Here is a 60,948-nt window from a genome sequence, read left to right on the forward strand (position 1 = left end):
GGGGCAGCCCGGAGAACACAGCGTGATCCCCAGCTGGGGTCCACGGGGGCTGAAGACCTGGGCTGTGAAGGGGCCACTGGAAGACACGTGGGACAGGAGGGCGCATCCAGGACGGGGAGTCCTCCCTAGGGAATCTCCCCTGAGCACGGGGCCCACAGTGTCACTTCCCGTGGCCAAGGGGATGAAATTTGGGATTTGGGAGGGCGAATGGGATGAGGAGGGCAATGCGATGTCCTTCCAGCTCTCCTCCCTGCACATCCCCAAACGTTTCGGCCAATCGCCCCAGCCTTCCCCCCAGCCCCCCTCAAGTCCCTGGAGGAGAAGCTTCCGCAGGCAGAAGCCACCAAAGCCTAACTCCACCGCTCACTGGACTCCCCCCTCCTGGCTTCAGGTTCCCGATGAAGACGAAGAGGAGGAGGAGAGGGTGGGAGGGAGAATGGAGAGGCCTGGCTGTGGTGCCAGCCTGGCGGAATCCAGGGCGTGAACCAGACAGGTGCCCAGGTGGAGGCCATGGCGGGGAGGGGCCCCAGGTCCCATGGGAGATAGAGGACCCCACGCAGAGACAGCTCCCTGGGGATCCTGGTTCAGCCATCAGTCCCAGGAGAAGAGGGCCCGCAGGGTGCCAGGAAGCAGCCTCCCTCCACACCCTGAGGGTTTCCCAGCCCCAGCGGCAGGAAGTGAGTAACCACCTCTCAAGACCTGCTGGCGACAGCCCCAGGGCCAAGGACAGAGTTAGGAAGTGCGGCCAGGCCGATGGGCAGACAGAAGGCTCCTTCCCGCCAAACCCGGGGTGCTCGACAGACTGCCAGGCCCAAGGGGACCAGGCCCCACCACCCACCTCCCAGAACAGCATCCCAGGAGATGGACAGAAGGTTGGAGGAGGGACTGGCCTCTTCATGCTACCTCCGTCACCCCTTGCAATACCTCTCACAGCCCACCTTCTGAGGTCTGCATACCAGGGATAGCAAGGATCTCACTCACCCCCCACCACCCCCCGAATCAGGGGTGGGGGAGGGGGAGTGCTTTGGGAAAGCCCAGTTGGACAGAAACCGTGGGGAAAATTCCCATAGCCCAAAGTTAAACAAAAACAGATGCCTTTGTTTTCTGCAGTGTTTCCCACTGCCTAATACGAACCAGATACGTCTGCACACTCTAGCTATGGAACGTGAATTATGTCATTTTGATGATTTCACCTATGAGTTAAATGCCCTGATGTTTTTGCACTTAACACTGGCGTTGAGCAAATGAAGATACATGGCAGATGCGTGCTAATAAGTTAGATTTTTAATTTTTCTTTGCCTGGAATGGCCTTAAATAGCCAAGAGGGTTATCATCGGGCAGCGGGGCGGCCGTGGGGTCGGAGCACAAGGACGATGCCTCCAGCAGGGCTGCGTAGGAGCCTCTGGGCGCGGGGACCAGAGGCAGGACAGAGGTGCACGAGAGCTGGGGTGAACTCCGTAGGGTTCATAGGTGTGGCTGGGGGTGCCAACCATTTAAAACTACAGGCTCTGCATGTGTTTTGTTCTGCATCAAAGTCAGCTTACCTTTCGATTCTACCTGCCAGCTTTCCAGGACTGGTCTGTCTGGGGTGTGTTTGACAGATCAGCCTTTCGCCCAGTGGCCGGTGATCACAGAGGATGGGGGTTGGCTTTCTGGTCAGGACTGTGGCGTTCTGTACAAAGAGCCCACCCCTGGGGGCCTTCCTGGGTTGGGGGGTGGAAGAGGGGTGAGGATAACAACGCTAGCCCCATACACAGAAGTTGGAGAGAATGTTCTAGAACACTGGAGTGGAGGGGCTAGACATATATAAACAAATATACGAACATACATGTCTATGGCTTGCTTTTGTACTGTTCTATTTTGTGTGGTCTTTTCTTCACCCCAAAAAGGTTGGATCTGGGGGCTTTTGTCCATCGACTGGGTTGTGTCTTCATTCCATTAACATGTATTCATAGGGTGCCTACTCTGTGCTGGCTGATAGACAGGCAATAAGTAAAAACAGGAGTCCCTGCTCATGGAATTCACATCCAGGGGGCACAGAGGAAACCCCAAGGCTGTGGGAGGACACAGTCAGGCTGCTGAGTGCAGACAGGCCCCACACCCCAACCAGGCACAGCAGGAAGTTTTCCTGAGCAGCCCCCTAAGGGAAGGGCAAGGCTTGACAGGTGAGGGCAAAGGAAGAGAGCTCTGGGCGGAGATTACGGCATGTGCAAAAGTCCAGAAGTAACCATGATCTGTGCATTCAGGAACCTTAGGTGGTTCCATGAGGCTAAAGCTTAGGAGCTGGGCCTGAGGCTGGAAAGGCCAGGGGGCCTGGGCAAGTTCCCCCCATGCCTCGCAAAGGGGCCCTGCCTTCATGGGGAAGCCATGAGGGTTGTGTAGAAATAACTTGATCCCCCTCTGGTTCTCTCTGAATGCAGCTGTGCTAGCTGGAACCGGGAGTCCTGGCACGGCCGAACCCTCTCTGCAGGCCCCAGCCAAGCGGACTCAGTGGTGAGGAGTATAAGAAGTCAGTGGGTGCAGTGATTTTGCAGGAAGGGTTTAGTCAAGTTTCCTCATAGCAAAAATGAAGTACAGAAAATATGCTAATACAGATAAAAATTAAAGTGGGTGGTTACTGAGTCCACACAGAGCTCCTTTTGAAAGGACCTGGTGCCTCACCTAGGTTCTGACCCTAAGCAAGGGACTGGCCTCCATGGCAGGCAGGCAGATTTATTCATTTCTTTCTACCAATGCACAGCCTAGCTATGTGGATGTCTGATACGTGAGTTCATGGGTAGCTGGATACGTGGGTGGGTGAGTAGATGAATGGGTGGATGGATGGATGGATGGATGGATGGATGGATGGATTAGTGGATAGGTGGGTGGGTTGGTGGATGAATGGATGGATGGATGGATGGATGGATGGATGGATGGTTGGATGGATGGATGGGTTAGTGGATAGGTGGGTGGGTTGGTGGATGGACAGATGGATGGATGGATGGATGGATGGATGGATGGTTGGATGGATGGATGGGTTAGTGGATAGGTGGGTGGGTTGGTGGATGGACAGATGGATGGATGGATGGATGGATGGATGGATGGATATTTGGATGAATGGGTAGATACACTTGTAGGTGAATGGAAGAGTGGATAATTGTTTGATAAGATTTAAATATTCTTTTGATGGCAAGACACAACACAATGATAATTGGATAGATGAAAGATAGAACTTTGTGTTACTTTAGTTCCAAATATGAGAAGGCTTCCAGGCAGATCCACACAAGGGGCTGTACCCAGGGACAGGGTAGCAGCACACCAGAGCTGTAGGGAGCGGCTTACCTATGGCAAGAAGGGTGGGGTTAGCGAGGATTCCTAGGCTCCCTGGGAATGGCTAATATGAACAGTTTTTTGAGTTCCAGGGTATTGGGGGTGTCCACAGTTATGTGGTACCTGGCCACAGGATGATTAGGTACATAGTAGCCCAGAGTGTGAGAGCCTGGCAAGGAAGGTGTCAGAATGTGAACTTAGCCGCTAAGAAAAACTGACCAGCCTCCACCTGGATCAAGACGGTAGTTTTCAAAAACTGTATTATGGCAGCATATGGAAAAGTGTGTGGGTGGATGGATGCCTTTTGGAGCTCTCTCAATAGCATCTACCAAAGCCTCAACACTGGATTCGGATATCTGAGGATTTTCATCTCATAGACCTGGAACCCGAGAATGTACCAGTTGGGGACTTCACAAGGTCTCTGTTCTGTTGGGTCTCAACATGCTTTGGTCTTCAGTAACTTGACGAAGGCAACCCTCTCAACTGGAAAAAGCACATACGTGCAATTCTGGACACCATTTTAGGGGGCTCAGGGACCCCTGGGGGAGCCTATTAAGGACTCCCGTGTGGTAGGAGGGGCCAGTACCCTGAGGAGTCAACTGAGGCACCCAGGCTGGGGAGGGACTTCACTCTACAGCCAAGCCAGGCCTGGATCCCAGTGAACTATTCTGTGACTCAGTTTTCCTCTCTCTATGGTGACTGTTTGTAGGCTTGATCACTGTTTGTAGGCTTGCTTCAGAGGAATGACAGGGGAAAAGGAGATAGGTGGGGATCTGACCTTCCTATCTATCCCCCCCCCCCGCACCCCACCTCCACCACGTCCACTTTATCTGGTCTCTTTTCGAGGAAAGGTTTCAAGGCTGTAAAAATATATACACTTGAAAGCCCCTGCAACTTTCCAGCTTATCAACTGCTGGAAACGTTAAGTGCTACAGATTGTCAGGAAGTCTCCAGAGAAAACCCAAGGAAGCCAATCAGTGTTGAAGAGGGAAGAAATCATTGCCAAACACCCCCCAGATCAGTGGAGGGGAGGAGGGGAGGGGGCAGCGCAAACCTTACGTGTGGCCACAGAACAAGCCAAGGAAAGGTCTTCTTTCTCTAAAGTTGTTTCCACGTTTCTGTTGCCCCCTTGGGAGGCATGACCGCTGCTTACACTGGAACTCAGTCATAAAAACAACCACGTGAGGAAAATAATGATACGAGTTAAATGTTGTATTAGACACACTCGGTCACTTATGGAGCCTGCCAGCTACCTGCCTCAACACCAGAAGGAAGAATACTATTTAGGATTTAGGGGTCACCTGAAAAGTGACACATCCACTTTTCACATCCATCACTGCACGTGACAGACAAAAGGGACAGCACAGTGGTTCCGACCACAGACTCTGGAGCCAGGCTGCCTGGGTTCCAGTGAGGATTAGCTGAGTTAATCCATTGATGTGCCTAGAAAAAGCGTCTGACACACAGCGAAAGCTGTTAATCCTGACCACATCCCCTGTGACCCCGGCCACGATCTCAGCTCTGCCTCACGACTCAGAGAGGTTAAGCTACTTTCCCCCAAGCCCTTAGCCAAGGAAGGGAGTACGGGGACCCTGATCCAGGATCGGCTGATTTTGAGCCCCCGACACATTGGCCACCCTGTGGCTCTAAAGAGCAGCCAGGCTACACAATAGAACATTCCTTGGGCAAACCTGGAAATCTTCCATGCGGCTTACCGAGCTCTCAAGGTTCACAGGGTAGCTGTAACCACCTCGGTGTGGCCTCTGCCTGCCTGGGTTCTAGAAAGTGTAGCCAGCCTGGCCCTGTCGCTGGGTAGGAGCACTGGGCTGGGCTGGAGGTGGAGGGAGGAAGTGCCCAGGAGGGTGATGACATCACCACCCAGCCCTTGAAAGATGAGCTGTTCCCTCCGCCACTCCGGCTCTGCTCTGGCGGCTCCTAGGAGGGGTGGGGACATCGGGCTGCCCTGCCGCACGGAGGGAGCCACCGAGGTGCTCCCGTGGCTCGCTCTGGACAAGGTGAGTCCTGGACAGGGGCTGGTCCAGTCGCCTCGCCGTTGCCAGGAGGACAGGAGATCCCAGCACCAAGAGAGAGTCTGCAGGTAAGTGTCACAAGGGCTAAAGTTCCCTCAGGTCCTGGGTGGGGGGGAAGTTCTTTCCCTTTCCTAGTCCTGGCAAGTCACAAGAACGGCTCCCAAACAGGAGGAATGATCTTGTTTGTTCTAGATTTGTCTTCTCCCTGAATCGAGACAGGCATGTGTGTGTTTGTGTAAACAATTTAGCTATCTGATTTCTGTAGATTCTGGGTAGCTGCCTCGGACATAAGCAGTAAGCAGCAAGCGTCGCACAGCAGGGATGGGTGTGGGGTGTAGACTCTGGAACCTGGCTTTTATCTCACAGCTGTGCTGATCATTGGCCCTGTGTGACCCCAGGCAAGTTTCTTAACCTCTCTGGGACTCAGCTTCTCTGTCTGCAAAGAACTCTACTTGCTGGCTTCCCAGGGTGGCTGGAGTTAAATCAGGTGGCAGATGGGAGAGGGTTTGTAACGCTCCCTCCTGTGCTGGTCCTGCCTGTCATGGATAAAACTGGGCACAGCTCAGAGCATGGGCTTTGCATGGTTTGGAGTCCCAGCTCTGCTCTCATCCCCTGGGTAACATTTTTGAGCCAACTATTTTCCCCCTCGTTTCCTGAGCATAAATATGACTTGGCAGGGTGGTTACAAAGGTAGAAATGGGCTCGTGCTTGCCTGCAAAGCCCCACGTGTGCAGTCGGTGCCCAGTCAGAGCTGCTGAGGGCAGGTGGTTCGTGAGCCTGGGTTGGGGTGGGCAATGGGCGTTGCTCTCCCAGGCAGGTTAGAATGTGCCTCCCTGAGTCACAGGCTACCTGTGGCTCCCGCCATCCCACAGGAAGTAGGAGCTGTGATCCAGATGTGAGATCACGGGGTCCTTTTTCTAAAGGAGAGAAGGGCTTGGCTGGGGGTGGGGTGGGCCACCCCAGAGGGTGCTGTTACATCCTCTGGAGGAAAACTATTCTATGGCCTTCTAGGCCCTGGCAGCAGTGGGGTGATGGGGGGCCCCACAGGCTCGAGGAAGGAGTTTGCTGCTTTCCCCTTTCATGCTGTAGAGAGGGCAGGTAGGTGTGGGGAACAGCCAGGAGGAGTTCGGAAAAACATGGAAAACAAGAATGACCCCGTGCCGTCCCCACAACAGGCGAAACCCTAAGGTCGTATCTCAGGTCTGTCCTAAATTCACAAAACCCCTGCAATTCTGTGCTCTAAGCCCCTCAGGGTAGGGGTGAAGAAACAGTCTCAGCACGGGGACATAAGCCCAGCCAAGCCCTTCGCTCGCCATCGGGGGAAATGTCTCGGCCTCTCTAGGACTCAGGCTCTGTCATGTATACGCAGGGGAAGGTTCAAATAACTGAGTCTAGGTTGGAGGAGTGGGGGGAACTAAGGGCTTTGGCTTAAACCAAATTCAGGAAGATACTGGCCAAGCAGGGACCAAGCAGGGGAAACAGCTGTGCCATGTGGTCTCTACTAACATAATGACTGTGTCTGGCCTGAAAGTTCAGAGGGGGTCAGAGGGTAATGCCAAGGACTGGTTTTCAGAATGAAAGCAGAATCTCCTCTGTGAGTTCACTGCTGCCTCCCCTGCACAGAGAACCACACTCAGCATAACGCAGGCACTTCTCGGTTTTTGCTGGATGACTGGATGAATGGATAGATGGATGGATGGATGAGTGGATGGATGGATGGATGGATGGATGGATGGATGAGTGGATGGATGGATGGATGGATGGATGGATGGATCAGTGGATGGATGGATGGATGGATGGATGGATGGATGGATGAAATGATGTGAGGATGGATGGATGGATGGATGGATGGATGGATGGATGAGTGGATGGATGGATGGATCAGTGGATGGATGGATGGATGGATGGATGAAATGATGTGAGGATGGATGGATGGATGGATGGATGGATGAGTGGATGGATGGATGGATGAGTGGATGGATGGATGGATGGATGGATGGATGAAATGATGTGAGGATGGATGGATGGATGGATGGATAGATGGATGAATGGATGGATGAATGGATGGATGGATGAATGGATGGATGGATGAGGGGATGGATGGATGGATGGAATGATGTGAGGATGGATAGATGGATGGATGGATGACTGAATGGATGGATGGATGGATGGATGGATAGATGGATAAAATTACTAAATCAAAGACACCCATCTGAAAAGGCTACATACTGTATGGTTTCAATTATATCACATTATGGAAAAGGCAAAGCTAGGGGATTGTAAAAAGAGAAGTAGTTGCCAGGGATTAGGGAGAGGCAGTGAAACTAATCTTACGATGCTGTAGTGGGAGATACACGTCATTATACATTTGTCCAAACCCGTAGAATATACAATGCCAAGGGAACCCTGTGGATGTTGGGTGATAATGATGTATCAGTATAGGTATTCATTGTAATAAATGCACCACTCTGGTGGGGGATGTTGATCACAGGGGAGGCTGTGCATGTGTGGGGGCAGGGAATATATGGGAAGTCTCTGTACTTTCTGCTCAATTTTTCTGTGAACCTAAAACTTCCCCCAAAATACAGTCTAGTTTTTTTTTTAAAGCACACAAAGTGTGTTGCTTTGAGGATTCAGACTATCTCAAGACCATGAGTCAAATGATCAGAACTTACTAAGATTTGACTCCCTGAGTACATCACTTCCAACGCCTACCCAGTCTAGGAATCCCCTGACCTGTGAGTATCTTTCTTAGTGCACACACTTCCAGGGATGGGGAGCTCCCTTCTTTACCAGGCAGCCCGCTCCATCTCAGGAGAGTTCTACTGTTAAAAAGACCTTTCTTAGACTGGAGCGAAACTCTTCTCCTACTGAGCGATGGGCCACTTTCTAGTTCTTGGGGCTGGACTGTCCAACTCCAGTCCTTATAGGTCCTTTCGGAGCTAAACCTCCACAGCCCCTTAACCAAGACACATTTTCTACTGCAAACCCAAACAGTCAGCTACTTCTTTGACTCTGTCATCAAAGTGGGGATCTGTGGGGTCCTGAGGGCTAGAAAAATAGAAGCCCTGGCAAAATCATCACAGCACAAAGCAGTGTGGAACACACATGAGCTCTGAGTTCAAATCCCGACTGCTTCCTCCTTAGGGACGCTCTCTGAGTTTGTTTTCTTGGGTGTGTAATGGGGATAATCATTTCTATGTCTGAAGGCCATGGTGAGTTTTAACTCAGAGGGTGTTGTGAGGTGTGAGCAGGTATCGGAATCACTGCAGGTGCCCACCTAGCAGAGGTGGATGGATGGATGGATGGATGGATGAATGGATGGATGGGTGGATGGATGGATGGATGGTTGGATGGATGGATGGATGAATGGTTGGATGGATGGATGGGTGGGTGGATGGATGGATGGGTGGATGGTTAGATGGGTGGATGGGTGGGTGGATGGATGGATGGGTGGATGGTTAGATGGGTGGATGGATGGGTGGATGGATGGATGGATGGATGGATGGATGGATGGATGGTTGCATGGATCAATGGTTGGATGGATGGATGGGTGGATGGATGGATGGATGGATGGATGGATGGGTGGATGGATGGATGGGTGGGTGGATGGATGGATGGATGGATGGTTGGATGGATGGATGGATCTGGGACTATCAGAGGTGTGGTCTTTGCCCTGCTGTGGGGCCACTACATCTTGGGAGTTCCCAGGGAAAAGAGCATCCCAGTACACACGTGCTCATGCTCCCAGACACCTCATCCTTGGGTGGTGACAGCAGGAGCCCCATCGTACTTCCCTTCGGGGCCTAACCTTTAGGTTTCCACCCTCCGTCACCCCCAGCACCTGCGGGCCTCCTGACCTCTGTGGAGCCCTGTCAGGTGGGGCACAGAGAGCTGGCTTCCAGACCACAGTCCAAACTCACGAGACAGCAGAGCGACCTCAGACAAGTCACTTGGTTTCTCTGGGCCTCATGTGTCCACACTTGAAAATCAGCGGTACCTGGACGGGACACCTCACAGGATGTCATAAACTGTAGAGTGCCTGTCACTTCTGTGGTTGTTATTGTGCTGATTTGTACCTGTGACACCTCTTCTCCTCCTCTTCCCTGCGGGTTCCCTGAGCCACTGCAGTCCAGTGTGGGCACTGCCCGATGGGGAAAGACTAAGCCACTTCCCAACGCCGCTGTGTGTCAGAGTCACGTGGAGCCAGGTCCCCTCCTCCCACCACCTGCAGACACCCAGGCTTTCCCCTGGGACTCCGACTCCTCCCAGCTGGTGGGCTTCTGCCCACACCTGGGAGACAAACTGCCTTTGCAAAGGGCTTTCTGAGGGGAACAAACTTGAGGAGAAATCAGGCCCTGTCCACGCCACCCTCCCCAGGCCCTTTCTCTCAGTCCTCGCAGCTAAGAGACGTGGGTCCCGCAAACCGTGAGCACCTGGGACCCATCATGGTCCCCACCCCCTCAACTCAGGAATGGGCAGAAACCCCGTCCTGAGAACTGGGAGAGTCCAGACAGCTCCCAGCCCGGCAGCTTGAGCCTCGACTGCTAGGACTCATCATGCTGGGCCTCCCTCCCCACCCTACTGGATCCCCTCCAGGGAAAAGATAGAGCCCAGCGCGGGTTTACCTACTGCACACTGGGACACACCTGCAGGGCAAGGTGACAGCCTGATCCTGAGGGGAGGCTCTCTGGGGTCCTTCCAGAGCCCCTGCGATTGGACCTGCCTAGCATGCCCCACCCCCCCGCCGGGAAGCCCAAGGGGAGCAAAGGGTGTTGCCTCCGGGTTGAACCTTGGGCAAGCCACCCCCTCTCTGGACCCCCGCTTTGCCAATTAGTAAAGCGAGGGCAGCAGAAGGGGCCTCTGGGCTCTCTTCTGACCGGAAGTGTCCGGCAATGAATGGCTAGGATGCAAGGACAGGTGGGAGAGGTACAAAGGTGGGACAGGTGGGAACAGGGGTACAGGTGCACTCAGCAGGGGCATGGCCGCGGTCAAGGTGGGTCTGCACACATCATTTGTGGCAGCCAAAGCAGTGGGAAGCAGGAGACACACGAATTGGGGCGCGTGGAGGCAATAGACTCCCAGGTCAGCGATGCCTCGCCCCTCCCTGCTCCTTCCTTCCCTGATTCCCCTCCTCCTCCTGGTCCTGAGGCCACCACGAGGACGGAATCCCGGCTGCACTCCTCCCCAGCCGTGTCACCTGGGACCACCACTTAGCCTCTTCTAGCCTTGGTTCATTCCTCTACAAATAATAATAGAACTGGAAGCCTCCTGAAAAGAGCTGGGAAGTGCCTGCTCTGTCTGGGGTCTCACCCAGGCATTAAAACAGCAGCGGGTGGCTGGCTTGTTAAATGCACGGGCGACCATGATGTGGTGCTTTGGGGATGCTCCCGTGTCCTCCTCAAACAATGAGAGGCGCCTGGGTGGCTCAGTGGGTTGAGCGTCCGACTTCAACTCAGGTCACGATCTCACCATCCATGAGTTCGAGCCCCGCATCAGGCTTTGTGCTGACAGCCCGGAGCCTGGAGCCTGCTTAGGATTCTGTGTCTCCCTTCTCTCTCTGCCCCTCTCCCACTCGCTCTCTCTCTCTCTCTCAAAAATAAATAAACATTAAAAAAAAAACCAAAAACCAAAAAGAGGATGCCTGGAAGGAGCCTCGAGAAACCCAGAAGAGCACTTCTGGGAGGGGGAGGGGTCAGAGCCAGGAGGCAGGTTTCCTGGTCGCTCCACACACTTTCGTAAAAGAATTTCATAGAATTTCATGGAAATTCTTATCATGAGCATGCATATCCCTTTGCAGAAATTTCAATATAGTAAACAAAATGAAAAAGAATGCAAATAAGGAGCCAAAGTCCTCCAGGTTGCCCGTTTCCCACACCCTGGGTCTGTCCTACAAATGAAGGGAGGGGACAATTCACACACTGGCACCTGCCTCCAGGAGCCTGTGCAGGGGAGAGGCAGTGAGGGGACAATTCACACGTTGGTACCTGCCTCCAGGAGCCAGTGCAGGGGAGAGGCAGCAAGGGAACAGGAGGGACCGCAGGGTGGCGGGGCAGGTGGCCCTCTGGTCCATTCTGTGACTATTGGGGGAAGTGCGTTCACTGAGCATCTACTATGTATGGGCTCTGTGCTGGGCACTAGGATGTTGCTAGGGACCCCGAAACTGCTTGCCATACTCAGATTCTGGGGAGGAGTTTTTCTAAAAAAAAAAAAAAATTTTTTTTACTTGTCTGTGCATTCCAGTCACATTAATCCCATCAAATAATCCCAGAAAGGAAAAGATGTTACAGACAAGATGACTGTGATTAATGAAATCAACTAAAGTCTAAGGTATGGCTAATAAATTGTTGTAATTTTGAAGCTTAATAACTGTTTAGAAAGGATTCTTTAGATTAAAGAAAAGGCAATGATCTGGCAGGACTAAGCTGGTCCCATCAGGGAGAAAGAACTTTCTTAGACTAGCACAGAGCAGGGCTGCAGGGGACGAGGTGACCCAGAACCAGACCTAACAGCACCCTCCTGGCTCGTGGGGCCCGCACCTGGGTAGGCTCAGCCAGGCATCCTGGGAGACCAGACTCTGCAGTGACAGTAAGAGGCATCTGGCCATCAGAAACCACAGTCATTAAGCCCTGGAATCCCCGGAGGATGGCCTCTGGCCTCCTCGAGAAAACGTGTTCCAAGGAGACCTCTTTGTCACTACAGACAGATTTGGGACTTTCGAGGCTTCTTCCCCTATGGGCCTCACCGTGCAAGCCAGCACCCACGTCCTAAAGGCTCTGGGGCACGGATGGGACTTCACTTCTCAGCTCAGCAGCCCCGAGCCGCAGGCCTTCCCCAAGGGAAGAGGGTCCTTTCCCAGGGGGGCCCATGGCAGCCATTCATAGACCTACAACTCTCTGCAAAGTCAGCTCCTTTGAAGGTCTATCTGGTCGCTGAGAGCAGGCTTCTCAGCAGGTGGCCTCCGGCCGCTACAGCCCCTGGGCAGGGGTGGGGTGAGGGGGACACTGGCCTGCTGGCCCGCAGCCCAGCATTCTGACCCAGGCTTGGCCGATTGTTTGCTGAGATACGTAGGGCAAGTCCCGGCCTTCTCTGAGCCTCTCCTCTCTCCCCTGCACCAGGGGAGCCTGTCCACACCCATCGTGCTGCCGATAGAGCAGGACGGTGCGTGCAGGTGCCCACACAATGCCAGGACTCCTCTTGTCCTGGCGTCCCCGAACCACTTACTGACAGTGCTCTGGGCTCCGCAGCTCAGACACCTGCCCAAGAGGCACGCAGAGCCTGGTGAGAGAGAGAGTCAAGGGCCCAAGAAACTCTGACACTGCACTTTGCCTCTGTGACCCCCGGTGGCATCCCCAGAGGATGCTGGACAGTCACACACAAGGCTTATTTCCAAGCGTCCCAAATCCAGTGCCAAATGGCGAGGTCTCCTCTCTTCCCGTCCTGGGCCTCTGTTGTCACCCACTGATACACACACACACACACACACACAGACCACACACATGCACACACGCACACTGCCTCTCTGCTGCCTCTTCGGCCCCCCATCCAACTTGTGACATGTCACTAGAGTCTGAGTCGCCTTTGTGGGCAGTTTTCGGTTCCTTTCCCATGAGGGTCCAAGACCCAAGCTAAGTGGAAGGTACGACTCACTGGGAAAAGAGGTGGCAGTGGGGTAGACTGGGCCATTACTCGTGCCACAAGTATATCTCGGCCCCACGCCTGGGCTCCCTTGCCGCCTAGAACTGCCTTAAGTATTCCTCCTGGTAAACCCACTAAGCAGGAATGGTATAACCACTGGAGGGTCAAGGAAATGTCTCCGGAGGCAAAACAGAGCTAGTCAGAGGCCAAGCTAGGCTGGGCTGGGCTGGTTCTTCCCGTGAGGACATCACGCCTCCCTGCCTAGGCAAGGGCATGAGGAGAGGGACCCCACTGTGGGTGCTTCCCACAGCGGGACGTAATACTGGCAGCCCCAGCTGGGCGCTAACAGCCCCGACGGGGACACCTTGCATGTCCCTGGCCCTGGACACCTGTTTACTGTAAGAATAAGTACCAGCCATGGAGATTTTCCTTGCAAGAGACCTGGGGAACTTCTCCCGAGAGTCCGTTCGGACTATGGGGGCTGTGGCTGAAGGGGCAGAGGTGGGGCCACCAAGGGTATTCACCGCACAGAACCGCCCTTGGATCTGGCGGGGACGTTGGAAGTGACTATTATTCCTGAAGCAGAAAATGGAGCCGAGGCTTAATGAGCGTGAGGAGTGATCCTCTGGGTTCTCACCACAACCCACACGCTGGCGATAAAGCGCCGTGTCCTACAAGTGGGGGGACCCAGACCCAGAGAGGGGGGCCCCTGAATTGATGTCCCACTATGAGTAAATGTCGGAGCTGGGATCTGAATGCCACCAGTGAGGCTCTGTCATCCAAGGTCTTTCATTACACAGCTCTGTTATCTCACAGGTCAGAGCTGACCTGCCCTAGGGTGACGAGCTGAAGCAGCTGAATAAACCAGGGGCGGGGGGGGGGGGGGGGTGGGAAGCGGAGGCAACACACAGAGGAAGGAAAAGCAGGCTGCTTTCAGGTCTTCTGCAAATACACCAGACCCCAACAGAGGAACATCTACACCCTTAGGAGGGAAACAGACTGTGGTTCTGAATGGTCCTCCCTGAGCAAAGGCAGCAGACCGACAGGCTCACGTCTAAAAGGGCTCACAAAACACGCTATCTCTGCCACCGTCGTGAAAAAAAAAATCACTCAAAGCCGTAACCCAGGCAACAGAGGCACGAGTCAAAATCAAGAACACAGATCAGGAAAGGATTTGCTTCTGCCTTTTCCTTTTGTTTCCTGGGGACCCCAAATTCAGGAAATCGGTCTGAGCCCTTGACATTGAGAGGCTTGTGCCCGGCAGGAAACCGCATCTTTCTAGGACGGCCCTCCCCGTCCCCAGTACTCATCTGGGTACTTTTCCTTGGGTTTTAGAAGCCTGCTGAATCCACCTGCTTGGAGCTGGTGGTTGGGTAAACAGGAAACCACTGAAGAAACAGTTCATAAATACTTTAAACATGTCATTTAAAATGAAAACATGATTGCGTATTTATTTACCAGTTTTTATGTAAGCAATTCTTTCGCTTTGAACGCAAGTTGGCTGATTATCTTCCTTACATATAAGCTAGCCCATGATTCATTCCCTATTTTTTTTAAATAGGAGAAAACACTCAGTTTATTCAAATATCTTGGTTACAAAAGTAATATATATTCTTCATAGAAAAATTGGAGGCTACTACAAAGAATAAAGAAAACACAAAAGCAACCCAGGATCCCAGGCTCAAAGGCAAACACCATTAGTTAATAATTTGGTATCTTGCCTTTCAGATTTTTTTCCTATTGTGTTGTCTATACAATTTATGCTCTGCTTTTTCTCCTGCTTGACATGATGTCAGAAATATTCTCTCTCTTTTTTTGGCAAAGGCTTTGGAGCATAATTTTTAACATATATAACCAATTTCCCAATCCTAAGTGTTTCAGTTTTTCTTTTTTTTTCCTCTTCTAAATGCTGATCAACATGTCTGTTTTCCTGTCCTTTGATCATTTTCAGAAATGCCAAGCAAAACAGGAAGGGAATTAGGTTCTTGATGTGTTTCAGCAAACGATCCAAAAATCGGATTTTCTGGAGACAGGTGTAGGAACCTGCCTGACCCTATTCAGAGAAGATACCCAGGCCACACCTGCCTGCCTTTCTCAGTCTGAGACCGGCCCATTGAACACTGCTTTCATGCCCATTGCTTTTATGTTGGATTGGCCCTGAGGGGTGCCTACAGAAATTGGAGCCAGGGAGCCAGAGACTGAAGACAAGGGATCTGGTATCTCATCAATGCAAACTCCTACTAATAGCAATCCCTGCTGAGAACATGTTAAAAACCAAACCCCTTTCCCCAATAAGGAAACTGAGTCTCAGAGAGGCTACGGGACTTGGCAGTAAGCAGGCACACAGAACCGTGGCCCCCATTTCCCCTGTGGCAGTCTTTAGCGTAGACTGTGTGGGAAGGTGAGCATTTTGGGTGCGGCCGTGCCTGGCACAGATTCAGAGTGGGCCAGGCAGGGCACCTCAGAGGCTTTTGTTTCTAGTTCCCAAACCGTGAAATACAAGGGGCCTAGGCAAGCTTGTGCATGTCAGAAATTCTCCTGGATCCTGGCTCGGGAAGTGGGAATTCTCCACCTGCTTTAGCACCAGAAATGATAAACCCTGGGGTCCTGTTGCCTCCCCCCTCACCCCGCCTCTCCCCTGGAAGGGTCTGCGAAGGTATTAGAGCCCTGGGCGAGTCGGCAAGACCCCTAGTCAGCTGAGCTGTAAACCTTCCTCGGCAGGGTTACATGAAGAGATAACAGCGGTCTTGTGTTCGACCCCCTTCTCCACCGCACCCGTGCCCCAAGAAGGAGGCAGCCTGGTGGGGCAGAGTAAGTGAGGACGTTGGTTTAAGGCCATACTCTGCACTTCACAGCTGGGTGGTCTTCCGGGGGTTGGTGACCTCTCTGAAGTTCATCTTGCACCCAGAAGTCGGATGCTGTCATACCCAGCATAACCGTCTCACGGTGCTGCTTGGAGAAGTTGGGGAGATCAGGTCTGTGAATCACCTGACACAGAGTTGACAGCTCTCATCCCTTCTCACGGATGGATTGAACCTAAGTGTCTCAAAAGAGAAAGGCCAAGGGCGAACAGGGCCGCGGCTTTGGATTGGGCCGCCATAAGCAGTCCTGGGGCCTCGACCTGTAGAGTTCAAGAAATTGTGGTCCAAATACACCAGAAACACTGCCCAGACTCTACTAGAACACCTCCAGTAACAGGAAAAGCATTGCAATTCGGCAAAGCCTCTGTCAGCTGCTACCCTGCCTGCCAGGATCGGGGATTCAGAGAAGCAAGGACCCTGTCCTATGTTCCAGGGACTGATAATATGGCAGTCGGGATGGGCGTAAAGGTGCAAAGAGAAAGAAAAGACTGTGTGTGTGTGTGTGTGTGTGTGTGTGTGTGTGTGTGTGTGTGTATGGTGGGGAGGGGGGTAATCTGAGCCTGTTTTGTTGTTTATCAAAATGAGGACAATCCTACGAGCCCCACCCTCCCTACAGGACTGAGGGAAACCCAGGTACACGGGGGCACTTTGGCACAGAGTCCCAGCCCTGGCTTGGCCACCAAACTCCTGAGGCTGTTTCCTCACCTGTAAAATGGGGCTATCCGCGCCCACTCAGAGTCTTTCTGAGGATCAAGTGAGTTAACGCTGCTTCTGCGCTCAGAACGCAGCGGGCGCACGGCACATGCTACACACGTTTGCTGCCAACGTCACCTTCCGCGTCACCTTCGTCACCTTCGTCGTCATTCGTCCTTCTGTCAAATATTTCCCAAGCGCCAGCCCCGGGGGCCAGGGCCGGTGGAGGGGAAGTCAGAGGCGTCTCACACGGTTCCAGCACACCCGGCCTGGCAGGGAGAGAGACGGTCGGGGCGGCTGTGGACACAGAGTGAGCTCAGACATAAGGGGAGCACAGGGGCTGGGAGCCTCACTGCAGGGAGAGCTCAGCCGGGGCCCCAGGAGGCCTCCTGGAGGAGGGGATATGAAGCTGAATGTGAAGGATAACAGGAGTTGGAAGGGCTCCTCGAGGAGCGGGAATGGGCAGAAGGCAGGGGGCACACCTGTGCCCAGGGCGTGCGCCGATGGTTACATGCTTAGGAACTTTGTGAGCTCGTTGAGCATCACATCGGGCTTGAAATCAACCATGGCAGGAATCAACTCACCACCACGACAATCTCCAAAGGCTACACATGAGGCCTTTCTCTCCCGGAGAGCCCGTTGTTAACTTTTGCTGGCACACCACCGCCTCTGGCTCCTCTCCGTTGGCTGGACAAGCCACCCTCGTCCGGACAGACGTCCCAAGGGCTAAGGGCGGGATGGCTCTTCCTCCTGCAGGAGGTCCTGGGCAAGTTCAAGTGAGCGGCGGGAGTGTTTACTGAGAAAGTGCTCACTGGGAGTCTACCCCACGCCAGGGCCTGGGGTTGGGGGGTGGGGGTGGGGGCGTGAATCGGTCCCTGGGGGGATTTTTCTCAGGCACCAACTTCCCACATCAGGACAGACAGACCCGGAGGGAGGCTGTAAATCGGTGACAGAAGGCAGACAGGGCAGGAAGCTGACAGAGCTTTGCACCAAGGGAAGCAGCGACATGGACAAAAGGCAGAAAACCTTAAGAGTTTCTTTTAGTCGCGTCCGGCTTCTGAGGAGGTGAAGGATCACCTAGATCCGCAGGTGGAGGGACCACACAGGACGCACCCTCCACGCTACGAGCCCCTTCAAGGCCACTGACCCATCCTGGTCACCACACCCCACCCCCTCTGGAGCCCACTCCGCCCTGCTTCTCCCCTCCCGCATCTCCCCCTCCCACCATCTCCCTCCTGCCCCACCTCCTCCGTCTCTGCTGCCTGGCTGCCTCAGCCCCCTGACTCTCTGCCTCCGGATTAAGGGAACCCCTCGAGCCGTCCAGATGACGGTGCCAGTCACACCCCAACAACACCATGCTCTGGCCGTCCGGGCATCCCAGCCGAAAAGCCAGGAAGATGAGATCGATGCATGAAAGCGGTATGGGGGAGATCACCTGGTGGGACTGCTCCGGGCCAAGGCCTCAGGTGATCGCCTCCTCCAGGAAGCCACCTGTGCCCCGCACCCTTGGGCGTACCCCAACCAGCTGGGAGCTACCGAGGGCACCTGCTGGCTCTAGTTTACCATTAGAGTGGCACCATAAAGAGAGACAGCGCAGCAAGGCACCGGGGTTCAAATCCTGGCTCCACTAGGTACCGGCCGTGTGACTCTGGCTTCTGCTTTCTCATCTGTGAAATGGGACCAGTAGTCAGACCTCCATCTAAGGTGGTTGCGGATTTCCTGGCCGACTCTTGATTTCAGCTCAGGTCATGATCCCAGGGTCATGGGATCCAGCCCCGTGTCAGGCTGCCTGCTAATCATTCTCTCTCCCTCTGCCCTTCTCCCCTGCTTGCACTCTCTCTCCCTCTCAAATAACACACACACACACACACACACACACACACACTGTTACGATTAATTTAGCCCGCTTCTTTTTCCTTTTTTTTTTTTTAAATGTGACTACTAGAAAATTTACATTACTTTATGTTTCAAATTAAATCTCTACTAGACAGCACTGCTCTAGGCTGTGGGAAACCCTAGACAGCCAGGTTTCACGAACAAGCGAACTGAAAGGAAGAAAACACAGAGTGAGGGATGCCAGGGGAACCTTTAAATTAAAAGAAACGTAAGAGACACATCAACCAACCCAACGTGACAAATAACTCGGGTCCTGATTCAAGAAAATAGCTGTGGGGAGCCTGGCTGGCTCAGCCGGAGGAGCATACGACTCCCGATCTCGGGGTTGTGAGTTTGGGCCCCACGCTGGGCATGGAGCCTACTTAAAAAAAAGAGGGAGAGAAAGAAAAAATAACTTGTAGAAACACCCTGAGGTAGTCACGGAACAGATAGGCACGTGAGATTTGCTTGAAAACTTACAGGAAGGGTTGGGTAGGTTTTGGTGTGGAAGACACAAGAGTGACCGTGAATTGGCAATTACTGAAGCCGGGTGATGGGCACAGAGATTCGTGATGGGAGCCTGTCGGCTTGTATAGATCTTCAAAACTTGCCCTAAGGGGTGCCGGGGTGGCTCAGTCGGTTAAGCGTCTGACTTCGGCTCAGGTCACAATCTCGAGGTCCGGGAGTTCAAGCCCCAAGTGGGGCTCTGTGCTGACAGCTCGGAGCCTGGAGCCTGCTTCGGATTCTGTGTCTCTTTCTCTCTTCTGCCTTTGCCCCGCTTGTGTGCACGTGCTTGCACTTGCTCTCTCTCTCTCTCTCTCTCAAAAGTAAATAAATATTAAAAAAATTTTTTTTAATTAAAAAAAAACTTGCCATAAGAATAAGCTAAAAAACGAAAACAAAAACACAAACCAGGGGCTCTGCCTAGGTTCAGATCCCGGCTGGCCATGCCTCAGTTTGCTCATCTGTGAAATAGGGACAGAACAATGGTCCCTACACTGCAGAGAGGTGCAAAGAAAATAGATTTGTTTTGCAGGTGCTTTATACCCTGTCACTGGCCTTCACACTACCTTTTTATGGGAAGCTATTCCCAGTTACCCAAGGGGCCAGGGCTCCTGCCACAGGTCATCAGCCAGACAAACCCAAGACATGCCCAGGTTTCCCTGCATCCCGAGTCCCAGCATGATATCCTTACCTGTGCTGGGGACCCGGGGCCAGCTTTTCCCATCCTCTCTGCTTCTCTGGCCTTGGGAGACTCAAGGCCAGTTCCTTTGCAGATCAACACTAAGAAACACGGTCCCCTTCCCCTCCTTTCTGGACAAGGTGTGACACGGGCAGAACTTGGAGCTCTGGAATTCTCAGCGCTGACTCCCTGGGTTCCAATGGGCTCCACCTTCCAAAGCAGAGTTGGGCCGAGGGCCATAGTCACGGGGCTGGGCAAGGCTCGGGCTTGCCTGTGGCTGTCGTGTCTTGGGCAGGCCTGGCCCAGGATCCTCAGAGGCTTCAGGGAGGCCGGGAGAAGGGGAACTTGCTAAGACTGGCTCATTCCGTCCATCTCCATACGAGCCTTTGGATGCCAGCAAGTGGGGAGATGAGCCCCCGAGACTGCAGGGTGCTAATCCACTGCCTCTGTTTCCCCGTGGTAGCTCATTTCCTTTAGGGACACGGTTGTACAGAGGTCTCCAGAATCATCTATGACAACCCCTCATCGTAATCGTGGAAACGAAGTCTCAGAGATGTCACAGCGTCTATCCCAGGGCATACCTGGTACTCAGTGACAGAGACAGGAGACGGTCCTCGAAGGATGGCACTAGGCTGTGGCTTGATGTCCAAGTTCATTTGATCCTGCCCGCCGTGTCTGTGCTCGTCGCCAACTATATCTCACACCGAACATGACAAACAAATGGGGAATAGGAGTTTGTTGAATGGGGGAGCCCGGGTGGGGAGTCCGGGGGGCTCAGTCGGTTAAGCATCGGGCTTCAGCTGAGTCGTGATTGCGCGGTTCATGAGTTCGAGCTCCGCATCGGGCTCTGTGCTGACAGCTCAGAGCCTGGAGCCTGCTTTGGATTCTGTGTCTCCCTCTCTTTGCCCCTCCCCTGCTCATGCAATGTCTCTCTCTCTCTCTCTCTCTCTCTCTCTCTCTCTCCCTCTGAAAGATAAGTAAACATTAAAACAATTTTTTTTAAAAGTTTGTTGAATGAAGCCCCCTCCCAGGAAGCGAATGGGCAATAGTAGAGGTCCCTTCAGAGACCAGATCTCAGAGGCTACAGCGTGGCAGGAGGGGACAAAACTCCGCATGCCCCAAACTGCGTGTTCTCCACTGTCCCTCTTGCACGCACCTTGGACAGGACCCGAACCACTTCGTGCCACGAAGTGTCGTTTTTTTTTTCTCTTCAGCTGGCTCCAAGTCTCCGTTTATTATGTCATCACCTCCTCGTTTTGTAAACTGGCTTCCTGGGAAGACGGTCCCGGTAGGGACACCCTTGCAGGTGGCAGGGGGGCCAGGCCAACAGCCAGTTTGGCAAAGGCCCCCGGCCACCGCCCTCTCCTGCCACCCCAGCGGGGCCACGGGCCCCCCCGGGGGCCACCAGGACCCTCAGGGAGCTTGAGTGTCTGTGGAAGAAATGAACGTTCTTCAGCATACCCAAGCCTGGGCCTGTCCCGAAGGATTGCTTTTCTGGAAAACACACTCCCTGTGGACGCACAGCCTTCCTGTTTTGCAAGGCTCTATTGCAAGGATTTCTATTTCCCCCCATTATAAATTCTTGACCTGCTTGTGACAGAAACCCTGGGACCTATAGGAAAGTGGAAAGGACATCTTTATAATCGCACAAAGGCACTGTTCTTAGGTTTGGTGTAAGCCATCCACACCTGTGTGGGCTAGGGGTATGAGGTGGGTTTTTTTTTTTACATTTTTAAAAAATGTTTATTTATTTATTTTGAGAGAGAGAGAGAGAGAGAGAGAGATCAGGAGAGGGGCAGAGAGAGAGGGAGAGAGAGAATCCCAAGCAGGTTCCACACTCAGTGCAGAGCCTGAAGCGGGGCTCAATCTCATGACCGTGAGATCAGGACCTGAGTCAAAATCAAGAGTCGGATGCTTCACTAACTGAACCACCCTGGCTCCCTGAGTCGGGGTTTTTAACCGCGTTCACAATCAGACAATGTTAGCACACAGCTCCTTCTTCTGCATAGGACAGGGGCAGCTGTGGAATTAAAAAAAAAAAAAAAAAAGAAAAAGAACAGGGGGCCTGGGTGCCAGGATTCCAGAATGCCAGGATTCCAGGACCTGGTTTCAAAGTTGAGCTCTGCCACCAGCCGGCTGTGCGTCCTGGGGGAACGCCCGCCATCCCCGGGCCTCTGTGTCCGCTTCTATAACATGAGGGAGTCTGATGAAATAGTGTTCAAAAGCCCTTCTCACCCTAGTATTCCAGGATCTAGTCAGGTTAACCTAGAAAGAGTTTCCGGGGGCAGAAGGAAGGAGGAAGGAGGAATATACCCGGTACAAGAATCCCGTGCTTCAATTACAGGTCCTCGGGCTCTGTCCCCAATGGCCCCAGTCTTGTAAATGCCTCCAGACCCCCACGTCGCCTTTGGCCTGTACCAAACCCCTAAATAACGGCCACTCCAGCAGGAGACAGGCAAGGACTTGGCTCTTGTCACAGGCTGGCACTTAATTTGCTGTGTGGCTTTAAACATCTCATCGCCTCTCTGGGCCTCAGTTTTCCCTTCTGTAAAAGGGAGGGTGGGAGCAGGTGGAGCATTTTCGTGAAAGCAAAATTCTTTCCTCCAATAAAATTGTTGGCAGCAACCTGAGACAGGGCACAGAGGAAGGGCACACTGACATTCACAGAGCACCGCCCACGGGTCACACGCTGTCGGGAGCACTTTGCTTTCATCATCCTCCTTATCTTCACAGCAAACCCACAAAATAGGCGCTATGAACATCCCCATTTGATGGATGAAAACACCGAGGTCTGGTGGGGTTCGGTGGCTTGTCCAAGGTTATAAACGGCTAGTCCGTGTTGGATCTGGGATTCTGACCTGGTTGGATCTCAGTTATGAAACCCCGGTCCCTTGTCTTTCCAGCCCTTTGGGGACATCTCCAGGGACTCAGCCCATGCTCCTCCACATTCACACACACACACACACACACACACACACACAGTGGCCATTCCTCTGTAGCCCGTCCATCATGCTCCCCACTGCACCCCCAAAGCGGGGGCCAGGGACTGCCGACTTCCCAGGCCCCATGCAGCCAGCTGAGCGGTCCGCACCATCCCCACAGGCCCCAGCCACCTGCACAGGGCACCCAGACGGGGGTGGGCAGCCCCAGCAAAGGCAAGGAGGTGGGAGCATAGGGAACGTCCTTGGAGATCAGGAGAGGGGTGACAGTGGCTGGGGCATGTTAACCTTAAAAATAAGACTGTCAGTTCTTTTACCAGAAAAAAATGGTTTATTTGAGAGTAACAGAATCACAGCCTGAAACACATAACTACAGGGAAGCCATGGACAAGCCTGGAGAACAGAGTAAGGCTCTTTTTCCAGAGGGAAGGGGGGGAAGTCAGGAGGGCTGTTATAAACAAAAAGCCCATTGGAGGAAACTGGGAGTTGGAAGTATAGTGGCTTCTCATTGGCTGAGCTGCGTCTATCTCTCATTGGCTGGGCTGTTGCTAAGGGAGGAGACAATCTTCCCTCTTTCCCCGTGGGGCTGTAAAGGGGAAGTCCAAGATTCCTTCTGCTGGGATTGCGTGTTTTCTGCTGGGGCTGTGGAGGGCTGCTGGGAGCAGCACTGAAGGTCTGCCTGCTGGCCTCCCGACCCCATTTTAAATGAGGTTTCTTTTCCTTCACTTGGCACAGGGAAAATCTAGCACATGAAAAGGGATTGGAATAAAGGAATGGTTTCATAACTGACACTAAGTAAATACAGTGACTTGATATGATATTCCATGTAAAATCATGGGAGAAGAAAGGATGCTTGCATGTGGATGTGCGTAGGGATAGAACTCTGGGGGTCTTGAACACAAATGCTCTGGAATCTGGTTATGTTATCTTGTAAAACAAATAGGGAGGGTTTTTTTTTAAGGGGAAGGATTGGTGTTAGAATGTCCAATGAAGTTTCCCATTAAAACCCCAAACCCCAGGAGTGCCTGGGTGGCTCAGTTGGTTAAGTAAGTATCTGGCACTTGATTTCAGCTCAGGTCATGATCTCATGGTCAATGGGATCGAGCCCTCAGTGCTCTTCCTTGACAGCTTGGAGCCTTCTTGGGACTCTCTCTCCCTCTCTCTGCCCCTCCCCTGCTTGTGCTCTCTCTCTATCAAAAATAAATAGTTTGGGGTGCCTAGGTGGCTCAATTGATTAAGCATCTGACTTCGGCTCAGGTCATGATCTCACAGTTCATGGGTTCGAGCCCCACGTCGGGCTCTGCTGACAGCTCAGAACCTGGAGCCTGCTTCGGATTCTGTGTCTCCCTCTCTCTCTCTCTTTCTGCCCCTCCCCCATTCATGCGCTCTCCCTCCCTCCCTCTCTCTCTCAAAATAAATAAACATTAAAAAAATTTTTTTTAATACATAAACTTAAAAAACAAAAAAACCCTCTAAAAACCAATGTGGGGAAAAGAGTCAAAACAAGTTGAACAGAAGAACCTTCCATAATAAGGAGGTAAAGCATAAAGACTGAGCCAGCCCTGGGGTATCTGAGGGCGGGCAGAGTTGGGTGAGTGCACCCTACCCTGTGAGGCAGAAAGCATGTGGGTGAGGGGCTCTGCTCCTCTTACATTCTCTATACATGTTTCCAAAACATTCCAGGCCCATAAAGTGTCCAAATGCCGGAAGGGCCCACATGATTGGGTTGGATCTTCTGATTCAGCTCTCTAGGAGTTCCTGGAATGGGGGAGGACTTCCCAGAGCCCCATCCTTCCCCGTAGTCGGGTATGGCCTTTTTTTAGGGACAAAGAGGAAAAAAGTCCTTTGGAAATTCTGTGGCCAGGCCACGCTTTTTCCCCGCTGCCGAGGCCCATACGGTGCATGAGCCCACCTCCTTCCCCAGCCCCCCAGTATTTACTGTGGCCTGAAGTTTCCCTGGGTGCTTATCTGTAAGCCGCATCCTTACCCGGCACGCATGTAGATCTTCTCCGATTCTAGAGGAAAGCATTTGTTCTGGAGATGTGTCTGGCAGAGGGCTCTAAGATGTGATTCAAGAGACCTCGGTTCTTTCCAGCTCTGGCCTGGACTCCAAAGGGCTGGGTGGTCTGAGACATTCCACTTCTTCCTGTAGCTAGTGGTGTTCAAGAGATGGGATGTGCAGATCAGTGCAGGCAGGGCGGAGGGGGCGGGGTGGAGGGGGAGGGCCCTTCCCACTCGGGGTGCTGAGTATAATGGGGTAGACGGCCACACACACACACACACACACACACACACACACGGCAAAGGAGAACACCTTTTGTTCAGATGGAAGTTAGAACTACAGTCTCAAGTGTTCCCCCCAGATCCGCGGGGCCGGCGATGTCCCAGCGACACCCTCATCATCTCCCCACCCAGCTTTGGAATCAGTGTCCGAAAACCGAGGCTGGGTCTGTGAGCGGGAGAGCAGGCCCCACGGAAGGGTCCCCTCCGAAATCCCATGCCTCCCGTGGTGTGGCCGAAGCAGACCAGCCCTCCCACAGGGGCGGGAAGGGCAGCTCACATTCTGGAACACGTTGACCGCATGCTCTGTGCCTGTTCAAGCACTGACTCATCCGCTGCTCACCGCGGCCCTGCGAGGTGGGGGCTATTTTTACACTAAGCCCCAAATGACAAGCCCAGCAGAGGGGGACCCAGTTCTGATTCCGGAAGCCTCTAGCTGCCGCGCTGGGCCCCCTGGCTGGCGACACAAGTTTCTAGGGTGCTTTGGGGTTGTTTCCCCCCAGTTTGGTCACTCCCCCTGTGGGTTCTGCCATACTATTGCCACTTGTCCAGCTACTTCTTTAATAGACTTACTTCTGAATGGTCACTTCACGTGGCCACCTTCTTACTAAACGGAAAACGAGTGTCATCTGTCATAACAACAATCTGTGACAAATAAATACAATGGCCTGACGTATAAAAGCCCCTCTACTAAAGTCAGACAAGATTCAGGCACGAGGCCCGCCCTCTTCGGTGAAAACAAATCCCACAGGGGTGTTGAAAATGTACCAACAGGGCTGGGACGGCCCCGGCGGGAAGAGTGACCACACAATACGGGGTTATTTGCCATTCAGCCCTCAACCCTCGCTTCGGGCAACAGCTCCCTGCTTTAGCACGCAGCCACAAAACGCTGCCACAAAACGCTGCCACGGCTGGGATCCCAGGTTGGGGGGCCCACACAAGGCGAGATTTGGCCCTTGAGAAAGTGGCACTGTGTGTTTTGTGGCGGCTGCAGCCTCAGAGCCCCCCAGACACCAACCAAAACCGGATCCCTCTGAGACTCCGGTGGAGTTTACTCCTGGCAGAACCGACGGCCAGTGTCGATGTGACTCAACGAAGGGAGATCTTTTTTAAAGCAAGTCCTTGGACAGGATTCCGAGGCAGATGAACAAGGGAATCAGAATGTTGGAAGCTTCCTTCTGAGCATCAGTGTGAGCAACGAGGGGGGAGCCCAGTCACAGGGTCACCCCCCCCCTCTTCTACCTCTACTCCAGCCAGGAGGGTCAGTCTGCGGGGGGACTGACCAGGACATCGAGGCCCAGGGGGGCAAGGGGGCTCGTTCAGGGCCACACGGAGAGTGCCGCACGCCTGGCCACCGGCCCCCACTCCCCCCTCCCCGTGCCAGCTTGAGCTGCGCCAAGCTCTCTCCCACATTCCTTCCGATCGCTCTCTGACATCAGATTTTATAATCCCAGGGCCTATTCGACAGGGTCCCGGGAGGAAAGAGAAGGCACATTCACACTGGGTAATATTGAGGTGTTTTTGACAGAGGGTCTATTTTCAGAGTGTGGACGGCGTGTGGGGGTGCCGGCGGGGCACCAGAGCCAGCACAGCCAAGGTCCTGGCACGGGTCACCCCCTCCCTCCCAGAGAACTGAACAGGACCAGGTGGCAGTCTCCAGAATCCTGGCCAGTGAGGTGGGAAGGGCCCCTGATAGGAGCTGTGAGCTCGGCCCCTGGAGGCCCTGAGGCAGAGAACTGGGAGCCCACGCCCCAGCTGATGCCCCATGTACTTCCTCCCTCCCTGCCCTGCTGGTGCTCCCACTGGCCAAGCCCAAAGGAAGCCAGCCCTGCTGAGGTTCCTGGGGTGGTGGGGGGGGGGGGGGCTGGCAGGGAGAGTGGCCTGGAGCTGCCTGCGGCTTCCACAGGCAGAATTCTCCTGGGGATGCCTCCGCCAGCAGAGGCAGAGAAGCAACTAGCGTCTACAATTTCTCCAGACTTGAAACCCCCTCTCCAGAGGGCTGCAGAGAAACTCCCGGCTTTGTTTTCAAAATGAGAGCAATGTTTACAGCCATTAGCCAGCAATTAGGATCAGCCAGCCAGATCCGGGAACACCCAACACCCAGGGGCCACGAGGAAACACTGGGCACTCCCCAGGGTGACTGAGCTGAAGCACCCCCGCCCCCGCCCTCAGTCACCTGTGCAGTTGTCACTGTCTGGGTGGAATTGGGGGGCCTGGGACAGACTGAAGTCCCTCAGCAGGAGAGGGGAGCCCCATGGGGCAGGGAAGCTCACCTTGCTTTCCCCCGCCCCCCCCCCCATCTCAATTAGGGTCCTGGAGGAATGAATGATTCAAACACATGGCCTCTGCCCTCCGCTTTCCAGGGAGCAGGGAGGCCCTCCCCAAAAGGCAATCTACTAGACCTTTCTTCCCTTCCCCCAGACCCCTTCCATCCCTGAAGCATCAGCAGGACTTGGCTGCTTGCTGGCCTCCTCTTGCAAGCTCCAAATCCTGACCTCCGCTCAGTTCAGGGGTTCAGGGAAACCTTTTCCAGATGTTCATTAAATATCTTCTGCCTCGTTTCCTACTTACTAACCCAGTCTCTTCTTTTTCTAATGCCTTAATGTTTCTTGGACTGTCGGCCGCCTTCCCTTCACCCCCTACAACCGGATTAGGAGAGCTGGCTTCTGGAAGCTCCGTGTGCCTGCTGAGGGGTGGCTGAAACCCAGGGCGGGGCAGATCCACGGCTCCATGCCCATGCACATGGGCACCCAGGTTTTCACACCCTTCCTGGACGGGAGCAAGAGGGCAGGTGAGATCCCGGCGGGAGCTCGAGATCTGGACCAGAAGTGGGGGGTTCAAGCCCCACCTCTGGGTCTTGTTAGCAATGGCACCTGGACGAGTGACCTCCCCCATCTCTGCACCCCCACCTCCTCGGCAAGGCCAGCCTGTGGCAGATGCCTACCTCCCGGGATGAGAGTACAGTTGGTCTTTGAACAAAGCTGGGGGGAGGGGTGCTGACAGCCCTCCCTGTCGGAAATCCGCATCTAACTTTTGACACCCCCAGACCTTAACTGCTGAGAGCCTACTGTTGACCAGAAGCCTTACCAATAACATAAACTGCCGATTAACACGTATTTTGTATGTCATATGTAATATGTAGTGTCTTACAATAGAGTGAGCTAGGGAGAAGCAAATGTTATTAAGGGAAACGTAAGGAAGCCCCTGGGTGGCTCAGTTCATTAAACCTCTGCGACTCTCGGTTTCAGCCCAGGTCCGTGATCTCACGGTTCGGGGCATCAAGTCCCCCGCTTTGCCCCCCACCCACCCACTGCCTCCATCAGGCTCTGTGCTGACTGTGCAGAGCCTGCTTGGGATTCTCTTTCTCTGTCTGTCTGTCTCTCTCTCTCTGCCCCTCCCCTGCTCATGCTCTCTCGCGCTCTCGCTCTCTCTCTCCCAAAATAAATATTAAAGAAAAAAAAAGAAAAAGAAAATCACAAAAAAGAGAAAATAAATTCACATTTATGGGAGTGTACCGTATTTACTGGAAAACATCCGCATACCTGGACCCTCGCAGTTCAAAGCTGTGCTGTCCGAGGGTCAGCTGTACAGTGAAACATGAAGAGGGACAGAGAAAGGCTCTGAGTCCCTCTCACCCGGGGCTCAGACCTTGAGAGCACACAGTCACCACCACAAGGGTTGGAACCGCTCCTCTGTACCCGCCTTTGCCTTTAGGCTCGAAGCCCCTGGAGATGCTCCAGCCCAGGCCCCCCACCCCCAGCTCCAGACCCACTCTGAGCCCCACGGCTACTTGCACCCCTACCTGTGAGTTTCAGAAGCACCTCAAACTTAACAAGTCCCAGTCTAAACACATGACCCCTTCTCCAAGTCAGCCCTTCGCCTCTTCCCTTCACAGGAGATGGCAGCACCTGTGGGGGGGGGGGGGGGTGTCTTTGACACGTCCCTTGCTCTCCTCCCCGGGCTCTCATGGCCAGCCTTACACCAGGGCTGAACCTGCTAACCGGTCTCCCTGCTTCCACTCTGTCCCTGCCACAATCCCGTACCCTCCGTCCCCCAGCAGCCACCAGGGCCTAACACACATCCACACCAAGCTTCTTCCTGCCTCGGGGCCTTTGCACCTGCTGCTCCTTCGTAGACATCCTCCTCTCCACCGCCATCTTTTTGCTCAGTTTCCTCCTGCTCACCCTCAGCTCTTAAAATAAATATCCATTTCCCCCCCACACACACCCCCACCCACGCCAGGCTGGTTTAGGACTCCATCTTATATGCTTTCGTGGGACCTTTATTTCATAGCACTTACATCAGTTTTCAATTATTTAGTGACTATTTCAGTAATGTCTGGCTTCGCCATTAGACTGTAAGCTCCTGGAGGACAGGACATTGTGCCATTATGTCCCTAGCACCCAGTATGCAGCAGCTGCTGAATAAATATTTGTTAGTGAAGGGCTCGATTTCCCTTCCCTCGTGGACAAACACATGTGTGTTTTATGGTCCCCAGCCCACGATCTAACTGTCTTTTCTCCTCCGATCAGCCCGGGCGCCTCACGCACGTCTCCCTCTGAGTCCGAATGTTCTCTTCCTGGAGGAGACATATGTTCCTGTCTTTTCATGAGGACCCCGTGCCCACCACAGCCACTTTCGGGTAAGTCAAAAGAATTCCTTGATTTACTGCTTATGGTGGGAGGGGCAGAAAGCCTGGAGAAGACTTGGGGAATGTGACCCCCATCTCCTGGGCAACAGTGAAAGCAACAGGCAATGTGGGATCCGCAGAAAAAAAAACCTCTCGAGGGCTGGTAGAGCCCGTGTTCGAGTCCCCCATGGACCTGGTGGGAGCAGGGCGGGTGGTGTTCTGTTGGGTTTGGTGGGGTACGGGGATGCGGGAGGAGGATACAGAAGTGATGGTCATGTGCGACCCATCCCAAATGAACTTGGAAATGAAGAGAGTGACACTCTGAAGTCAACACCCAAGGAGTCAGAGATGCACCAGGTCACCCTGGAGAAGGGATGTCTCCAACTCATGTCTGATGTCTGGTAGGAGGCCTAGTCACTCTATAGAGAGAACTGATTGCGAGTGGAAGCAGAAGAAAGGGAGGGTCGGTCTTGAGGGTTCAGGGCTGGCGAGACAAAGGGCAGAGGGGCCCCGCCTGGCTTCTCAGCCCTGTATGGGGTGCAGCATACCATGGAGATGACCAGGCAGCCACGGGGCACTTAACTCCCAGTTTTGCACTCCCCAGGCCACCTCGGACAATCTAGTGCCTTCTCAGAGCGAGCTAAGGGCCAGGGGCCATCCCGTTGGCAAAGGACCACATTGCTGGGAAATTAACAGGCAGCATCTGGTGCCATACTTCCGTCTTCCGAGACCCAGACCCTGAGAGAAAACTGTCCAAGCCTGGGTCACTGAGAAAATGGGTTTTATGTAGCTGCAAAAACAGGGCCAAAGGCTGGACCAAGGAGGTTGTCCAGGAGAAGCCTTACATCCAGAGGCTCTGGAAGGAGCCTGCCAGTTTGCACAGGTCAGGAACTTAGGGCCCAGTGGGGACGGCCCGTCTCTGTTCTGTGATATCTGGGGTCTCAGCCGGAATACTCCAAGGCTAGGGTGCCAGGGTCAACCAAAGGCTGAACTGGGGCCAGAGGATCTGCTTCCAAGGGGGCAAGTTGGTTCCTCCCACACCGCTGCTTGAGCGCCCTCACAACATGGCTGCCAGCTGCCCCCACAGCAAGCACCCTTGCAAGGCCAAGGAAGAAACTGCAATGTGTTTTATGACAGACCACGGACTCACACACTGTCACTGCCACCACGGGTGGGAAGCAAGTCAGCGGCTACATTCACTGCAAGAGGAACTAGACTCCACCCTTTGAAGGGAAGGGTAGCAAAAAATTGGGGGACATATCCAAATCACCACTCCACCAGAAGAATCTTCCCAGAGCCTTTCTCCTATCCCATCACTCCCTCCTTAAAGCTCTCAGGGACAAAGCTTCACTTTCTTAGCAGCCAGTGATGACTGTCCTTTTTCCTTTATTCATCCCATCCCTGGCCACTTCCCACCTTGCCTTCCAGAACATGCCGGAGGCTTCCGCATCTCTGCACCTCCGCTCAAGCTGCTCCTTCTGCCTGGTCTTCCTCTCTCCTTGTTGGTGTTGTTTGTTTGTCTTGTTTTTTCATTTTCTTATTTGAGAACAGTGGAGACACAATGCTACCTTGGTTTCCAGGGTACAACATAGCCATCCAACTTCTCTATATGTTACGCTGTGCTCACTGCAAATGTAGCCACCCTCTGTCACCATATAACACTGTTCCTTCTTGCTCTCTGTTGACATGTTCCTCATCTTTCGAGATCCAGCTCCAGAGTCACAGAGTCACCTCCGTCCTTCTCCACACGCACCCAATTCTGTGCCCCACACCCCCACGGCATCCATCACACTCTAGACCACAGTTGCCAGGAGCTTTGGCAGGGCGTGGGGGACACGTGGCACCCACCTCTGGGTCTCTACAGCCAGGGTGGAGCTCAGCACAGAGAAGATGCTCAAAGCACATTGAAAGGACCATTGCAGGGGTGCCGGGGTGGCTCAGCTGGTTGAGCGTCCGACTTTGGCTCAGGTCACGTTCTCATAGTTCGAGAGTTCGAGCCCTACGTCGGGCTCTGTGCTGACAGCTCAGAGCCTGGAGCCTGCTTGGGATGCTGTGTCTCCCTCTCTCTCTGCCCCTCCCCCACTGGTACTCTGTCTGTCTGTCTCTCTCTCTCTTTCAAAAATAAATAAAACATTAAAAAAAAGACAACTGTTTTAAAAAAGTAAATAAATGAATACATACGCATGTACATACATACATAAATACATAAATAACAATTGCACTGAGGAATGAGTTAGTCACAGGTGCCCAGTTTGGCCGCTCAAAGCCAGCCAGCTGGTCCCGGAAGCAGAGGGGCTTTTCCTAGGAAATCCCACCGGTGAACAGCAGATTCTTTCCCATAGCTGTGGCTCAGCCCGCCACCCCCCACCTCCCAGCCAATGAGCCTGCCCCGGAAGGACTCACCCACCCAGGAAGAGCTCCCCTCCCACCACCTTCCCTGACTCTCCCTGCCCTGGGCACTAGGGAAACATCTACTCAGTCTTGCCCTCTGGTGGCACTCTCCGCTTCCGATGTGTCTTCACGCCCACGCTTTGAGTTGGCCCTTGCAACAGCCGTACAAAGCCACTCAAGAAGAGAGCAGTGTTTTACTCCAAAGGAAACACAATGGAAGCTCGGGCAGGTCAAGCAATTTGCCTAAGACCACACAGCTAGGGAGCTGTCCAACCCCCGTGCCTCTTGGCAGAGGGTAGAGAGGAAGTAGCCTGAACAGTGACACTTCCAGAAAATGAACCGCCCCGTGGTCTGAGTCGCACCCAGGAGTGGAAGAGGAAGAAGTGAGTCGATGATACAGTCGCTAATACAGGAGCAAGAACCTGAAAACAGTGGTGCCGGTTGTTTTCATTAAGTTCACGAAAAGTCGATAATTATTCGTGCTTGTTGAGCCAAGAGCACAGCTTTTTGCCCACTGTCTTGGATTCCCACCGCAGCCCTGAGAAGTAGATTCTGTTATTCCCATTTTACGAGGCAGGTCACTGAGGTTCGGAGAGGCTAATTAACTCACCCAAGGTCACACGGCCAATGAACGCGCCGAGATATGAACTGTCTGGTTCCAAAGCCCCTGCCTTCCCTTGCCATCACGTGACCTCGGACTGTCGTCAACACTTGGCTGATGGAGGTTCTGGAAGCACAGCGCTGCCTTCTGCCAGAAGGAGACAGGGTGTGGGCAGATGGGCTGTGGTCTCGGAGGCAGGTTGGAATATCACTGTCTGGCATGATATCACCTTTCTCCTCTAATAAATTACTCACCATGACCAGGCCACGAGAGGCTGAAAGATGCCCAGCTCCCTTGGGAGGGGCCCGCGCGATAAGGAAGGAATGTGTTTTGCATCCTCCCATCATGGAAGCTTCGAGGAGGCCCAGGGCCCAAGACTGGTTGTTGGTGCCGCGGGGGGACACCGTCCAAGGAGACATCCCAACGGAGCTGCCAGGCAAAGAACACGAGCTCTCGGCTCAGCCCAAGGAGACGGGGTCCCTCTGAAAGACCCCGGGGAGTCCGGGGCGCCCCGGTCTCTGAGCACGCGGCAGAAAGGGCCTGAGCGCCCCTCCCGACCTCGCTTCCGGAAGCTGCTTGCTGAGTCCCCCTCCTTCTGCGTCAGTTGTCTCTCCTCCTTCTTGTGACCTCGAGGTGTAACAGCCTCTTTTGTGCTTTTCTTTTAGCGTCGAAATGCTCAACATCACCTCGCAGGTGCTCGAGCCCACTCTCAACGGGACGTCGTCCCAGGGCTGCGTCTACGACGAGTGGAGGAGCTGGCTCAACGCCATCCAGGCTCCCTTCCTCTGGGTCCTGTTCGTGCTGGCGGCCCTCGAGAACATCTTCGTCCTCGGCGTCTTCTGCCTGCACAAGAGCAGCTGCACGGTGGCCGAGATCTACCTGGGCAACCTGGCCGCGGCGGACCTGCTCCTGGCCTGCGGGCTGCCCTTCTGGGCCATCACCATCGCCCACAACTTCGACTGGCTTTTTGGGGAGGTCCTCTGCCGCGTGGTGAACACCATGCTCTACATGAATCTGTACAGCAGCATCTGCTTCCTGATGCTGGTGAGCATCGACCGCTACCTGGCCCTGGTGAAAACCATGTCCATGGGCCGGATGCGCGGGGTGCGCTGGGCCAAACTCTACAGCCTGGTGATCTGGGGGTGCACGCTGCTCCTGAGTTCGCCCATGCTGGCCTTCCGGACCATGAAGGAGTACACGGCCGAGGGCTACAACGTCACGGCCTGCCTCATCGTCTACCCGTCGCGCACCTGGGAGGTGTTCACCAACGTGCTCCTGAACTCTGTGGGCTTCCTGTTGCCCCTGGTCGTCATCACCTTCTGCACGGCACAGATCATGAAGGTGCTGCGCAACAACGAGATGCAGAAGTTCAAGGAGATCCAGACGGAGAGGAAGGCCACGGTGCTGGTCCTGGCCGTGCTGCTGCTGTTTGTCACCTGCTGGCTGCCTTTCCAGGTCAGCACCTTCCTGGACACGCTGCTGCGCCTCAACATCCTGTCCGGCTGCTGGGATGAGCACATCGTCGACGTCTTCACGCAGATCGCGTCCTACATGGCCTACAGCAACAGCTGCCTCAACCCGCTGGTGTACGTGATCGTGGGCAAGCGCTTCCGCAAGAAGTCACGGGAGGTGTTCCGGGGACTGTGCCAGAAGGGGGGCTGCGTGTCGGAGGCCACCAAGACGGAGAACTCCATGGGCACGCTACGGACCTCCGTCTCGGTGGAACGCCAGATTCACAGACTGCCCGAGTGGGTGGGGAACACCCAGTGAGGGCCGCCCCGAGGACTACGGTTCACGTGGGTGAGGGCGCGGTTACAGCTGCCCCTCAGGATGTGCCCGAGCAGGAATGGAAGGCATGCGACCTTGGGCAGTAAGTCGACGTCTCCGGCCAAACACAGGCGCTTCATTCCTGCCCTGCCCAAGATGCAGCGGGCGAGGCCGTGAGGATGGGGTGACCTCGTGCCCAGAGCCAAGGGCTCCATAAACATGACGGTATTATTGTTCCCATTTGCTGCCACCCGTGGGCCAGTCTGCTTCTTCCCAGGAGTGGAGGGGGCCTGGGGACAGGGACAGGAGGGACTGAGTGTCCCTCCCACGTGGCGTCCCAGCCCGCCCCAGCGTGCCAGATCACACCTCCGGGAGAACTGCCACCCCAGCTTTGAGGCCACGGCTGGGTCCCCAGGCGGGGGGCCTGGCTGGAGTTTTGCCTTCAGTCTCTTAAATCCTCTCAGCTGGGACTCCGGAGGATGATATCTCAGATCAGTGAAGGTTGAACTCTGAGGGATCCCTGGTAAGAACCCGGAGACCAGGATCCCATCACTCCCCCTGCCCGTGGGCAAGATGGTCTGTGCCAAACAAGAACTCGAGCACTTAGCAGTTCTCTAGCACTTGCTGTGTAGGCAAGTATTGAGCACCGCGGGCAAGAGGGAAGAAAAAAGCAAATATGATCTCTGTCTCCGAGGAACTCGCAAACTCGAGCAGGGATGACTCCTTCCAACGACCAGAAGGCTGTTCTGCGACGTGGTGGAGCGAGGCACCCTGGCTGGTGCAGAGGAGAGGACTGAGGAGGAGCCTGACGCCCCAGTTCTGCTGATAATTAGTGGCACGTCACTTAATCCCTGCCTGTTTCGTCCTCTGTGACATCAGCTTGTTGGGAGGGCTGAAAGGCATAACAGGCACGAAAGTGCTTGGGAAAAAGGAAAGGTGCTATATAAATGTGAGGCTTTATTAGGCACACAGTATGGAAATAAATTTATTATAAAGAAACAGACTCGGGTTTTACGATAGCTCTTTAGAGGAGAACCGGTATTGTAGCTAACGGTGCTGTAAATAAAGCACGTCTCAGGGTTGGCCTCATAGCAGGTGCGCAACAACGTTACCTGCCTTCCACCTTCCGGTAACGCTGCCCGCCCGCCCCCTACACATACACACACACGCGAGCGTTCTGCGGACACGCCACCCCTTCAATGTTTGATTTGTGATGCCCGCGAGAGATGTCTGAGTGAACTTGCCGGGGACTCATGCTCAGACCGGGGGTGGGCAGTACTCAGGCGGAGTCCAGCCCGTCCACCGTTGTCCGGGTCTCAGCAACCGAGGGCACCGACCAATTGCCACCCGAGGACAGCAGCCCAATGATTTGGCACGAGGGTCACGGACCCCATAGCGCTGATCCTGGGACCAAGCTCCCCTACAGGGCTGAACGCCTCATTTGGGCCAGCTGGGTCTGAGTCACAGCGTGGCTGCCTGGTCTTATGTGACCAAGAGGAAGCCCTGGGGCCCCACAGGATGAACCCAGAAGGGAGAACGCCCTCTCCCCCAGGGGCCTCCAGCTGGCGCTGCGGAGAGGCTGTGGCTCCGCCTTCGCTGGGCGGGGCCGGCAGTGGTTGGATGGGGCAGCGGTGGGCGGGGCGATGGGTGGGGCGGGGCGGGTCCCAGGAGTAAGGCCACAGGAAGCTGGACCAGCATCCTTGGCCAGAGGCTTAAGAGACAGTCCTATCGCCAAGCCCCCCGTGCTCCAGGGAGGATTCATTTCTTTTTTTCTACGGGGCTCCCAATCGGCCTGCTGTGGCCGGCAGGTACCGTGGGGAGTAAGGAGAACGCACCTCCCGGGCTCCAAGGCTCCAACGTCATGTGGCGGAGAACCAAGGCGGGGAGGGCCAGCTCAGTAGCAGTGGAGCTCAGGAGCTACCAGGATGGTAAGGCAAGCGACACCAGGACAGCATTCATTCACTCAAAGTAATTGGATACTTGTTAGCAAGTCCTCTCCGGAGAAGATGGAAACCCCAAAGACCAGGAAACCTTGGATGGCAAACAGCCCGTAAATCCTCATCAAACCAGCTCTAGATTTTAAAGCAAAAGGAGTCAGAAAAGATTCCCAGCCTTTGTGCCCCTGCCACGCACGCCCCTCTGCCCCAATAAACACACACGCTCGTAGCTGGAGAAAGAAAACGGTTGAAGAAGTAGGCAGGGTTTAACATTTTAATGGAGTTAAACCGCGCGCAGACTGTGAGTGGAATAAAAAGGAGGCTGTGCTTCGCACATGTGTAGCACTCATCCATCAGCGGGTGTGTGATGGGCACCTAATGGTCATTTAGCTCTGGACACCTAATGGTCACTTAGGGGTCCTCCCATGGCCTGAGGAGCCATCAGTCTGCAGGAGGGCAGCCGCCCAGTGGGTTGTTTTGACACTGTGATAAAGAACATTGTCCTGTGAAAGACACAGAGAGCTGTTACATTGTAAGGAGGGAGCAATTCACAAACAATGAGAAATGGATGAGGTGTGTAAACATGTGTCTTTTCCATACAGCTTAATAAACGGTCGAGGAGTTTTTTTGCAGTAGTTTTTGCAGGCGTTTTTCATGTCACGGTTCCCGAAAACCTTAGTTTTGTGAGGACACTGCAATCAAGAGGCAGCGAGAAGGCCATTATTTCCGCTCAACCCACTTTAGGCCTTCTGTCCTGCAGAACAGCGGTGTCCAAGCTCTTGTGATTGTGTATCCCTATAAGTAAAAGAATTTTGATTATGCATACCCAATGTGTAAACTCATTAATATGTATTAAACTGCAGGCTCTAAAATATACCGAAGTAGAAATGTAAGAAAATTGAATAGGGTTTGATAGTCTCCCCCGTCCTCCGTTCCTACAGTGGTAACTCATCAAGCTCCCACCAGGTGCCAGCGAGCCCCCATGAGGCCCTAGAATCAGAGGGGTGGCAACAAGTTCAAGCATTCATGCACGCAATATATATTTACTGAGGACCTTCCCTCTCACCTCCCCTTCCAAGCAGGAGTGCCTTCTACAATGTCTAGATTAAACAAACAGTTGTGTGGCCATTGCTTGCATAATCCCAGTGATGGGGAACTCATTACCCACTTCATTTAGGGGACCTCCTCATTACTCACGTATTCATTCATTCACTCGTTCATTAAAGAACACTTCTATTCTGTCTCTACAGAAGTGGCATTACTCGATCTATACACCTCCACGCACCCATACCAGAAACCTGGGGGTCATCGGTCAATACACCCTCTCCCCCATCCCTCCCACCTACCGGATCAGCACCTTTTTCAGATTCCACCCACGTGTTTCCGGGACCTATCTGCTTCTCTCTATGGCTGAGCATCCTCTCACCGCTGTTGCCGTCTCTGATACTGACCTCGACCATCTGCCAGCTCTTATCCTTCACTCTGTATCCAATGACGTGTCTTCACACAAATACAACCGTAGAGGGGCTATACCACGAAAGAGCAGCGTTTAGGAGCCGAGGCTTGGGATGAGGCAGACCTGGGTTGGATTCCAGTCCTGGTTCCGGCCGGGGCTCCTATTTGTTGTGTGGTCTGGAGCATCTCACCGATCCTTTCTGAGCCTACGTTTTCTCATCTGTAAAAGGGGGCAAATAAGGGCATCTGCCTTACAGAGCTGTTGACAGGATTCGCGCAGAAAAGCGTCTAGCCCGGTGCCTGGTACAGAGTTGGCACTCGACGCGTGTGAGCGGCCACGATGGTGAAGATGATGGCGATGACAGCTGTGATGAAGATGATGGTGAGAGCGAGGACCACGCTCTCTAACAGGAAATCCTGCAAACGTGTCCCGGCACCCCGGATAAAGTTCTACATCCATAACGTGGCTCGCAAGACCTGTCATGAGCCAGCCCCTGCCTTGTATCTTTCCCTCTCTCCACTTCCTGGCTCGTTCTCTGCCCTCTGGCCCTAGTGTCCACAACTGGATAGAGTCCGACAGATTTTCCGTGCTCCTTCCAGTGCTCGAGCCTCCCACTCGGCCTGCACCCTTCCCTCCCCAGCAGCTCTGAGCTTGGAGAAAGTTGCCCACCACTGCCCGAGGGAGCTCACTCCTCTAAGGGACTTTGGTCGCTGGGTAAGCGTGACTCTAGGATGTCTGCAGCCCAGAGGGAAGCCACCTGGCTGGAAGCGTGAACTGGGCTCTCGGCAGGTGGAAACGGGCTGGGAAAGCCGCCCTCCCACCTGCCCCCAGCCAGCCCAGCAACATGAGCAGCCCCTGCCTTCCCAGACCCTCCTCGGCGCCCCCCCTGAAAGCCCACCGGTGGGCCCCTGAGCCTGCCCTAGCCGAGTGGGTGAGGAGGTGGGGTCACGGTGCAAGCTGAATGCCAGCGACCTGGTGGGACTGAATGCTAGCGATGAGGGCCGTCGTCGATCTCTGAAGTCCCTGGTGCAGTCTTCATGATTTGGAAAGCAAAGCCTCGGTCCGCAGCCACTGGAAGTGTGGTCCCCTCTCTCCTTGCTCTTAGCCCCTGAGCCCATGGCAGAGCCACACCTTCTGACCTCTCGCCAAACCCCGGAGGATTGGGAGCAGTGGTGGGTGGGGGGGGTGGATGGGGCGAGGCGAGGAGGTCACGATTCAGCAGTGGGAATGGCTGAAAGCCTGATGGCTTGCTTGTTGTTTTTTGGCTGAGGTCAAATGGCCCCATGATAATGTGTCACACTCCGCTGACCTCTTTTCAGACCCTCGTGACCCCTCAGGGAGGGGGGCACCTGCGTTACCGCCAGTTCATGATGGGGAAACTGAGGCCCAGAGAGGGAAGTAACTTGCTAAGACCCCACTGCTCTTCAGGAGGGGTGCTTGTGACTGCACTGGGGGGGTGGGTACAAATCTGGCCTCAAGCTGCTTTCCTGCGGGGACAGCTTCTGAGCCCACGCTGGGACTGTTTCTGCCCTAACAGAGTCTGAATCTTGTAGGCCTCGTGAGTATTTACCTCCTACAGAATCCACCCCCCCCCACATACACACACACCAGGGGCTGGAGGCTGACACCTTACCCTGAGATGTTCTCCGTAGCAGCTTTATCGAGATATGACTCACAAGCCAGACAGCTCACCCATTCCAGTGGGTTTCGCTTGCCCCCAGAGCTGTGTGGTCACTGTTCTCTAGTTCCAGAACACGCTCATCACCCCAGCGTGAAATCCCCCAGCACCGCCTCCCCCCAGGTCCCGGAGCCACTAACCCTCCCGTCTCCAGACTTGCCTCTTCTGAACATTTCATTCGGATGGAATCATAACACCACGTGCCTTTTGTGTCTGGTTCCCTTCATGTGCCCGACGCTGAGAGGTAACATGTCATTGTAGGGGGAGAACTTTGGAGGCCAGGCCTTGAGGCCCCACCATGCCACCCACCCGCTGTGTGATCTTGGCCAACCCCTCACCCCCCCTCCAACGGCCTTTGGCCTCAGTTTCCTCATCTGGAAACTAGGCAGCTAACACCCTAAGTGTGACTGTCTTACCCAGAGCTAATGACTCTGGAAGGAGGGCTCCATAAACTGTAGAGGGCAGCACCAATGTGACAGCGACTGCCCTGGGCTTGGAGCCAGGTTCCTGGTTCACATGCCAGCTCTGTCAATCCTGCCTCTGGGAATTCGGGCAAAGCCAGTCAGGTTCTCTGAGTTTCTGTTCTCTCGCCTATACAATGAGAATCCAGGTGCTGTGAAGAGTAACAGAGATCAAAGCACTCTCGTGGGTTAAATAGTATTCCGTACCCCCCTCAAGTTCATGTCCACATGGGACCTCAGAACAGGATCGTATTTGGGAATAGGGTTTTCACAGAGGTCATTAAGGTAGGAGGAGGTCGTACCGGATTATGGTGGGCCCTATGTCCAAGGACCGGGGTCCTCATAGGAGGAGGAGAGACACACAGAGACACGGAGGCCACAAGGAGATGTAGTCAGAGATCAGAGTGACGGTCCCACAAGCCAAGGAACGTCAAAGATTCCCCAGAACCGCCAAGAAGCCAGGAAACAGTCATAGAAGACACTGTTCCTCAGAACTTGCCGACACCTCGATCTTGGACTTCTGGCCTCCTGACCTGGGAGAGATTAAATTTCCGTTGCTCGAAGCCAGACTGTCTGCGGCACTAGGCTCCGGCAGCCCCGGGAGGCGGCCAGAGGCGCTGTAATCGTTCTGAGGACGCGCTCACTCACCTTTGGGCCTGCCCACCGGGGTCCACACAGACCCCTTTCCCCCCAGCAATGCAGGAGTCAACCAGAAGCTTCCTTGAGGTCTCCTGAGGCCTGGCGATGCCAGCTGGTGACAGAAGTGTCCCTAAGAAAGAGCAGTCTAGAGCATCTTGCAGAACTCGAGGGAGTTTTTCCAAAGGAGGATCCCCAGGCCTTTCTCAAGGTCATGTAGGATGTTAGGGGCAAACCCAGGCCCCCCAGAGTGTACGAACCACAGACCTGCTGGAGCCGGGTTTATTAAATACCCCAGGCCCCAGGCTGCTGGCCCAGGACCGGGGCTGCCCTGTTGCCCTCTTCCTTCCCCAGGCCCCAAAGCCAGGCTGATTCAGGGCCTCCCAGACCAGGCTAAGAAGAGGCCACAGGGCCCGGCTCCTGGCTTCCGACTCGGTGGAAGGTTGTTTAGGGACAACCCCACAAGATGAACCAAGACGGGGTTCTGAAGCTTCCCCGGACACCCCGTCCACGCTGAGTCAACTTCCGAGGCCCACACAGAGGGCCAGCCCTGTCTGCCTGTTTCCTCTCTGGGGTCCCGGCCAAGACAGAGGACGGCTTACATAACCCTTCTTGTGCAAGAGCAAATCAATAACCCAGGACAGCTCCCGCTGGCTGCGTCACCACAGCGTCTCACCTGATCCCCAAACTCTGAGAAGGGGCCCGCTTCACAGACCAAGAAACCAAGGCTTCCGGAGGCGGTGCAGAAACCGGTCCGAGGTCAGCCAGCTCCTCAGTGATGGAGCTAGGATCCGAACCCTCCCTGGCAGGTGGCTCTGCGGCCCAGACCCGCCCGCCCCGAATTCCAGATCAGACCTGAGGACCGGGGCCTTGCTTGCAAGTCAGATTTTTCCCCCAAAGTACCTGTCCACTGGGAGGAAGACAAAGCAGTGGGACCTTGGCATCCCGACTGCTGGATGGCCTTTCGGGGCAGTCTGACCCCTGTCCTCATGCTCCATGGGGAAGAACAGACCCTCTCACTGCGAGAACTGGTTGTCTCTCCTGGGTGCCCCCACCCCATTAACCGCCCGAATTCTTTGTCTTCAATTCAGTTCTAAAATCATTTTCTCCTAGAGCCATAGGGCTCACCTTCTACTCTGTAAGCTATTGTGGTGCCATTATTTACTTTGGAAGAATTTCCCCAAAGTTTCTCAAAACGAAACAAAACAAAGTGAAAACAAAATAACGACAACAACAACAACAACAACCAAAAGCAAAACCAAAACCTGGCTCCTGATTGGTCCAATAAGTCTCAGAACTGCAACCACGACACCTTCCTCGTGAGGCTTCACAATGCACAAAAGCATATTAAAGGCCCTGAGAAGTCCTGCAAGGAGGCATGCTTCTCTAAGCCTGGTCTAACGCCAGGTCTCCCAGACTTGATCGGCACGGAATCTGTTTTCCACTGGCTGCTCTTCCTGTTCTCCTTGCCCAGCACCTCCTTCTCCACCTAAAATTTAAATGTTGGCACTCCTCAGGCTTCAACCCTAAGCCTTCTTCTCTTCTCTCTGCGTGGGCGATCTTACTAATCCCAGCCAGGATCATGGTTCTAAATGCCATCTGTGATGACGAGTCTTACGTGTCAGCTTGGCTGGGCTCCAGCACCTGGTTCTTTAATCACACAGGAATCCGGGGTTGCTGCAAAGGTCTTTTGTAGATGTGGTGTACATCCCTTGCTTGAAGTAAAGGAGATTACCCTCAATAATGTGGTGGACCTCATCCAAGCGGTTGAAAGCCTTAAGAACAACAACTAAGATTTCCAGAGAAGAAATTCTTCCTCAGAACTGCTGCATGAGCTCCTACCTGAGTTTCTAGTCCTCTGCTCTGCCCTATGGATTTTGACATAGCCAGCCCCTGTAATCACATGAACTAATGCCTTGGAATAAACATCTTGATTGATAGATAGATGATGATGATGAAGAAGATAGATGATCGATAGACAGGTAGATAGATAGATGATAGACAGATAGATAGACAGGTAGATAGATAGATGATAGACAAGTAGATAGATGATAGACAGACAGATAGATAGATAGACAGATAGATAATAGATAGATGATAGACAGATAGATAAATAAATGATATATAGACAGATAGACAGATGATAGATAGATGATAGATAGATAGATAGATAGATAGATAGATAGATGATAGATAGATGACAGATAGATACATGATAGATGATAGATAGATAGATAGATGATAGGTAGATACATGATAGATAGAAAGATAGATAGATAGATAGATAAATAGATAGACAGATGACAGATAGACAGATGATAGATGACAGATAGACAGATGATAGATGACAGATAGATGATAGATAGATGATAGATAGACAGATGATAGACAGATAGATGATAGATAGATAGACAGATGATAGATAGATGATAGATGATAGATAGATAGATAGATAGATGATAGATAGATGATAGATAAATAGATAGATTGATAGATAGATAGATAGATAAATAGATAGATAGATAGATAGATGATAGATACATGATAGATAGATGATAGACAGATAGATAGACAGATGATAGAGAGATAGATAGATAGATGACAGATAGATACATGATATATGATAGATAGATAGATAGATGATAGATAGATAGATAGATAGATAGATAGATAGATAGATGATAGGTAGATACATGATAGAAAGATAGATAGATAGATGATAGATAAATAGGTAGATAGACAGATGACAGATAGACAGATGATAGATAGATGACAGATAGACAGATGATAGATGATAGATAGATGATAGAAGATAGATGATAGATAGATGATAGACAGACAGATGATAGACAGATAGATAGATGATAGAAGACAGACAGATGATAGATAGATAGATAGATAGATAGATGGATAGATAGATAGGAATAGGTAAATATCCTATTGGTTTGGTTTCTCTGGAGAGCCCTGCCTGAGACACATCTATGCCAACAAACTCTGAAACGTTAGCTCTCTTCTGAGGCATCTTCTCCGAATGCCCAGTGGAGAACCCCATTCAAGTATTTCACGTGTATCGTCGACGTATCTGTCTGTGTCACATATCTGTAGCCACCATGAGGGCTGGGACAGCCAAGGATGACCCCAAGTCTTCAAGGGAAGGTGAGCGTTGTCTTCAGTGTGTCATTTCTCCTGCGCCCTGGTCGTAGAAACATTTCTGATCACGGGGCATGGCCTGGTTTCTTGTGTTAGAGATACACGATCACAGCATCAACCCCATCCCCGCAAAAGACATACGAGCACTACTGGTTTCTGTGGAAAACGAACTTGATTTCACGCCCCCATTTCTCGCCGGACGCGTAGGCCATTTAGGCCCGTGGGCTGATTGAAAGATGAGGCAACAGGCTTTCCATATGGGCGGTTTCTGCCAGATTACACAGAGGAAGGTCATAAAACTGGGAACGTACGGGGCGCCTGGGTGGCGCAGTCGGTTAAGCGTCCGACTTCAGCCAGGTCACGATCTCGCGGTCCGTGAGTTCGAGCCCCGCGTCAGGCTCTGGGCTGATGGCTCGGAGCCTGGAGCCTGTTTCCGATTCTGTGTCTCCCTCTCTCTCTGCCCCTCCCCCGTTCATGCTCTGTCTCTCTCTGTCCCAAAAATAAATAAAAAACGTTGAAAAAAAAAAATTAAAAAAAAAAAAAAAAACTGGGAACGTACGTACCCATAATTCATCTCATCCTGTGAACGTCCATATGATGAAAGAGTGACATTTTCCGTGGATTTATTTGATCCCCGCAACAGCTGTCAGAGCAGGCAGGGCACCTTCGCTGCCAGATGAAGAACCTGCGGGTCTGAGCCTTCCCGGGACTTCCCCGCAGGGGCCCCCGGCTCTCTTCCCACCCTCGCCCCCTCTCCCCCAGTGCCAGGGGAGTATCTGCGCTCTCAGAGAACTCACTCTGATCTGAAACCGTTTCGTGCTCTTTGCTGCACCAAAACAACAGCCTTTGGGGGCAAATCTGCACAGAGCGGACCCCAGGGCAGGGGCTGAGTGGTCCTCAAAAGGAATGAGGAAACGCGGTCTGAGGCTTGACCCTGGGCTTTCTGACTCCGAAGTTCTAAGTAAGCCTTCCACAAACAACATCTGTGCACGCCCACGTGCTGGGCCTTCCACCTACAATGTTTTTGCATTTGTTTGTTTGTTTGTTTGTTTGTTTGTTTGTTTTGGCTGGCCTGCCTTCCAAACTCCTATTCATCTCTCAAAACCCCAGTCAAATATCCCTCTGCCATAATTCTTCCAAGACTTCCATTCTTTAGGCCTTCATACTCGGACGTAACCTTGGCTCTTCATTACCATTCTGCCTTCCAAGGCGTGCAGTCACTGTCTGCCTGCCTGCCTGTCTTTGTCCTCAGACGGACCCCGCGCTCCACAAGGGGACGCGGAAAAGGCTTTGTTCACCTCCGTCTTCCCATTGCCCACAAGGCACCCGGGGCCCCCAAGGGGTTCAGGACGTGCGTGTTGACATAGGGACAAACTATTGATATTCCGATATGCAGGATAAGTAAATAGGGTCATGAATTTATTCAGCAAATATGTGCTGATTGAGCACATCGGCTCTGTTGTAGGAGTTCCGGAGTAAGACTCTAATCAAAACAGGTAAACACCTTGCCTGGTGGAGACACAGGAAGGAAAAACTAAACAGTGTAGCCAGGTGGTGAGAAACAAGGAAGCGGGCGGAAGGGAGGAGGTATTACTTCAGGGAAGGGCTCTCTGATAAGGGGGGATTTGTGGGGGCCAGGAGGACCCGAGGGATGTGGCTGTCTACGGGAAGGGTGCTCCGGGCACAGGGAATGGCCAGTGCAAAGGCCCTGAGGCGGAGAGGACGTGGCATGTCTGAGACAGAGCAAAGAGGCCAGAGAGCCAGTGGATGAGCGGGTGGGGAGTGTGAAAAGGACACTGAGAAAGGCAGCAGGGCTGTGCAGCCTTGTGGGTGGGCCGCTGTCGATCGCAGCGCTTTCCTGTCCCTGCGAGGGGAGCCTGAGGGTTTCAGGCAGAGACGTGACCTGGTCTGGCTCAGGCTTTAGAACACAGAGGATTGTGGCTGACCCTCCCCGGTCACAGGTCATTTACAAGTGTTGCACCCGGGCCTTGGCTGCATTAGCTCTGGGATTCTCCTGACTCCCCTAAGGGAGGGCCCGCTGAGTCTCACTGTCCAGGCAGCGTTTTATGTGCAAATTTCTAAACTTGCACTGGTTTGTGGAACCCCTGGCCCAGTGGGCTATTTTCTGCTGAGTGGCCGGTGCCCAGAGCCCCTTACTTCTAAATTTTTTTTTACCGTTTATTTTTATTTTTGAGACACAGAGAGACAGAGCATGGACAGGGGAGGGGCAGAGAGAGAGGGAGACACAGAATCGGAAACAGGCTCCAGCCTCCGAGCTGTCAGCAGAGCCCGACGCGGGGCTCGAACTCACGGACCCCGCGAGATCATGACCTGAGCCGACGTCGGACGCTTAACCGACTGAGCCGCCTAGACGCCCCGCCCCTCACTTCTAAATGGCCGTCGGCTCAGGCCAGGGCAGTGCTCCCAGCTGCCCGCATGCCCGGGACACCTTCAAGCCGGCCCCCGTCGCCCTGTCGCTTCCCAGGTATCTGTGCCTTGTTAAACCTACAAACTGTAGGATTTTCTTTTCACACCCCTTGCATCTTGACACCTGGCCCTGGCCCCATCCGTCCCCACCCCCTCTGTGCCGCACGCTGCGGGCTCTCGTATAGTGGTGTTTGCACACTTGGCTGAAATGTTGGCTCGATCGCTTGCCAGACGCATGGAACCTGAGCGGCCCCCAGGGGCGAGGGGGGGGGGGTGCCAGGCAGGTGCTCCCTACGTGTGTGCAGAATAGAAGGATGAACACTCAGACCTGTGCTCACAGAGGACCAAAGGGGCCTTGAATGACGGAGGCGCATTAAGCAGAAAGACAGGGGCGGGGGGCGGGGGGGGGCCCTTTCCAGCAAACGCTCACAGGAAGGCGCGTCCAGAGGCATTAGGAGCCCAGGAGTCACCCGTCAGGAAATGTCCCAGGGTGGAGGGTGGCTCCGCGTGCTACAGCAGGACCACAGGGGAGTCTGAATTCCAAGGGGTTGGGCTGTTGTCCTAGGAAATGACAAAATCCAGGTGCTCTGGAATATTAATCCAGCACAAGCGTGGACAGAAGGACAAAACTCAGAAAGCTAGGAGATTGGCTGGGAGCTCTTTGTCGCAGACGTGTCTGCCACGTGATTGTCTAACACCTACGGCCGGAAGGAAGGCTTGGACGGAGGGGAAGGTGGCCGGCGGTGTCTTAGGTCCTGGCCAGAAGCGGGCCGGCCTCGGTTCCTTTCCTGCGTCGACATGTAAAGATAATAAAAGAGACAGCTCGTGTCTTGTGAGGACATCTGGAAGTCACCTGTAGAGATGAGCCCAGGGAGGTGACCTTGCAGAACCTGCTGGGTGTGACTAGGAGAGGAGACAGGGTGACTCCGGGGTTTAGCGACCAGAGAACTGTGTGTGTGCCATGGTGGGGACTGCGACCTGTGTGTCCCCAAGTCCCTTAAGCTCAAGCTCACCTTCTCGGAATATGCATGGAGCATAGCCCGAGCCCTCAGCTCAGGAGACCCCGCTGCCTGGAGTCCCCAGCATCAGCATCAGGGACAATCCAGGGAAGGTTGACCTGTCCCAGCACGCTGGTCAGGCTGTCCTGTTTCTAGACGGCAGCCCTGGGTCTCTTTCCAGCCGCCTCTTCATGCCTTAGAATAGTCTCTTTGCTGTCTTGTTCTCCCTACAGAGGCCCCACACAGGCCCCAGGCCCCAGAGGACCCTCACCCCACTCCTGGCCTCCCCCTGCCTCCACGTTACAGGGTCCTGTACCCCTTCCTAGATGTAGGATTCCCTCATCCTGCCCTCAGCCTTCGGAATTCAGGCCCCCTTGACCCATAGGCTTGGGTTCCCTCACCCTGCCCTCAACCCCCCAAAGTCAGGCCCCTCTTCCCAAGACTTGAGGTTCTCTCACCCTGCCCTTAACCCCCCAGAATTCAGGCCCCCTCTCCCCAACAGTTGGGGTTCCCTCGCCTTGTCCTCAGCCGCTGGAAATCAGGCCCCTTCTCCCCAAGACTTGAGGTTCCCTCACCCTGCCTTCAACCTCCCAGAATTCAGGTCTCCTCTCCCCACAGACTTGGGGTTCCCTCGCCTTGCCCTTAACCCCCAAAATCCAGACCTCCTCTCCCCAAGACTTGGGGTTCCCTCGCCTTGCCCTTAACCCCCAAAATTAAGACCTCCTCTCCCCACAGACTTGGGGTTCCCTCACCCTGCCCTCAACCCCCCCAGAATTCAGGCCCCCTGTCCACAAGACTTGGGGTTCCCTCGCCTTGCCCTCAGCCCCTGGAATTCAGGCCCGTTCTCCCCACAGCCCCAGAGGCAGAGGGCAACTCCACTCCATTTCCCACCCTGAGTGAGCCATAGGAGGAACATCCATTTTCCTAAAAGAACTTTCCATCCCGCCCGCGGGGTGAGCCCCCAAGGCTTTGGCAAGGCTGCCACAGAGTCCTCTCCCGAAGCCCTGCTCATCAGCCATCACGTGGCAAGTAGGCCACCAGCAGTGGGGGCCACAGGGTCCTGCCACACACAGGCCCCTTCTCACCATCTCACCGTCTCTCCCCGACATGAGGCGGGGTCGGCCAGGGTCCAACCGAGTGGCTCACCTCCCACGGAGCTGGTCTCAGGGACCCTCCCGAGTCAATGCCTGTCTGGGCAGGAAGGCATCTCCTAAGACAGACACTGGTGAGAAGCAGTCCATTCTCCACTCCCGTGGAAGAGAGAAAAGGCAGTCACTCTCTGCAAATGGTTTCCACTGGTGAGACCCCCATCTTCGTTGCTAATTAGGAAGGCCTGGGATTTGGAGGCCTTCTCTGATGAAAAGCTACCCAGACGCTGGCCGACATTCACCTAACGTCTGCGTGACTAAAACATCCCAGGTCTCTCCTCACGTGAAGGGACCGTCCCCAAAGACAGATTCCAGTCTCCTCCCTCAAATGCTCCCCAGCTGCTGTCTCGGAATCTTCTTTGTTTTTTCTGCTTCCACAATTTTAATATATCTAGCAACAGGAGAGACTTGCTAGAAAGTTCTAAAGTGCAGTTTGTCCCCACTGAGGTGTCAGTACAGAGAAAGGAAACAGAGAAGGCTAGATGCTGAAGACAAAGGGGACATTCTTCTGCCCCAGACACGTTGGGTTCAAGGGGACATCAAAAGCGGACACGGAGGGGCCCCCGGGTGGCTCAGTCGGTTAAACGTGCGACTTCGGCTCAGGTCATGATCTCCTGGTTTGTGGGTTTGAGCCCCGTGTCGGGCTTTGTGTTGACAGCTCGGAGCCTGGAGCCGGCTTCGGATTCTATCTCATTCTCTCTCTGCCCCTCCCCTGCTCATTCTCTGTCCCTCTCTGTCTCTCAAAAATAAATACATGCAAAAAAAAAAAAAAAATTCTTTTTAAAGAGGGGACATGGGGCATCCAAGAGGCAGGACTTGGGTGTGGGGAGGGCTGGGGCCCTGAGATTTGAGGATGACCTTTCCAGAAGCCACAATTCAAGCCCCAGGCATGGATGCATTCTCCTGCATTTAGGGAGGGAGTTCGAAGCGTCTTAATTTTTAAGAGGGAGGGTTAGGGGCATTTCAGTTACAGGATCTTGAGGCCAGACACTCAAAGAAAGCCAGAAATTTCTTACTGTCTGAACAGGAGGTCTTGAGCAGTTCAATTGGACATGTGCAGGCAAATAGGCTTCAGAGCTGCTGGGGAAGATGAAGAAAAGTGTATCTGATCCCATTCAGTTCTGGACGTTGCAGGAGTCAATTTTTTTCCTAGCTCACTGTTTGTTTAATGGGGTCCACACTAACAGATTCTTGGCCGTGCGTCCTTGAGGACTGAAACTCAAAAGGGACGTTGAAGTCAGCTCCCACAAAAGCTGAGGTTTTGTAGTAAGCCTCAGGCATGTGGGACCCCGTGGTGAACGGGGCACAGTCATTACTCAATGTCCACTGAGGCTCGAAGGGACTGGATGATGCCGGAATATGGTTTAAGGGCATATTGGCCAACATACTTTTTTTTGGCAGAGTCACTGGTCTCCCCAGATGTCTCCAAAGTAAAGAGGGGGGCTGGGAGCTGAATACTCTCTTGCCAGCCTTAAAGTACAGAGCAATTTTCCTTTTAAACCCCAGCTTGCTTCTTCCATCGAAAGACTCACTTTCTCGGCAATCCCTCCAGTGACCTCATTGGAGAGGAGGTTGGGCAATTTGAGGCCATCGCGTTTCCACGGTGCTTCTCAGCCCAGAAAACACCTCCGAAAGCAGCTCTCGCCATCAGAAAACCCAGACGAAGTCGCGAGTTTTTTCATCCCCTGAGTAAGTAAACAGCCGTCTCTTTTTTTCCTTTTATGAGAGCAAGGTGTAAGAGGAGATTCACGTCTCGTTGGAAAAAACAAACAAAGAAAGCTTCCTCTTACAATGAAATGCTGGCAGGATTTTCTGTTTTAAGTGTATGTCTTGTTTTTTGTTTTAAACGTAATTCTAAATCAGTGGGAGAGATTGTATTCTGTGCCTGCTTCAGGGTTTAGTTGCTTTTCCAGCAGAAAAGGAGGAGAGCGTCTGGACTAGCTCACGGAGGTCCCAGAAATTCTTTCTTGACATCAAGGCCGTATGAAACACGTAGAGGCTGAATAATACAGCCCCTAATGAGCTCCGTGTGGACTCTGACCAGTTTCAATCTACGAATTTTGATTTATAAAAATCAAATCGGTCTTCCCAGGATTGCTTGCAAGATTTCATAAGGCCAATAAATTGGTTGGGTTCTTTGTGGCTTGAAAATCGCATCTTAATTATGTGACTGAGTTGAGATTCATTCATCTCTCTGTCTGTATTTCAAATGCCTTTATCTCACCTCACTGTTGAAATTGGAACGAATTCCACGAGGCCCAATCCGTTGAAGAAAGTGGTCTCCCGAGTAGCACATGCCAGGGTTGGAATATGCAAACTCAGAAAATATCACGTAGAAATTACAGAATCATCTTCTCTAGCAGGCCTGCCCAGCATCACCTTTACGTTTTTCAAATAAGATCGAGTATTACCGATACTATCAATAGCTGCTGTTTATTGAGCACCTACTATGTGCCAGGCAGATATCAGAGCTAAAACTAAGAACTGGTGAAGGAAGGGCTCTCCTTTCTGTCCGACGTCATATAAACACAGACAACAGCTGGTAAAGACAAACCCTTTCAAAATGAGCCCAGCTTGAGCAGACATGCTGTGTCCGTGGGGGGCCCACGGACACAGCTGGGTCCACTGGGACGGAGGGCAGTGTCTGCTAAGCCAACCAGATTCGAGCTGAAGTCAGAGGTCTCTGCTGGTGGCTTGGGAGGCAGCCCCTGATTCCCTAGGGAGGGCGAAATTCCCTGAATTTCCTCTGGATGCCGTAACAAATCAGCACAACCTTAGTGGCTTAAAACAACACAAATTTATTATTCTGGAAGTCAGATGTTCAAAATCAGTCGCCCTGGGCTAACGTCAAGGTGTTAGAAGGGCTGTGTTCCTTCTGGAGGCTCCAAGGGAGAATCCTTGCTTTTTCCAGCTTCTTTTTAAAAATTAAAAAAAAAAAAAGTCTTTTTTAATGTTTATTTATCTTTGAGAGACAGAGAGCGCGAGCGGGGAAGGGCAGAGAGAGAAGGAGACACAGAATCCGAAGCAGACTCCAGGCTCCGAGCTGTCAGTACAGAGCCCGACGTGGGGCTTGAACTCAGGAACTGTGAGATCATGACCTGAGCCGAAGTCAGACGCTTAACCAACTGAGCCACCCAGGCACCCCTATTTTTAAAAAATTTTAATGTTTATTTATTTTTGAGAGAGAGAGACAGAGACAGAGCACGAGCAGGGCAGGGGCAGAGAGGGAAGGAGACACAGGATCCGAAGCAGACCCCAGGCTCCGAGCTGTCAGCACAGAGCCTGACACGGGGCTCGAACCCACAAACCGTGAGAGCTTGAACTGAGCAGAAACCAAGAGTCGAGCGCGTAACCGAGGGAGCCACCCAAGCACCCCAGACCAGAATGTATTTAGTTAAGAAAATGTCCTTGCTGTAAGTGCTGCGGTACCTGCTAATCTCTGAGCAAATTCTGCCAAGCAGAGGCTGTTCTCAGGTCTGACTCTTTACGTACAAAATCACGTAACTCTCTTAGCCCATGTATGTTCACAGGTGATGCCTTTACGCCCTAGTTCAGAGTGGCTCTCAACAAACATTTTTACCAGATAATATTTTTACTCTACAAATAAGTTGTAGTTACTTCCCCTCTTTGAACGTTTTGTGAAACTTAGAGGCTGCGCATCCCGGGTTTTCTCAATTTCGTCTCATTTCTTGTACGGAATATGAATTTACCCAAGTGAAAAGATTCTTCCCACAAACTGAGATATTCCAAAGCTCACTACAGAGATTTAAAATCAAATCTTGTGTGCCACCGAGCTCGCATTCTTTAAACATTTTTCCCCTTTCGCAATAAATGTCCTTTATTTTCTGCATAGTACCTTCATTTTCAAGGTAATTACAGTCTGCTAAAAGCGTAAAAGCAGGTGTTTCGGTGCTCCATTCTTTGCGTACCTTGATTAAAGATATCCAAATGATTTGGAACAAAATTCAAACAAAATTTAGAGTTCCGCTTTAACAAACAGCTTAGTAACATTTCCGGGCATTTAGGCGCAAGGTCCCCTAAAAGTGATTGATGATGGGGCAGCAAAGAAAGGAAATACGTGCTCTAGGGTTTTTTTGTTTTTTAATTCATCGTCAACCTTATTACGAAAAGCTTGTGGTTCTGTAACCCTGTGTACCCATCTTTAGATTTTCTAAACTTTGTCAACTCTAACCTCCATTTTAATTGGTAGAATATTGAGGGGCGCCTGGGTGGCTCAGTCGGTTGAGCGTCCGACTTTGGCTCAGGCCATGATCTCGAGGTTCGTGAGTTCGAGCCCCACATCGGGCTCTGTGCTGACAGCTCGGAGCCTGGAGCCTGCTTCCGATTCTGTGTCTCCCTCTCTCCTCTGCCCCTCCCCCGCTCATGCTCTGTCTCTCTCACTCTCAAAAATAAGTAACATTAAAAAAGAATTAATTGGTAGGATCCTGAAACTTATTCATATGCAATTGCAAACGGCGTGTGCACCAGTGGCCTCTTCAAAGTACATTTCTGTTCCACTGCTCTCTTATTTTCGAAAGAACATCGCTGTTACCATGACACCACACCCCAGCAAAATCTGTATTTGTATTATCATCACAAAAACATAACTCTAGTTCCAACGTAAACAACTGAAACTGAATTTAGAATAGCATCCCCCAGAAGTCGTTGTTCCAGTCGCCCAGATGGAACTTCCAGAAGTTTTGCTTTGAGTCCGTGAATTGGATCATGTTTGGAACTGATTTTTTTCCAGTGGAAGAATCAGAAGATACCGATAGCATTTTCCCTGTGTGTGGAGTTGTTATGAAGCGGACCCATGATCAGCCGTCATTTCCACTGTTACCTGTGCAGGAGATAAACTGGAACCAAAAATGAGTTGAATTAATTGGCAGAATAGTAGCTTGATCTGAATGGAAAATCCATGCTTCCCAGAGCGACCTGTAACAACGCCTTCTGCAGCTACGTGGGTACAATCGGTCTTAGGGCAGATCTTTTAAAATTACTAACTTCTGGGGCGCCTGGGTGGCTCCGTTGGTTGAGCGCCCGACTTCAGCTCAGGTCGTGATCTCCTGGTTCGTGGATTCGAGCCCCTCATCAGGCTCTGTGCTGATAGCTCAGAGCCTGGAACCTGCTTTGGAATCTGTGTCTCCCTCCCTCTCTCTCTCTCTCTCAGCCCCTCCCCTGCTCACACTCTGTCTCTCTCTCAAAAATAAAATACACGGTTTAGAAAATTAAAATTACTAACTTCTGCAGTAGCAGCTTTGGGTCTTAGGTTTTCTTGTGGTTGGTGAAATCGCCACAGAGCCCTGCCTGGTGATGTAAATAAACATCAACAGTCTGTGCAACTTGCAAATTTGTTGCCAACTTCCTTGAGAAAGGGGAGCTCAGTACTTACATCCTCCCGAAACTTTCATCTTTTAGCTCATCGAGGCCAAAAGGGCATATTGCAAATTTTTAAAGTGTTTCCAGGGTAAAAAAAAAAAAAAAAAGAATTCCACAAAGAAAAATAAATAAATGAAACGATTCCCAAATAACCAGATAAATATTTAGCTGTGGATTTACAGCACAAGAGTGTCTCGACTCTTCTGTATGCACTCGGTCAGAGTTCCCCATGCCACACATACGCCACAGCCACCAGCCCTTAATCCCCCGTGTATCCCACTGACCTCCCCACTCGTGGCCAAGCAGTTCATTCTCCCCTCTGTCTACATTCTCCCTCGGTGGTTTCGTCCACTCTTGGACGTCCACTATGTCAGCTCTTGTCATTGAATACCAGACTTGAACATCTAGTCGCTGGAAATCCCCACTTGATGTCCCCACTCGATACTTCAACCTTGAACCTTGACATGTCCGAGAGTGAACTCCTGATCTCCCCGCCCGCCGCCAAATCCTGCCCCATCTTCACACTGCCGTCTCCATCTCAGCTGATGGCAACGTCATATGTCCAGGTGCTCTGGATAAAAATCTTGGCATCATCCGAGCCTTCCTCTCTCCCCACCTGTATCCGACTGAAAATCATGGCGGCACTACCTTCAATATAAAATCCAAAAACTGATTCCATCTCGCCATCCCCCCTGCTTACCACCCCCGTGCTACAATTTTATTCAGTATGTTTACTGTTGTGGGCTCTCTCCTCCCACGAGGCTGGAAGCCTCCTGAGGGGTCTTTGCTAGTTTGATTCAGTGCTCTGTCCCAAATACCTAGAACAGTGCCAGGTACATAGTAGGTGCTCAATAAATACTGGTTCAGTAGACAAATGCATGGAGGAACTGGTAAATTACACCTCGGTGTGAATGGCACAGTGTGTGAGTTACACACAGCATCCAAACTCGAAAGTCATCATGTCCTAGGTCGAGGAAAGTCGTGCTCAGGGACATCAAGTGATTGCTCAAGGTCACCCAGCCAAGAATGGTTCACAAGCTGCTCGCTGTGTGAATGGGGATCATACGGGTCTCCTGAGTCAGCTGTGGCCAGCTGGACTGGCAGGTGCCCATAAATCCACGAGTGCAGGATGCGATCCCTTCTTTCCGTGGGGTTCCAGAGGGCGGCGGGACTCAGTCTGCTTGCTTCCCACTGTATCCCTCCCCCACTGAAACTCCGCGTGGGCATTTGGGAGGCAGGCCTGCTGTGTGGCTGGGACTGTGGCCTTTCGGGTCAGCACAGACTGAGGGCTCCCAGGACAGGCTGCTCACTTCCGAGCCTGGCTTCCTCATCTACCGACTGGGGGCCAAACATGCAGCAGAATCGAGGAGACAGAGGCCCGGCCTCTGGAATCAGACTGTGCCGGGCTGAATCCCCTCTCTACTCCAGCCCCCTGTGCGACTGTGGACGAGTGACCAGTCCCTCCGCGCCCCGCTTTCTGAGCAAATGTAGATGACGAGGCTCTTACCCCCACAGGGCTGCTGGGAACGTTAAATGAAAAAGTACTTCAATGTCAAACTCTCCGAATGGTGTCTGGCTTAGAAATCATCTCATCAATGTTAGCTGCTTTATTAATGTTGTTTTACTGCTGGTAATTTGCAAGCCCGGCTTCTCGTGCTGGAAACCTCCCACCCTTGTCCCTACCCCGTCCACCCCACTGGTCTGGGACCCAATGGACGGACATCCCCGCTGTCTGCACCTCTTGCTAGCACTTCCTGATTCTTTCTTAGGTCCTCGCCCACTGTCTCCATGTCTGCATCGCCTCTGGACGGTGAGCACCTTCAGGCTGGGGGCTGGGTCCTTTCCCTGGCAAGGTGCTGGCACAGAGCGGGTGCTCTTTGATGTCTGCCAAAGAGTGAACGATAATAATCTGGTTGTTAATAAGACCGAGTGCTTCCTCTAGACCAGGCGACCGTACCAAGCTCTCCATAGACCCTGTCCCTGGTCCTCACCACGGTTACACAAGAGGGATAGGACTAGCTTTGCCTTTCGAGGGATACGACTAGCTTTGCCTTTCGAGGGATGCGACTAGCTTTGCCTTTCGAGGGATGCGACTAGCTTTGCCCTTCGAGGGATGCCACTAGCTTTGCCTTTCGAGGGATGCGACTAGCTTTGCCTTTCGAGGGATGCGACTAGCTTTGCCTTTCGAGGGATGCGACTAGCTTTGCCTTTCGAGGGATGCGACTAGCTTTGCCTTTCGAGGGATGCGACTACCTTTGCCTTTCGAGGGATACGACTACCTTTGCCTTTTGAGGGATACGACTAGCTTTGCCTTTCGAGGGATGCGACTAGCTTTGCCTTTCGAGGGATGCGACTAGCTTTGCCTTTCGAGGGATACGACTACCTTTGCCTTTCGAGGGATACGACTAGTTTTGCCTTTCGAGGGATACGACTAGTTTTGCCTTTCGAGGGATACGACTAGCTTTGCCCTTCGAGGGATGCGACTAGCTTTGCCTTTCGAAAAGGGAACTAAAAGTTAGTGGGTCTCGGTGGCTCACGCCAAGTGGCTGCGCTCGGAATTGGACTCGGCGTTCAAAGCCCTAGTCTTTTCCTGCGTCCCAAGGGGCGGCAAACTTTTCCCCAGAGGGAACAGACGGCAGCTATCTCCCGTTCTGCAAGCCACAGCCTCGGCCGATACGTAAGCGAACAGGTGCGGCCGCGGGCCGAGACAGCTTTCTTGTCCAAAGCCGGCGGCAGGCTGGACCCGGGCCTCGGGTTGTGGCTGGCCGCCTCCCCCAGCTGATGCCGCATGCTGGTCGTTGCAGGTGGCCGCGGATGGCGTCCCGGACCCTCCTGGCGCTCCTGTCCCTGAACCGGAGCCAGCCCCGCCCCGCAAACGCCACGTCCTGTGACGACGCTCGGGAGGCCTGGGACCTGCTGCACAGGCTGCTGCCGACACTGATCCTTGCCATCTGCGCCTGCGGCCTGCTGGGAAACCTGCTTGTGCTGTCCGTCTTCCTCCTGCCCCGGCGGCGCCTGAACGTGGCGCAAATCTACCTGGCCAACCTGGCCGCCTCCGACCTGGTGTTCGTCCTGGGCCTGCCCTTCTGGGCGGAGAACATCTCGAACCGGTTCCGCTGGCCTTTCGGAGCCCTCCTCTGCCGCGTCGTCAACGGGGTCATCAAGGCCAACTTATTCACCAGCATCTTCCTGGTGGTGGCCATCAGCCAGGACCGCTACCGGGTGCTGGTGCACCCCATGGCCAGCCGGAGGCGGGGGCGCAGGCGGCGGGCGTGGGCCACCTGCGTGCTCATCTGGGTGGCGGGGGGCCTCCTGAGCGTCCCCACGTTCCTGTTCCGTTCCCTCGCCGCCGTCCCGGAACTGAGCGACACCTGTGCCTGCGTGCTGCTGCACCCGCCCGGGGCCTGGCACTTCGCGCGGATGGTGGAGTTGAACGTGCTGGGCTTCCTCCTGCCGCTGCTGGCCATCGTCTTCTACAACGGCCAGATCCTGGCCTCCCTGCGAGGGCGCGCGGAGGTGGGCGGCACGCGGAGCGGGGGCTCCACGGGTGGCAAGACCGCGGGGCTCCTCCTCACGCTCGTGGCTGCCTTCCTGGTGTGCTGGACCCCCTACCACTTCTTTGCCTTCCTGGACTTCCTGTTCCAGGTGCAGGCCGTCCGCGGCTGCTTCTGGGAGAAGTTCATAGACCTGGGCCTGCAGTACGCCAACTTCTTCGCCTTCACCAACAGCTGCCTGAACCCGGTGATTTACGTCTTCGTGGGCCGGCTCTTCAAGACCAAGGTGCGGGAGCTTTGTAAACAGTGTGTCCCTAGGAGTCTTCGTCCCGTGTGCCTGGCCCAGCGGAAAGACATCCTCCAACTTTTCTGGCAGAAGTAAACCGGCGGGGAGTCACGAAGCTTGGCTTCCGGATCCGCGGTTTCGGACATCGGGAAGTCCTGTTGTGGTCGGCTGGGACAGTGAGCCCCCCGAATGGCCAGGACCCAGTCCCTGGGAACCGTGGGTGTGATTAGGGTAGGAGGACTTTGCACATGTGATGGAGACATGGATCTTGAGAGGGGGAGATTATAGGGGACGGTCTGGGTGGGCCCGACGCAGCCACAAAGGTTCTTGTAAAAGGGCAGCGGCAATGTCAGGGTCAGAGAAAGCCACGTGACAGCAGGATCAGAGGCTGGAGTGTCGTGGGGGAGCCCCGAGCCATTGCTGGCACCCGCCGAAGCCCGGAGAAGGGAAAGGAGACGCATTCTCCCCTCAAGCTTCCAGAAGGCACCAGCCCTGTAGACACCCGACTTTAGCCCAAGGAGACGGACTTCAGATGTCTGGCTTCCGGATCCGTAAGGCAATAAAGTTGTGTTGTTTTAAGTCATCCAGTTGGTGGTAATTTGCTACAGCAGCCATAGGAAACTCATACAACTTTCCGGTGAGGGTCTCTTGCCCGCCCAAAATTTTCTCCGCAGACGGCTAGGCATGCAGAGATGATACGGCTAGGGGTCCTAACCCCAAGGAACTTGCAGAAATGATTAGAGTATAAAAAAAGAAAACAAGAGGGGCGCCTGAGTGGCTCAGGCGGTTAAGTGTCCAACTTCAGCTCAGGTCATGATCTCACGGTTCGTGAGTTCAAGCCCCACGTCGGGCCCTGTGCTGACAGCTCAGAGCCTGGAGCCTCTGCTTCGGATTCTGTGTCTCCCTCTCTCTCTGCCCTCCCCCGCTCACGTGCTGTCTCCCTCTATTTCTCTCTCTCTCAAAAATAAATACACATTTAAAAAAATAAAAAATAAGAATAGGAGGTGACACAAAGCAGGGTAACTGTCCCCACTGCGTGAGAGGAGGTGCTCAGAGCACAGAGGAACTGGGCCCAGGATGGGTGGCTGGGCGGGGATGGGTCTGGAGGGCTTCCAGGAGGAGGAGCCATATAAGCTGAGTCCAAAGAACTAGCAGTTGGCCAAACCAGATGGCAAAAAGGTGTGTTCCAGATAGAAGAAACATGCTCGACCCAGAGGCTGGGAGGCTCAGAGGTTAGGAGGGAGAAGGATGAGGAAGGTGAGGTATAAGGTGGTCACAGAGGGGTTTGAGGCTTGAGGAAGACCTAAGATGCTCAAGGGCAGGGAGGGAAGCATGGAGGCGGCAGAGGAGGGGGTGCTAAGGGCCCGGCTGAAGCTGGAAGGCATTGATCTAACGTTGTGTGAATTACTCGAGCAACGATTTCCGGCCCCAAACAGGTAGACACTTGGGTTTCCCCAGCGTTGGGGTCCTTCCAGATGGATGGCCATCGTTCAAGGGTGCTGGGGGTACTACCCTCTGACTACGGAGAACGGCTGAATCAAGGAAGGAATGGACTTAGGAGGAGAGGGAGGCAGAACGGATGCAGTTATGGAGCAGGGGGAACGTCTAGGTGACAGAGCGAAAGAACAGGAGGCTGTGGCCACAGATCGAGAGTGTCTGCATGGGACATTCCATCTCCCGCGTGGCCACGGCATCGGGTGGCTGGAACAGAAGAAAGGAGAAGGTCATCGGTGACAAGGCAGTCAAGGAATGGAGCGGTCGAGGATGGCCGCCCGCTGGGTCCTCTAGGCAGGCAGGTGCTGGAAGGGTCTGGGAAGGACACAGCCAGTGGGCCAGGTGCCAGGGGGCCGGTCCTCACGGGGCAGCGGCAAAGACCCAGAAGCCAGTGTTCCTGGAGCCTGGCGATGGTGGTCTAAGAGGCTGGCAGGCGCTGGGCCACTAGGCCCTCGTAGGCCATCCGCGAGAACCCTCCGGCCAGCGCTCCAGCCCCTGGAGCTTTTCCTGGAGAGCAGAGATTGAGGTCAACAAGCAGGATCCAGCCTGCACACGGGTTTAATTTAGATCACATTTAATTTAATTTAGATGTTTATTTTAAAAATATTTTTCTTCTTTTTTTTAATGTTTATTCTTGAGAAAGAGAGAGAGAGAGAGCGTGCAAGTGTGAGTGGGGAAGAGGTGGGGGGGGGGGGGGGACAGAGGATCCGAAGCCGGCTCTGGGCTGACAGCAGAGAGCCCGCTGTGGGGTTGGAACTCACGAGCCGTGAGATCATGACCCGAGCCGAAGTCACACGCTTAACTGACTGAGCCGCCCAGGCGCCCCTGGATCACATGGTGTTTAAAAAAATACTCGAGGGTTGGTTACCAGTATTTAAACTCCAGATTAAAGTCCCGATTTGGGTACGCCCTTTGGCAGATCTACAACACAGGGTGTGCCTTCTTTCTGGGGCTGATATTTATTGAGTCTCTACTTTGTGCCTGACACTGGGGCAGGCACCGAGAGCACAGCAGGGCCCTCCTGGAGCTGACCTCCGGGTGCTCCACCCCAAGGCACCGATTCTCTGGCCCTGACGACAGGGCACCCCTCCATCGGCTACAGCCCCCTTCCACGGGGCAGAGGCCGGACCCGGCTCCCTGTTAGCGTCCCTGGCTCCAGCACCCACGTGGGCTCCCACTTTCTCTCTGCGAAGGGCCCAGGAGAGACGTGGAGCTTCTTCCCTAAATCCAGCTCCAGCTGTGGGCCTGTCATGCAAATCCACAGCTGCCCTGGCCCCTCCCAATGCACCCCGTTACCCCATCTGTCACGGGCACTGAGTCGCCCTAAGCACCCCCGAATCCCAGCCCGGGGAGACTCCTGGGTGTTGCAACGGACACAGGCAGGTTCTCGTCCTCCGGAGATGAGTCACGAGCTTGACGAGGAGCAAGCAGGAAGCTTTGTCCTACATGCTAGACAGAAAAGGCTTTAAATTCAATTAAAATGAGCGCGGGTCAAAGCGGGGCAATCTGGATAAAATCTGCAAAAATGTGCCGGTTCTGACATTGGACCGTACTTACGCACGATGTAACCATTAGGGCAAACGGAGTGAAAAACACAAAGGATCTCTCTGTGAATCCACTACAAGGTTTAACAAGGAAGATACCATCAGGTCGAACCCCTCCACTTTACAGATACGGATGCTGAGGCCCAGAGGTAGGCAGACACTTTCCCAAGGTTACCCAGTGAGCTGGACTCCTGGGACGGGGTTCTGTCTAGACCCAAGGATGCCAGCTAGACTGTGAGGTCAGAGAGCAGGGCTCAGTGCCAGGGATCCCACCATGGGAATTGTCCTCCTGGTGGCAGACTCCTTGTACCTGGGGCTGGATTTGAGATCACGAGCGGGAAGACAGGCTTACTTTTCAGGAATTCCAGGAGACAGGAGAGTATTAGAAGGGTCAGTTGGGGCTCAGCAAGTACGAGAGGAAGATCCTTCAGGGTTTTCATTGACGGGGAGTTCAGTGGCTGCTGAAATAGCTGCTGGCTCCTGGGCTATATTAACAGGAGTACAGCATCTAAAATGTGGGAGGTGACACCCCATTTAGCTTAGCACTGGACAGCGTACATGAAGAGCATCGTGTATCCAGCTTTTGGCTCATTCAGAAGAAAGGGGTCAGACTGGCGAAGGGACTCAGTGTCATAACCTTCATGACACAGTGAGAGCCTGAGA

General features: G+C 53.4%; 2 protein-coding genes and 1 long non-coding RNA gene across 4 annotated transcripts; 2 read left to right on the top strand and 1 right to left on the bottom strand.

The window, feature by feature from the left end:
* The first annotated feature begins 4,728 nt into the window (after window positions 1–4,728).
* On the top strand, window positions 4,729–34,200 carry BDKRB2 (bradykinin receptor B2). Of its 2 annotated transcripts, XM_060620693.3 has the most exons (4): window positions 4,729–5,407; window positions 27,463–27,599; window positions 29,341–29,450; window positions 33,096–34,200. In XM_060620693.3, exons 3-4 carry the CDS (start codon window positions 29,377–29,379, stop codon window positions 34,198–34,200), a joined length of 1,179 nt encoding a protein of 392 aa, XP_060476676.3. In that variant the 5' UTR covers window positions 4,729–5,407; window positions 27,463–27,599; window positions 29,341–29,376. The 2 variants fall into 2 exon arrangements, with proteins under 2 accessions (XP_060476676.3, XP_060476675.3); XM_060620692.3 differs by lacking the exon at window positions 27,463–27,599 and having other exon boundaries at window positions 4,732–5,407.
* Window positions 34,201–36,371: 2,171 nt separating this feature from the next.
* Window positions 36,372–40,533, bottom strand: LOC132670278 (uncharacterized). Its single transcript, XR_009606569.3, has 3 exons — window positions 39,224–40,533; window positions 37,586–37,809; window positions 36,372–36,929 (listed from the first exon to the last, which is right to left on the bottom strand). It is a non-coding gene; the product is annotated as an uncharacterized LOC132670278 (long non-coding RNA).
* A 9,061-nt stretch (window positions 40,534–49,594) lies between these two features.
* On the top strand, window positions 49,595–57,343 carry BDKRB1 (bradykinin receptor B1). Its single transcript, XM_060620694.3, has 2 exons — window positions 49,595–49,777; window positions 56,272–57,343. The coding sequence occupies exon 2, from the start codon at window positions 56,282–56,284 to the stop codon at window positions 57,341–57,343; it is 1,062 nt and encodes a 353-aa protein (XP_060476677.1). The 5' UTR covers window positions 49,595–49,777; window positions 56,272–56,281.
* The last annotated feature ends 3,605 nt before the right edge of the window (window positions 57,344–60,948 follow it).

Source organism: Panthera onca, chromosome B3, assembly GCF_046562875.1.
Source record: "Panthera onca isolate mPanOnc1 chromosome B3, mPanOnc1 haplotype 2, whole genome shotgun sequence".
Classification (NCBI taxonomy): Eukaryota; Metazoa; Chordata; class Mammalia; order Carnivora; family Felidae; genus Panthera; species Panthera onca.

Bases quoted from the DNA above. Each gene is read 5' to 3' on its own strand.
- BDKRB1 (XM_060620694.3), top strand. From the start codon at position 56,282: ATGGCGTCCCGGACCCTCCTGGCGCTCCTGTCCCTGAACCGGAGCCAG.
- BDKRB2 (XM_060620693.3), top strand. From the start codon at position 29,377: ATGTTCTCTTCCTGGAGGAGACATATGTTCCTGTCTTTTCATGAGGAC. The intron at 29,451-33,095 runs GTAAGTCAAAAG...CTTTTCTTTTAG, and splicing joins CCCACCACAGCCACTTTCGG to CGTCGAAATGCTCAACATCA.